The following is a 71,674-nucleotide window of genomic DNA, read 5'->3' on the forward strand; positions in this document are numbered from 1 at the left end:
AAGTTGATCTACTGGGGCCCTTCCCGGTAGCCACTGGGCAGGTCAAATACCTGATCGTGGCCATTGACTACGACACTAAGAGGGCCAAGACAGAACCACTGGCTAATATATCGTCGGCAAACTGCCGAAAAATCATGTGGAGACAGGTAATCTCCAGGTTTGGAATCCCGGAGGTCGTGTTATCGGATAAGGAAATAAACATTTTAATTTTATCAACTAGGCAAACATCAATCTTGATTTCACCTATTTTATGATAATTGATGAGCTTGTTGAGGACAATCAATCAAGAATCTTCTTGATAATAGTATAAAAAATTTAAGACAGAGCTTTCGATGTCAATAAATCAATGCAGTCAAGAACCACTAACTCTGATAACTACAGTAAACATTAACATTTTATCATCAATCCATAAATCCAAAATCATAATACAATATAAAGAAACGAAGCAACTAATTAACATGATAAAAAAAGGCAAAGAGGTGTAGCGTTAGGGTTTAGCAAATACCAACAATATCAAAAAAAGAAGGAATGAAAGAAGACATACCTGCATGAAGGAGGAAGGGTAGCATCGCAGCTGACGGAAGCAAGCGGCAGCGGCAGCAAACAACAGAAGCAGTAACTCGCATGAGAGAAACAAGCTCCTCCATGGAGAAACACGCCCCAGGTGGATGCTCCTCAATAGCGATGATGGATGGAGTCGTGGGAAGCGGTCAACGACGGCGAAAGAGAAAGGAGAGAGAAGTGAGGTTAATGATGTTGCAAAAATGGAAAGGACAGATTTGCAAATTTAAATTTAGGGTTAATTTTACTTGCGGATATACCATTAGAAAAATCCGCCAATAACACACAGCTTATGACCGAAACGTGCGTTCCATTTAATTATCTTACCGTCGGATTCTCCTCCCTAAATTTGACGGTAATAATCGTGCCAATTTTTTTTTCTCCAATTATTACCGGCAAATTTATTGTCGAAATCCGAATCCGACGATAATTTTTTACCCAACAAGTTTATTGCCAAATTCGCCAATAAATCATTTATTGCCAAATCCGCCAATATATCCACCACTAAATCCAATAATATTCGACGTTTGTTTTTCTTATAGTATCCTTTATTACACCTTTCCAAGGTAAGGTTTTAGACATCTACTGTCTTTAATGCCATGATTTGGCTATATTCTGAGTTATTATAATTTACACCTTTTAATAGTGTTTACATTAGACTTTAATGAGTTTGTAACGTAATATTATCGATTAATCGTAATTTGGGAGTTATTAATGTTGTCCAGAACACAATCATTAGAATCATGGTGATAATAATCAGTTCAAGTTTAAACTAAAGAATGGGAAATGGGAACGGAAAATAACCTTAGTGGCAAATTAAAAGTTAAAGAGTGGATACTGGATAGCGTAGTGGAAATTTCAAATTTTGTTGCCAAGGTAATGTGATGGATGAACAATTACAAAATGCAGTTTCGTTGAAATTGGGTCCACCAAAATTGTCGACGAATCTGGCACCAGCATGCATCAATCATAATATTACCCTAAACTCCAACATAGAATGGGCCATACGTCAAATGAGATTTCCTTGTAATGAAAGGAATCCAATTCCATGAGCTTTTCAACGTAACCTACAAAGAATGATACAATTTTACACTACCCAAAGAATCCCCACACCTTTTAAGAAATCTCGGAATCGGAGGAACCACTTAATTTCTATAACTAACCGAAATACTTTTCCAATTTATGGCTCTCACTTGTTTCTTTCTTCATAAAGATTTCTATTGGATTGAGCCTTCAAAATGCTCTCTCCATGTATCTGTACATTGATCCAGTTAAGATGACACTGCAATGTAACCAACTCTACTCTCAACTCATCATTCGTCATCACAGGGCATCATGTTTAGATCTGGAATCAAGAATGAAGCTGCGTGTGATTTAGTTTCAACCAGGGGACCCAAAGAAGGCTTATAGCACTCTTCATCTGATTTTGAACTTGGATTCTTCTGATGTTTTAAGCTCATATCACGCTGAGATGAAATGGAATAGATATTAGGTATCATTGGCATTTTGCACTAAATTAAAATGGAAGAATGCCTTGAATGTTTACTTTACCGCACCTTGATCCTCTTCAGGGTCTCATTTTGGGCTCTCTGGGCTTCAAAGTTTGCATTTAAATGTTCTATCTCCTGATTAATTAATCAGCTTGATATTAGTAACCGCATGCTAATATGGAGATAACTTTTCTTTGACCATGCAAATAAAAAGATATACCTTTTTCAAATAAGTCCTCTCATTGAGTAGGGAGGTCTCTTGTTCTTTTAGTTCTGCAAAGGTCTGAAAAATATACAATATGTAATGTAATGCAAGACAAGAGAAGAGAATCAAGAGATCATTTGATGAAAGATGCAACAAAAGAAAGGAGGTTCGTAGGTATACCTTTTTTCTTCTGCACTTGCTCGTTGGGATAGATGAGTTGACCGTGTATCCACTTGTGGCAGTAGTCGTAGCTGTACCCTGAAATTCAAATGGCAACAAGTGTTATGACACGTGTCATGTGAATGAGAAGGACGTGGTTGCAAAGATTGCCATGTATTCAGGAACTTGGTTTTTTTTTTGTGTATGGCAATGCCACTACATTCTACACCTCATTGAAGAAAACGGGGGTGGGGGCCACCTCCTAATCCTTAATGCTAAATATGTTAATTAAGGGGCACCAACTTCAACTACCGCCATTCCTTCTCATCAATATACCATCATCCCCGTGATATTCATTTATACCCCCCACAACACCCACGGGTACACCAAGAACCAAACCTAACCTCTTCTTCCACTCCACTCCACTCCACTCCACTCCAATCCACACATAATAACTAAATCACCCTATGGAAGGGTCCCACACAGTAAGATTAAGCATTCTAAATTAGTGAGAGTTAGCCCCAATTAGGAATCTATTTTTCCAGGTCAAATGGAAAACTGTGTCAGCGGAATCTTACTTGGACCTAGGAAGGGTGTTTCGGTCAATCAATAATCTCAGACGCCGGCGCTAGCCACTCCCGTTTCATCCGCTGACCACCCCCGAGGGCATTTCCGTCAACCTACTATTTCTTAATTTTAGATACGAAGGAAAAAGAAAGCAACACATTTCCGTTTTAGAAAAGAAACACGGCAAACGGGAGCTATCTGCCACGCCACGATAGGCATCCTTCTCCATCCGTAATCCGTATCTCATTCTCAGGAACATAAATTGTAGTTTTTTAATTTAAAGTAAAAATAAAAAATAGAAAGGGAAAAAGAAAATAAAGTGGAGGTGAGTTGACAGATTTGCCCGGGAACTCGAAAACGATGCAAGCGATCGGGAACTGATGGAAGGGCAAAACGGTAAATATAAAAACACAAAAAGGAAGCGTCATTCAGAAGACAAGAAAGAATGTCTGATGACGCCGCCAGATCAACCGCCGTGAGCTACCGTGTGCGTCACACGCACGCACATAGATGAGAGTTGAGAGGAAGAAGACGAGAACTACCTTGGATCTGGCGACGTTGTTGCGGGTGGAGTCTTCGTAGCCGTCGGCGGTGCCGCTCCAAGAGAGAGGCGTGGTGGGGCTGCGTCTGGTTGAAGCCGCGGCGTCGCAGCAGCGTGACGTAGGAGTTGTCCTTGACCTAGAGCATGAACGCGGCTGCCTGAGACCCCATGTGAAGGGGAGAAGCTTAGAGTTGCTGTTGTTGTCGTCGGAGAGGGAGTTCTTGAGGCGGAGGAGAATGTTGACCACAAGGGTGTCGTCGGTCATGGCGGTGGTGACCCACTCATCCTTGGCCATCAACGTCATCATCGTCACTCAGTGTTTGACGATGGCAGAAGTCATATACTAAAGAGAAAAAGGAAGGGAGAGCGAGAGTGTGAGTGAGAGAGGAAGAAAGAAGAGCTAAGGGGAAGAAAAGATGAATAGAAAAGGAAGGATAGATTTATATATATGAAAAGAAAAGAAGAGAAACTAATAATAAAAATAAAATGATTAAAAAAATAGTAGTAGTATGTGGTTATGTATGTCATGTTAAGTTTATGTATAAAGGAGAGAGGTGAGGGTTATCGTGTGGCGGTGAAGAAGAATGATGAATGAAAGAGTTAATATTCGTTTTCGTCGACCTTAATTAGTTAAAAGCAGAGCAAAGAAAAGAGTTTCAGTCTTGGAGTGAGTGTGACTACTGTAGCCTCTCCTCACTCTTTCTCGCGCTTTTCCACCTCAGGGCCCACTATTTCCCATCTAGCAGTCCCTAAAACATCACGCTATCTTTATTTTCATCACACAATCTTTATTTTTTAAACCTTAATAAACAAAATTTTCTTTACATAAAATAATAAAAATAATTAAATTTTTATAAAATTATTTTGTTATTTATATTTTAAAATTTTATATTTTTAAATTATAATTTTTCTGTAAATTTTTTTATTTAAATGAGTATCAAATTATTGTTGATTATATATTTAAAAATTTAATATTTTAAATTTTACTAAATAATACAGTAATTATTTTAAATTTTAAATTTTTAAAATTTTTTAAAATTATAATTTTTATTATTATTTAATTTATATAGTAAAACTTAATAATTAAAAAACTTATTTATGGAATCACTTTTTTGAATCTTAATATTTTAATATAATTTTTTAAATATTTCATTTAAAACAAAAGGAATTTTATTTTAATACGAAACATATCTATTTATATAATGTATTAGTGTAGAGTAGCCTGTGTTATGTATAGATATAATGTTTCCTATTTCATTTTATCTCATTGATTTGTGAAATTAAAAGAAAAATTATATAATTTATCTCAAATATATGAAACACACAAAAATTTATTATGATGTTTTTACGTATTACGCTTAAGAAGCAATTTGTTTATAATAATAATAATAATAATAATAATAATTAAACAACAAATTTTTAATATTTTGTAAAGTTTGGAATTGAAACAAAATTTGTACATCTTCTTGAATTTTGACTCTAAGTATCATTACCATTACATCCTATATGTAAGTAATACTATAATGAAAAAAAAAGATGTAGTAGAAAAACAATAGTGGTATAACTTTGTTTAGGTTAACATACATAAATTTTAATTTTGAGTATATAACTTTGTTTAGGTTAATAAATACATACATTTCAATTTTGAGTATATATATATATATATATATATATTCCAGCAAAATGTAATAACGTAAGAAAAAGGTTTTAGAATAGAAAAGAATAAGAGAGATTTTGAAAAGAATTAAAGGAGAGAGATAATTTTATTGAAAAAATTTTTAAGAAGAAAAGATACAATTACTAATGTTTTGTTTGTCAATTACATTTCTATTAAAATTAGTAGTATCAAAAAATATTTCAAATTTAATATTATGAAGAAAAATAAAAAAAAATATATAAGGACTAGTTTGACTAATTTTTAAAATTTGAGGGATGAAAATGACTTACGTTTTGACTATAAAATTTTTTTTTACATGTCAAGTGACATGTGTCACTGACTTGCCACGTGGCGTGCCACGTGTCACTGACCTACCACGTGTCGTGTCACATCATCATACCACGTGTCACTTAACGTGACACGTCATCATCTAACTGACGGAATGACTAATTTGACTTACATTTTATCTTTTAGGGACTAATTTGATTAAAAAATCATTCGGGGACAAAAATGAAGATCACGTGATCTTTTAGGGACGAAATTAGTATTAACCCTTTATTTTTTTTTAAAATTGCAAAAAATAGAATATTTTTAATAAAAAACTAATTACTATTGATTTAAATATAAAATCTAATTTTAAGAAAAATGTAACTGTTGGTAAAAAAGTGAATTTTTTTTATTATCAGTGGTTTTGACCATAAAAATAATGTTTCGACTATAAAAATAGAAATAGATAAGTTGAAGTTGAAAAAAGATGGTACAAAAAGCGTTTGGGTTGAAAGGGTAGTTATTTTTTTTTTTTTTAATCATCAAGGCTACTTGACCTTCAAATTGAGTGAAAGATATGGATGTGGAATTTGAACAGCAAATTAAAGAAACTTAAAATTTTGAAGACCAAGAAAGATATAAATATCAAAATTTGGTGTTCAAAATTCTTTATAGTCAAAGTAAAGTCATAGCGGAGACAAAAAAAGGAATTAAGATAGTAGATAAACATGCTCCATAGCAAGTCTATTTTCATGATCTATAAATAGTAAAAATTCAGAAGAATTTAGAGACTTCAATCATAAATACTAGATCATCACATAAACTTATAAAATTTTCGGTCTCCACGAACGACGAAAAAATATAAAGTGCAAGTGCATGTGAGTGTTAGAAGTTAATTTTTAACTTTTTTTTCCTTTTGTTTATTTGGTTCAGTTTCATTTAATTTCTTTGAATTTTATTATTTCTTTGTTTAAATCAATATTTGGTGCTTTCTCCATTTAATTATTTATTCTTTTAATGTTTATCATAAAATTTACTACTAGCAATTTTGACCTAGATTATCTTGACACTAATTAAATAATTTTTGGGTCAAATTCACTTTTTTTTAGAGGAATTGTATCTATTTTACCATACTTATATTTTGATACAAATTCGTTTTGACATCACCTGTCGAAATCGACAAAAAAAAAACGAGTAAAACAATAACACACAAGTTCCTTTCAATTGTCTAGTTTAAGTGTGTGTTTGGATTGTAGTTTGTCAAACTGGAATTTGAATAAAAATTATTTTATAGAATTGATTTTGAATAAAAGTAAGTTTGTGTCAATATAATTTATGTTTGGCAATTCTATACTAAAATTGATTTTAATAAAATAAATATTGTTTGGATAATATTATTTAAAATCATTTTTAAATACGTTGCCAAACACACCTAAGATGGTTTGGTCTAATTTATAAAGTGACAATTGACTGATTGCTACTGTTCAGTGATTTTCATAGAGCTAACACAATGTTCACCATAAATACACACAAGATTCTCTCATTATAGCTTAATGACACTTTTGATTGCAGATTTGTTTGGCAATGGGACTTGAATCACTCTTGACTCACGCTTATGTTTGATCGTGTAAGTCAAAATTATGTAAGGATATAGAGAAACAAAAAAAATTGTGAAATAAATAGGGGAAAAAAAGCTGGAAAAATGATCTAAAAATTATAAATAGAGAGGAGGGAGACAAGAAGTGAGAATATAGAATGATTAGGGGAGGAAGAGTGCATGACAAGGTTCCTTTCGGCGAGTTCACGCCTCCCCTAATATTGCCATTAGGATTTGCACTAACCCTATGTACCCATTACACTTTCTTTGTTTTTATAATTAGTAGTTAGCTACCCGATTTTAAATCCAAATATGAATCAATTGATCTTTTGTTTGCTGAGTTTGGACATCTTTGAAGGCTGAAGCACGGGGTTTCGGAATAATAATAATAATAATAAGATTAACTTAGTATAGAAAAAAAAAAAAGTTCCAACTTTTAACCGATAGAAGATAAAATTCATACAACGTGAAATATACTTTCTGTTCTTTGAATTTGTCTTAGATTTTAAAAATATTAATCAATTTTATTTTGTTGTAGTTTTGTTTTAATAAATTTTTTATTTACATTAAACATATTTTTTACAGTTAAATTTTTAAAAAATTTATAATTAATCCAATAATAATATTTGACAAGTAGAACTAATAGCAAAATTTTGTAGAGTAAAGTATTAAATTAGTTTGTACTTGTTCTTCAAATTATCGATATTGTTCTTGCAACGCTGTTATGTAGGACATTCCGTTAAGGGTTAAGTACTAATTTCGTCTTTGAGGTCTGGGACGAAAATCAAATTTATTCCCAACCTTTTTTTTGTTATTAAAATCATCCCTAATATTACAAAACGTTAAAAAATTATTCTTTTTTACTTTAATTATATTTTTTTCACCAAATTATCCTTTATTATTAATAAAAATAATATTTAAAAAAATCAAAACCCCACCCCACCCACTCCCGATCTCCTCGGTCTCTCCCCCCACCTCTCCCCCAATCCCCTTCCTTCAACTCTTCACCATCAACCTCTTCTTCTCACCTTCGCCGCGACAATTACCACTGCCGGAGGACACCCACCCCTCTACCCCTTCCTCTTCTCACTGCATCGGGGCCAATGTCTTCCCTGTATTCAAGCCAACATTAGTGAGGGTGTGCAAAGAAGAAAGTAACTGAATTTAACAGTTTCCAAAGCCACCAAGTTTACCAAGATCAATTCAATCCTTTGCAAAGAAGTTGTAAAGATGAATGGAACATTAACATTTTGTTAAGGCCTGGCCTAAACCACTATCGGGCTGGGCCGGGCCGGCCTGAGCACCACCCGACCCGGATGGTCGGGTAGGAGATGCTCAGTCGCCGACCCGGACACGCGTCCCTGACAGCTACGCTACAGCTGTCAGAATGGAGCATCAGGGAAGGCGGGCTTGTCCTTGATGGGCCCACCACTGACATGGTATATATGGGGAAGGTCCTGCCCTTCCCCCAAGGTACGTCACATACCACTCAATCTTTACTCGCCTGCACACTTCACTGACTTGAGTGTCGGAGTGTCTTTGCAAGTGACACCCCCCTTTACATCCGAAGAGCTCGGGACCTCGCCTACCCTCAGCCCAAAGACGTGCGGCCAGACGACCTCCCCTTCTCTAACCAGAAAATCAACCCAACCCGTCCGGTATCCGACCTACCGAACATTGGCGTCGTCTGTGGGGACTCTAGTCGCTTGAATGGACGTTGTATTGGACCCGGGAGAGACAGGCCGCAAAGGGGAACCCTCTGCGACTTCTCCCAGACAGCGCACGAGGTTCCCTCCAAGACGTACCACCCGATCTCTCGAAAGACGCCCTTTCGGGGGAACTGGCGACAACCACGCACTACAAGAAAATAAGCTTTTTGCTACGCTTTTAAAGCGTGCCGAAAAGGGCAAAAAAACGTACCGATAGCTTTTCGCCACGCTTTTTGAGCTATCGGCACGCTTTTGAAAGGGTCACATCTGCAAGCGTGCCGATAGCTCTATTGCCACGCTTTTTCTATCTACTGGCACGCTTTGTTTTTTTTCCATGCTTTGATCTATTGGCACGCTTAAAAACGTAACTGTATGTATAACCATGTAGCCACGCTTTTAAAACGTGCCTAAAAGTAGACATACAACCACACTTTTAAAGCATACTTAAAAGTAGACATACATCCACGCTTTCAAAGCGTACCAAAAAATAGATATACATCCAAGCGTGGCCTAATCCTTTTCAAATAAAAAAAAAAAAGAAAAAATAGAAAATAAAATAAAAATATTATTAAATTAATCTTTAAAATAAAATAAAATACTAAAAAATTAATCTTCTATTGATTTATATGAATGAAACAATTAAGAAAAAATAAATTCAACTTCCAAAATAAATATTTAAAAAAATTACAACTTTATATTTAAAAAAATATAATCTAACTCCTAAACAACATCCAAGACTTTTCAGCAATCTTTGACGCCGACACCAGGGCCAAGGAACTTCGCACTTGGCAAGAATCTGAAGAGAGAAAAGCAAGTATGTGAACTGAATTGAAAGCCAAAGTAACTAGTGACTTAATGCACGTTGATCAGCACTTCAACATATAGATAAATGCATAAATCAATTTAAGTTATATATACTTACAAATCTCTAGCGGCAACAGCAAGAATATCAACACAAAAACACAACACCAGGGCACAAGCTCTCTACTTGAGATTTTATGGTATCTATGACTTCAAAACCTCTAATAGAATTAGCATTAGGACCTGCTGTTATTTCTCCCGTAAAAGTTGATGTATCATCTAATAGCACTGATGCATCACATCCCCGAAACAAGAAATTATTAACAAAGAACGAAAATTAATTGTTTCCTAAAACTAAGATTGAAATAATGTACATATGGAATTCATTTATTTGCTACCTAAGAAATATAAGCTTTACTGTCAAGTTCTTCTTAAGTAAATTTAAACATGGATTTAAACTAGACTTGGTTTTAGTTTGTTATTAAGCAATTGAATCAAATGTTTGTTAGTGGAAATTAAAAGTCCTCCGCAATCTTTATTACACGTAGCAGATTCACAAGAATCGATATATTTAAGAGGAAATCACAGGAATGTTCAGCAATCTTTATGGAATATCCAACGTGCAGGCGGGAAAAAAACATATCAATATATTTAAGAGTTTTCCCCTTGAATAACAATAAGATCAAGTAGAAAGGGTTCTGGTAATAACAATAAGATCAAGTAACTACAAGATACCATGAACGTCATTAATTGTGACATACCCTGAATACCATATCAAAGTGTTGCTGCTGCCCAACATCTGTGACATATATAATCCATTCAGCCTTCTCTTCATTCGGCTACTGATTTAGTACACTTCAGAAAAACAGCAAGCAGTAACCAATTTAGAAAAATCATATAAAATTCATCTTTGGTTGGATTCTCCTAAATTTTGGTGTGGTTGAACTAGACTTACCCATCTTTCATCCAGTTCAAGTCCCAGAATATTTTCACTTCTCTAGAAAAAGTTATGCCTCTCAAAATATGGTTTTGTTTTAAGAAAAGGTAGCTGTCACAGCAGTGAACAGCCCTGCTTCCAGAAGGCACAACTTTCTCTACAAAATTCGAATTGTCCTAAAATTTGGACATAAAATACTAGACATCCTAATATTTCACCTCTCTTTGATTTCACCTCCAAAGAGTTTCAGAGTATTGAGATATGTGGTTTTGAAGTTGCTGTTCCAGAATTCAGACAGCATTCTTTCTGCAGAAAATGACCATTTTCTAAAAATCATATCTCCCAAACCACAAATCAGAAAATTCTGAAATTTTAGGGGAACAATCTAGACATCTCAAGGTTTCATAGAAAAATAATTTCACTCATTTTGAGTGGCTAGATTGCTGCCAGTTTTGTTCACAAAGTGCTGCCCGAAACTGCATAATTCTGCAACATGTAACCTTGGGTTTTGAGAGGTCAAAAATTGATTTCTAGCTTTTCACTCACTCTAACCTTGCATTCTAACTTTATTTTACCTATTGTGACTTGTTAAAAAGATTAAATCAGCCCCATGTGCTCAATAAGATCATCAACCAGCTCAAGGTTTTCAAAAGTGAAATAACATGTACTATATATATATATATATATATATATATATATATAAATCAGCCCCATGTGCTCAATAAGATCATCAACCAGCTCAAGGTTTTCAAAACTGAAATAACTTGTACTATATATATATATATATATATATATATATATATATATATATATATATATATATATATATATATATATATATATACACACACAATGGATCCTCATTCATTTTTCAGCAAATAAAATTTCAGCAATCAATTTAACTCTCACCAAGTAAGGAGGATCTGCCACTACTATTTTGAAGGAATGCTTCAACTCCAGGGTGATTCCGATGGACGTTTATGAGTACCGTAAACTTAAAATCATGTTTGTTGTATAAAAGAGGCTTGATTTTAGGAGGAATAGTTCCACGGCCTGTAAATATATGAAGGGAGGGATAATCTTTAGCGAGAACTATTGAAATACATTTAATTGAGACGACAAATAAAATGAAAAAAGATAAAAGAACAGAGAAAATAATTACCTGGTGCAAAAGCAAGACCTATAAAACAGTACTTGAGGTAAACCAGCATCCTGTACCTGTACATTTATCAAATAATTTGGAGGCATAACTGAAATTGAAAACTTAATAGTATAAAGGTATAGCCTTTGAAAAAATAGAAAAAGAAATCATGACTATGAACTCATTTAGTTAGCTATATTTGTTGAACAAAACAATAGGATGATAGAAAAAGCTAACATGAACAGAAAAAGATCCATGAATATGAGGAGGAGAAATTCACTAAGCATTTCAAACTTGGGAGACATTTCAACAAAGAGGTAGAATAAATCAGAACAGATATATCAACCAACAGGATAAGAGTGTAGGACAAAATAGACATATCAATTTCAAAGGGAGAAATGGAGAAAGAGAAAACTACAAAGTAGCGGTAGTGATTATGTTGAGAAAGGAATGCGCACATAATGTGAATATATAGGCAATGTAATTGAATAACAATTTCATATATCAGCATGAATGAAATTCAAATTAATGGATATATCATATATATTTTAACACCATTAGTGGCATTCAATTGGTTTGGTAATGATCATCACAATAACAAACTGATAGCACCAAACTAATAAATAATAATAATCACTAAAGTGTTAATCAGGGGTGTAGCAACATGAGACCTAAGATATGTTAGGAAGATTAGATAATATTTGAATCCCATTTTAGTGTAGACAGCCAATAAAGAGAAATGTCTGAAGTGAAAATGTCTGAACTGAAAAAAAAAAAACTGAAGGGGAAAAAAGTTGGATGTAAACAAGAAAATGGGATTCAAAAAATATTTATACACAAATAAATTAAGAGCTCTGTGTTTAGAACTCATAAATGATAATTACATTTCTCAGAACTTTTTTTTTATATATGTCTTTTTTGAAAGAAAATGTATTCATAAATCTATTGACAAGATCTATGTATTTCTCAAGTCCACAAATGTTCTGCAGCAACATGTTTTACATGGATACAGTGAAGGCAAACAAGAATAATATATTAAAAATGACAGATGTAACATACCCAAGTGCAACAGCACTATCCTTTTGGCTATTTTGTAAGACTTCAAAGAGCTCCTCCAGAGGTGCCCTATAGTCATTTAGTCCTTTATTAAAGAGATACACCAGGGTGCTATACAGGCCATGCTCCCGGCATAATCTGACCACCTCAACAATGTATCAAATATAAGCACTCAACAGTTAGACAGTTAGGCCAATAGAAGAAATAAAGGGCAAGGGAAGAGGTTTTAGAAGAGCTAACAACAACCTGATTAAAATCCAATGATGAAATATCCATGTGAAGTACACATTGCTCAACCCGCTGTAACCACCCTTTAGCACTATAATGCTCTACCAGTTCTTGCATAATATTGAGAAGAGGGATAGAAATACAAAGAAGAAAGGTATTAGAAGAATTAAGAATGAAAATTCAAAAGCCAAAACTTACTGTCATTGCAGCAGAGGCTGGCTTCAGAAGTTGTGCAGCTTTAGCAAAACTGCTTTGCACAGAAAGTTGCCTAGATAACCAATCAAAAAGGTCTTTACGCCCTTCGGCACCAAGTTTAGAATCCATCAAGGCAATTGTAATATAAGGAACCTACAATAGTAGCATACTCAGAGGATAGACACAAGACAGAAGAATCACTTAACAAAAGATTGAAACAGACCATTTTATCAAGATGAACAGCAGCAAGCCACAAATCCAAAGTATTGAGTGCACATTCTCTCATGTGCTTCTTGTTGTCACCAAGGGATTTCAATATATCAGCCAGAATACCCTGAAACGAACAATAAAGCACAACTTGAGATGACAACACAAGATTATTAACAAGATAGAAAATACAAAAGCAGAAAACGATCCAACAAGAAATAATCAGAACAAATAATCAGAACCAACAAGAAATAATCATAACTGAAAATAGGGGTGTGCAAAAAAAAAACTAGTTTCACTGAACTGAATTGAAACTGAACTGAAACTGTTTTAAATAAACCAGTTTTTTAAAATAAAAAACTGAACTGAAACCATAGTTTTTATGAAAACCAGTTTATTAAAAATCAGTTTTTATGGTTCAGTTTAGTTTTAAACCAAATTAAAACTGGTTTTATTTAAACTCTAAAATTAGTTTTTACATGCTCTTTCTCTCTCTCTCTCCCTTCACTTTCTCTCTCCCCTTCCCCTCTCTCTCTCCTCTTTCTCCCCGCTCTCTCCCTTCTCTCTCTTTCCCCTTTCTTCCTTCTCTCCCCTCTCTCTCTCTCTCTCTCTCTCTCTCTCTCTCTCTCCCTTCTCTCTCTCTCTCTCTCCCCTTTCTCTCTCTCATTTCCCTCTTTCTCTCTCTCGCTCTCCCCGTCTCTCTTCCTCTCTCTCTCTCTCCCCCTTCTCTCTCCTTTCCCTCTCTCTCTCCGTCTCTTTTTCTCTCTCTCTTCCCCCTCTTTTTCCCTATCCTCTCTCTCTCTCCTCTCCCTCCTCTCTCTCCCGCTCCCATCTCTCTTCGTCTTTCTCTCTCTCCCTCTCTCTCTCTCTCCTTTCCCGTCTCTCTTCCTCTCTCTCTCCTCTTCTTTCTCCCTCTCCCCTCTCTCTCCCTCTCTCTTCCCCTTACTTTCTCTCTCTCCCCCTCCCCTCTCTCTTCGTCTTTCTCTCTCTCTCTCTCTCTCTCTCTCTCTCTCTCTCTCTCTCTCTCCTTTCTCTCCTCTCCCTCTCTCTCTCTCCTTTCTCTCCTCTCCCTCTCTCTCCCAATTCATTCCTCTCTCTCTCCTCCCTTCTCTCTTCTTTTCTCTCTCTCTCTCTCTCTCCCTCCTTTTCCTCGCTCTCCCCTTTTCTTTCTCTCTCTCCTCTCCCACCTCTCTTTCTCTCTCCCCCTTCTTTCTTCCTCTCTCTCTCCTTCTTCTCTTTCTTCCCCTCCTCTCTCTCTTTTTCCTCTCGCTCTCTCTACCTCTCTTTCTTTTTTCTCACCTCTCCCTCGCTCCCCCTCCCTTCCCCCTTCTCTCTCTCTCTCTCTCTCTCTCTCTCTCTCTCTCCCTCGTTTCCCTGTCTCTTCCCTTTTGTTTCTCTCTATCTTCTCCCTTCTCTCTCTCTCTCTCCTTACCTTCTTTCTTCCTCTTTCTCTCTCTCTCTCTCTCTCTCATTTTTCCCTTTTCTCTCTTTCTCTCTCCTATTTCTCTCTCTTCCCTTCCCTTCTTTCTCTCTCCTCTTCTCTCTCTTTCTTTGCCCTCCTCTCTCTCTTTCTCTTCTTTCTTTCCTTCCTTTCTCTCTTTACTCTTTCTCTCTCAATCTTCTCTCACTCTATATCCCTCTTCTCTCTCTCCCCCTCTTTTCTTCAAAATAAGAGAGAAAATGAGAGAAAGAGAGAGAAAAGAGAAAAAATAGGAGAGAAGGAGAGATAGGAAAAAGAGAGAGAGGAGGAGGAGAGAGACAAATAGATAGAAGGGAGGGAAAGAAACAGCACAAGAGAGAGAGAGAGGAAGAGAGAGAGGGAGAGAAAGTGAGAGAGACAGAGAGAAAGAGAGAGGGAGAGAGAGAGAAGAGGGGAATAGGGAAGGAGAGAAAGAGAAAGGAGAGAGAGAGAGGAGGGGAAGAGTGAAAGAGAGAGAGGGAGAGAGAGATATAGAGGAAGAGGGATATGGGAGAGAGAATGAGAGAAAGGGATAGAGGTTGAAAAGGGAGAGAGAAAGAGAGGGTAGGGGGAGAAAAAGGGGCAGGGGAGAGCGATAGGAGGGGAAGAGAGAGGAAGATAAGAAGAGAGATGGGGAGCGAGAGAAAAGAAAAACGGGTGGAGAGAGAGGAAGACAAAGAAAGGAAAAGGGGAGAAAGATGGGGAGAGAGAGAGAAGAGGAAGAGTGAGAGGGAAAGGAGAGAGAGAAAGGGAGAGAACGAGAGAGAGAGAGAGAAAGGAGGGAGAGAGAGGGAGAGAAGAGGAGAAAGAGAGGAATAGGGAGAGAGAGAGAGAGAAAGAGAGAGAGAGAAATAGAGAGAAGGGAGAGAGAGAGAAAGAGAGAGAGAGAGAGAGAGAGAGAGAGAGAAGAGGGAGAGAAGGAGAGAGAGAAAGAGAGAGAGATAGAGAGGAGGGAGAGAGAGGGAGAAAAGGAGAGAGAGGGAGGGAGAGAGAGGGAAAGAAAGAGAATGTAAAATATAATTTTATATATGTTAAGAGAGAGGGAGCGAGAGAGAGAGGGAGCGAGAGAGAGAGAGAGAAAGAGAGAGAGGGAGAGAAAGAGAGAGAGAGAGAGAGAGAGAGGGGAGGGGAGAAAGAGGGGAAGGGGGAGAGAGAGAGAAAAGGAAAAGAGAGAGAGGAGGGAGAGAGAGAAAGGAGGGAGAGAGAGAGAGAGAGGGAGAGAAGGAGAGAAGAAGTGAGAGAGGAAGAGGGGAAGGAGAGAGAGAGAGAGAGAAAGAGAGTGGGAGAGAGAGAAAGGAGGGGGAGAGAGGGAAAGAAGAAGAGAGAGAGGGAGAACGGAAGGAGAGAGAGAGGGAGAGGGAGAGAGAGGGGAGAGAGAGAGGGAGACAAGAAGAGAGAGTGGGAGAGAGAGGGGGAGAGAGAAAATGTAAAAACTAATTATATATATGTTAAAAGTTAAAACTAGTTTTAGCCTATAAACCAGTTTAAACTGGTTTTTTCAATTAAAACTGGTTTTATTTTTATGAACTGGTTTAAACTGATGCACTGTATTGTAAACTGGTTTAAAACCAGTTTCTTATTTGACGAAGTAGTTTGGTTCAGTTTCTAAACCATTTAAAATGGTTTAGTGCAGTTTCAGTTCAGTTTATGAAAAAACTGAACCATGAACACCCCTAACTGAAAATCCTAAAAACAATCAAAACAGAAACAAATCCTCTGAAAAAAATCAGAACAAAAAAATAAAAAATCATAACAAAAAATTAAATAATTTAAAGCTTAGCAAAATGATAAAAAAAATCAAATAATTAGAAATTTAGACAAATAAAGAAAATAGAAAATCAAGTTAAAACCCTAAACCAGGAATCGAATCTTTACTGCCGTCGCCAGCGATGCATCCGGCGCCGAGCTCGACGGAGATGCCACCGATCGTTTCCTTCCAGATCCTGCCGCCGATTCATGGATAAACACCATAGACGTCGGCACTAGCAGAATGAAGGTTGGCGCTGACGGGTTGCTGCTGACGAGCGGCGCTGACGAGTTGCGCTGACGAGTGGTGCTGACGGTTGGCGCGACGCGTGTGAGAGAGGGAGATGGTGGCGTGGGGCATGAGCAAGGAGGGAGGGATGGACGTAGGTGCTGCGATGGGTTGGAGGGAGGGGTTGTGACGGGTTGAGAGAGGGAGACAGCGGCGTTGTTGGAAGAGGGAGTTATGGCTGTGTTAGGGTTGCAGAGATGAGAAGGGTGAGTGACGGCGAGCTAGGTTAAGTGCTTGTTTGGGCGCCATTATTTTGATAAAAAAAGATCTTTTTTCAATGAAAAAAGATCTTTTTTTATTTTTTAGCGTGTTTGGCAAATTTCGAGTAGTAAAAGTAAAAGCACTAGAAAAATCAGAAAAACATCTTTTTTTAGAAGCTGTAATTTACATCTTTTTTTAAAAGATCTTTTTTCCTTAAAAAAAAGATGTTTTTCATGTAATAAATAAACAAAAAAATACTTTTATTTTGTTATATCCAAACATAATTGATAGATAAAAAGATCTTTTTGCATGAGATACCCAAACATAAAATTACTTTTACTTTTCCACAAGATCTTTTAAAAAAAGATAACTCGAAAAAAGATCTTTTCTTAGAAATTCACCCAAACAAGGCCTAAATGATTTTTGAAACAAGTGTATGTTGTTAATGTTATTACTTTTAGTCTAGGTTTATATGTTAACAATTAGAAAAAAGAAGTGAAGTGTGAAAAAAATTGGTTTATATGTTAACAATTAGAAAAAAGAAGTGAAGTGTGAAAAAAATTGGGTGGAAACAAAATTTTGGAAGGATGGAATTCTATGGGTACGTTTTTTGAGGGTGTCTAAATAAACACAGGATATGGGCACGCTTTAAAAAGGTGACAATTGGAAGACTACTTAGTCACGCTTTGCAAGCGTACCGGTTTTTCTCTATGGCCACGCTTTTTAAGTGTGACAAAAAAAAACGTGGCCAAATCACAAATTATTGGCTACCCTCATAAAAGCGTGCCGATTTCCCTCTATAGCCACACTTTTTAAGCGAAACAAAAAAAAGCGTGGCCAAATCACATTTCAGTGGCCACCCTCGCAAAAGCGTGGCCATTGACCACTTTTGGGCACGCTTTAAAAGCGTGGCAAAAAAAGTGTTCCGACAGGGCTTTTTTCTTGTAGTGACGCCAGAATAATGCAGGAACTACGTCACAAGATGCAAGACTTGGAACGCCGGCTAGCGAACCGGGAAAACGACCAGCACACCCCAGAGCAAAGCCACTCTCATTCTCACTCAAGGAGCCATTCCAGACGCATAGCCAGCCCTCAGGCTGAATCCGAGAGCGCTGGGAAAAGAGGACGCGCGAGAAGACGCAACGACCCCCTCATCTACGCCAGGCACGAGAGGCGGCGTATGACGGATCGCAACCACGAGGAGACTCGTCAGGAGGACGACGAAGGGAGAACAACGAGAACGCGGGGACCCGTGATAATGGGAGTGACCCCATTTCATCGTTCCATCCTCGAAGTCCGGCTACCAAAACACTTTGACAAGCCAACGGACATGAGGTATGACGGAACGCAGGACCCGCTGGAACACCTCACGGCCTTTGAGGCCAGGATGAACCTGGAGGGAGTGGGAGACGAGGTAAGGTGCCGCGCTTTCCCAGTCACCCTGGCGGGACCCGCAATACGGTGGTTCAATAACCTCCTGCAGGGCTCAGTGACCAGTTTTGCGGACATTAGCCATACCTTCCTAGCCCAATACATGACAAGAATTGCAAAAGCAAAGCACCCAATCAACCTGCTTGGAGTGACCCAGCGGCCCGGGGAGCCAACCAGGAAATACCTAGACCGATTCAACGACGAGTGCCTGGAAATAGACGGGCTGGCAGACTCAGTTGCGAGCTTGTGCCTGACAAAGAAACTCCTGAACGAGGACTTCAGAAAGCACCTCACCACGAAGTCAGTGTGGACCATGCAAGAGATTCAATGTGTAGCCAAGGAGTACATCAACGACGAAGAAGTTAGCCAAGTCGTGGCCGCCAACAAACGGCAGCCCTCTTACAACCAAGACCGGCACCGCGGGAGCAGAGAAGGACAAAAGGAACACGCCAGGGACGGCGGTCCGAGCAGGACACCCAGACCGTTTCCTCGTGTCAGGAAGTTCACCAATTACACTCCCCTTACCGCACCAATCATGGAAGTTTATCAACAAATCGCTGAAAAGGGGATCTTGTCGAAGCCCCGACCACTAAAGAAACGAACGGGGGGAAACCGAAGCCTCTACTGTGACTATCACAAGGGCTACGGGCACAAGACACAGGATTGCTTCGACCTAAAGGACGCATTAGAACAAGCGATCAGGGATGGAAAGCTAGCTGGATTCTCCCATCTCATTAGAGAGCCGAGATAATGGAATCGTGACCAGGACGGCGAAGACAAGACACGGGCAGCAAAGCGACGCCAAGAACCAGAGGACAACGACCGAGGCCTCACGATAGTGAACGTGGTAACAGCTAGGAATGCGGCACCCAGGTCAAGGTCGGCACACAGGAAAGACGCCAAAGTTCTGGCGTCTCCTCGTCCGCACGAAGCACGAGGAAGCACCCGTCCATTTCATTCGGCCCGGAGGATCAATGGTTCGACGAAGTCGGAAAAATCCCTCCCATGGTCATAACGGCCAGAGTAGGAATCGGCCTTGTCAAGCGAATCCTTGTAGATACGGGGGTAGACTCGAACATCATGTTTCGCAATGTGTTCGACGCTTTAGGCCTACGGGACGCCGACCTACAGACTCACCAGCACAGCGTCGTAGGGCTCGGCGACCATTTCATCAAGCCGGATGGCATAATCACCCTGCCGACCTCATTGGGACAAGACCAGGGGAGAAGAACGATAATGGCGGAGTTCGTGATCCTACGAGACTCCACCGCCTACAACATCATCCTGGGGAGAAAGACCATCAACGACCTAGGAGGAGTCATCAGCACAAGGATGTTGGTAATGAAGTTCATAACTGAAGAGGGGTCAGTAGGATCTGTGAGGGGAGACCTGGAAATGGCAGTCGCTTGCGACAACACCAGTCTCTCGTTAAGAAAGAAATCCAGGGAAGCATCGGGGTAATTTCTCGCCGACTTGGATGCCAGAATTGACGACAAGCCCAGGCCCGAACCAGAGGGGGACCTGGAGAAGTTTAGGGTCGGGAACACGGAGAATAAGTTCACGTTCGTGAATAGGAACCTCCCCCATGAATTAAAAGAGCCCTTGATGGAAATGATTAGAACCAATGGCGATTTGTTTGCCTGGACACCTGCCGATATGCCGAGGATAGACCCCGGGCTCATGTCACACCGCCTAGCCATCAGGCCGGAAGCCAAACCAGTGGCTCAAAGGAGAAGAAAAATATCAGAGGAAAGGGCAGAGGAAGTGGTTAGACAAACGGCCAGCCTCCTTGAAGCAGGGTTCATCCGGGAACTGGACTATTCTACCTGGTTGTCAAATGTGGTCCTGGTAAAAAAGCACAATGGGAGATGGAGGATGTGTATAGACTACTCTGATCTCAACAAAGCATGTCCCAAAGACTGCTATCCCCTCCCCAACATTGATGCACTCGTTGACGCGGCCGCGGGGTACCGGTATCTGAGCTTCATGGACGCCTACTCCGGCTACAACCAAATATCGATGCACCAGCCAGATGAGGATAAAACGGCGTTCATAACGCCAGGAGGGACCTACTTCTACAAGGTGATGCCTTTTGGCCTGAAAAACGCGGGGGCGACGTACCAGAGGCTGATGAACAAAATATTCAGCGATCTTATCGGCAAAAACGGTGGAAGTCTACGTGGATGATATCCTTGCGAAGACCGTCCGACCTGATGACCTCCTAAGCGACCTGGAGAATGTGTTCACATCCCTCTGACAACACGGCATGAGGCTCAACCCGCTTAAGTGCGCCTTTGCCATGGAGGCCGGAAAGTTCCTGGGGTTCATGATAACCCAAAGGGGAGTGGAAGCCAACCTCGAAAAGTGCCAAGCGATACTCTAGATGAGGAGTCCGGGTTGCATCAAAGACGTTTAGCGGCTGGCGGGAAGGCTCACCGCGTTGTCCCGATTCCTCGGTGCGTCGGCAGCAAAGGCCCTACCCTTCTTCAACCTGATGAGGAAAGGAATAGCGTTTGAATGGACTCCTGCGTGCGAGGAAGCATTCAACCACTTCAAAGAAATCCTAGCAGCACCCCCTGTGCTCGAGAAGCCCAGAGCTGGAGAACCACTCTACCTATACCTAGCCATAACAGAAGCAGCGCTTGCAGCGGTGCTAGTGCGAGAAGAAGGGAAGGCTCAGCAACTGATCTACTTCGTAAGTAGAGCGTTGCAGGGGGTAGAACTTAGGTACAGCAAGCTGGAGAAACTGGCACTAGCGCTCTTGATCTCTTCCCGCAGACTACGACAATACTTCCAGGGTAACCAGGTGGTCGTGAGAACGGACCAAGGGATCCGTCAGGTGCTCCAAAAACCTGATTTGGAGGGGAGGATGATGACCTGGGCCGTCGAGCTGTCCCAATACGATCTGAGCTACGAACCCCGACACGCGATTAAGGCACAAGCAATGGCGGACTTCCTAGTGGAAGTAACCGGAACCGAGGACGCGGGCACACAGTGGAAGCTCCATGTGGACGGAGCTTCCAACCAGACGTCCGGGGGCGCCGGGATCATCCTAGAAAGCCCGGCCGGAGTTATTTATGAACAATCGGTTAAGTTCGAGTTTCCCGTATCGAACAACCAAGCAGAATACGAAGCCCTTCTGGGGGACTTGGTTCTAGCTCGGGAAGTCGGGGCCACAAGGTTGGAAGTAAGCAGTGACTCGCAGGTCGTCACCGCGCAAGTAAATGGAAGCTATCAAGCCAGAGACTCGCTGCTGCAAAAATACTTGAAAAGGGTCAAAGAGCTGAGCAAACAGTTTGAGGAGATCACGATCCAACACGTTCCAAGGGAAAGGAACACACGAGCAGACCTCCTATCCAAGCTGGCAAGCACGAAACCTGGAACCGGCAATCGCTCCCTCATTCAAGGCATCACGAAAGAGCCCGCAGTCACTCTACACCTGACCAAGATGAGCCCCTCTTGGATGGACCCCATCACCGATTTCTTGAAAAACGGAAAACTCTCTGGGGAGGGGAAGGAAGCCAAAGCGTTGAGATGGGAGGCTGTCAAGTACATGGTCATACAGGACCAGCTATTCAAAAAGGGACTCAGCCAACCTTTGCTGAAGTGCCTACATCCCGACCAGACGGACTACGTGCTCAGAGAAGTCTACGAGGGATGCTACGGCCACCATATCGGGGGCAAAGCCCTAGCAAGGAAGCTCATCCGAGCTGGATATTACTGGCCGTCAATGATGAATGACTCCAGAGAATTCGTGAAAAAATGCGCCAAGTGTCAACAGAACGCCAACTTCCACAGGGCGCCAGCTTCCGAGCTGAGCAAACTGACGTCTTTCCGACCTTTTGCACAATGGGGAGTCGACCTCTTGGGACCCTTCCTGGTTGGCCCAGGACAAGTCAAATACCTCATAGTTGCCGTCGACTACTACACCAAATGGATAAAGGCTGAACCGCTGGCCAGCATATCCTCATCCAATTGTAGAAAGTTCATGTGGAGGCAGGTGATAACCCGGTTTGGCATCCCGGAAATTGTCATTTCGGATAATGGGACACAATTCACCGACAAGAAGTTTGCAGAGTTTCTCACCGGCCTGGGGATAAAACAGAAGTTCTCCTCGGTTGAACATCCCTAAACAAATGGACAAGTGGAGTTCGCAAATAAAGTCATCCTGCTAGGCCTCAAGAAGCGTTTAGATAGCAAAAAAGGCGCATGGGACGACGAGCTCGCCTCGGTTCTCTGGTCCTACCGAACTACTGAGCAAATCTCCACAGGGGAAACCTACTTTCGCCTAACATACGGGATCGACACGGTGATACCTGTGGAGATTGGCGAACCGAGCCCGCGACTACTTCTGACGGGAGTAGAAGAAGCGGTGGAGAAAGACCTGGTGGACGAGGCCAGAGAGATGGCCCACTTGTCGGAGGTAGCACTGAAACAAATAACAGCCCTATGCTACAATACCAAGGTCCTCAGAAGGGAGTTTGAGGAAAGAGACCTCGTCCTGCGACGAAACGACATCGGGCTACCAACCCCAGGAGAAGGAAAGCTGGCGGCAAACTGGGAAGGTCCCTACAGAATCAGAGAAGTGTTCGGCAAAGGCGCCTATAAACTGGAGAGACTCGACGGCAAAGAAATCCCGAGAACATGGAATGCAGGTAACCTGAGGAGATTTTATTCGTAGCTTGGGTACACCGGTTAAGCGGCCTGACGAGCTAGATAACCTTTTAATTTCCAGTGATTTACTTTTATTAAGTGCCTACCATGTTCATAAACTTGTTTAGCTGACGATTAATATTTACTTGTCTGAATTCTCCCATCTACTATTCCCCAATATGTATCCCACACCATCGCGTTCTTCAACGGCAACCCGGGACTGATCACCCCGGGAGCCAATCGAATCAAAGCCATAACAAACGGCCGTGATAATAAGACCAAGACGGTTTCAACCAAGTTACCAACACAAACGGCAAAACGGACACAAGCAATAAGTCCACACCGAAAGAACGGTAACAAAACAAAATACTACTAAACAGCAAGATAAAGGCGATAATTGTAAGCCGACCAAGCGGCCACTAAAGTATAACAAAAGTTAACGATCTCAACAAGTGTTCTACAAATCCACATAAAAAACGCAAGTTAAAGGAGTTCACTTTCGGGGCATGTCAACAATCTTGCCGTCCTTAATTGTTTTAAAGACCCTAATAGCCGATGTGTCGAAGTCTGGGACCACGACCTTCACCTGGGCCTTAAGAGCCTTTTCGGTCATAAAGATCGCATTCTTCCCCTGCTCCCTGACCGCCCTATATTTCCTTTTCAGCTCTTCGACCTCTGCTCGCGCAGCCTCAGCCGACGAGAAGGCCGCGTCACGCTCCTTCTCCATAGCGACCACCCGACCTTGCGCGGCGTTAAGGTGGCTCTCTAGAGTCATCTCCCGCTCGGTTAAACGGGAGACGGTGGCATCGGAGACCTTCATTTTTTCCTCAAAAGATGCAGCCTTCTCCTCGGCATCCTTGCGCCCCTTCTCTGCCGCGGCCAGTTGTTCCTAAAGCTTTTCGACCTGGACCTTGAATTCGTTATTGGCCTGGACAGCGGTATCGAGCTTCCTTCGCAAAGCCTGCATGCCCGACAACTCGAACTCGGCCTTCCGAGCTATCACCGCTCCTTGGAAAAGGATACGGTACATCCACCTCGCTTGCCCCACGAGTTCGGTACTAAGAAAGTGATCCTCCGTACCGGGAATCAGCTGATTATCAATAAAGGCCCCAGCATCGAAGTTCCTCTCCATCACGGTGAGAGTACCTTCCGGGCTGGAGGATGCCCTCTGCCTCTTGGGAGTAGGGACAAGCTTCAAATCATCATACTCCCGATGGGTAGAAGACGACTGCCCAATACCGGCCGTCTCCTCGGGAATAGGAGAAGCTTGCATCCCGGTAGAGTTCTTGTTGGACATCTCGGTGTCCCGAGGCGAAGGTACAGCTTGATCCTCCTTCTCCTCGGTAGGGTCTTCCGGCTTCCTAGCAACCTTCTCGTCAGCCTTCTCCTCGTCGCTATCCTCCAAGAAGGTCTTAACTAAACTTTCGAGCCCAGTCACCGAAGCAGACATTTCCACTGCAACAGACAAACAAATACGTCAGTCGTGAAGTCGGCGATAACAAATTAAACGATAAACAACACAAAAGTAAGACAAAATAGCTCACAAATATAATTCATGGCGACCTCCCGTTCACCCATAAGGAGGTGGGGGTTCACGGGGTTCTTTCCAAAGACCGCCCACAACACGTCGGCAATTCTCTTATTTACGGCAGACATCCCTTTATAGGTCACCTTAATGAAGGTGTTGGACCCCGCCCCGAAGCTCCAATACGTCGGGATGAGGTGTTCTCCCTCCAACGACAACCAAAAGGGATGGCGACCTTTGACGGGGCGAACCTTGAAATACTTATCCTTGAACCCATGATAAGAGTCCTTGAACAAGCCAAATATCCTCCGACCCTGAGCAGATCGGAAAGATAAGAACCCTTTCCTTGCTTTCCCCTCCTTAGAAGGGTTAGTAAGGTTGAAGAAAAAGAGAAAGACATCCACAGACACCGGCAGCTCGAGATATTCACACACCATCTCGAAACAGCGGATAGAAGCCCAACTGTTCGGATGAAGCTGCGACGGCGACACGGATATCCGATTAAGAAGCGCCATCTGGAAGTCGGAGAACGGTATGCGAACGCCCACCTGGGTGAACATGGCTTTGTAAAACCAAATCCAGTCGGCAACTCGGGGGAGTGGAAATTAATCTCATACAGCCGTTCGTTGGGGGCAGGAATGAAGACGTTATAATTGGCCTCCTCGTCTGTCCCCCCACATAGATACTTGGCTTGCCGGAACTCCGTCAACTCCTCCTCGTCCATCTGATTTGGCGAGTCCTTCACATCCTTAGTCACCCAGGCATAGGGATCGTAATTCGCGGTAGAAGGAGAAGCCCGGGAAATGATGCGAGGCATACCTACAGTGGGGTACCACCCCGTTAGTCTATGAGGTCGGGAGTCCAGAAAAAGCCCAGAAACTATGTTCGTCCTATTCAACAGTTAAGATCAAGCATGGCTAAAAGTCATCTATCACGCAAGCTACCTAAAAACCTACCCTGGAATGGTACCCCTCCCCTAACGCATCTACTTGACACTAATGAGCCATCTACCAACAAAAATCAAACAAAACAGCAAGAATACGGAGCAAATACAAGCAACAAACGTACAACAATGAAGCAGAAAAGAGAAAGGATCAAAGATTACCTAAATTGGTTGCGAAAACTGAGAAGGAAGAAGGAAAGATGCACGAGGATGCTAGAACGACGCTCTGAGATTTTTTGAGGGAGATAGCGGGGAGATAGCAGGAGCAAGAGTGGGAAGGGAAAAATCCAAGCAAAACTGTTTAAAACTGCCACCCAGGAAGCGCGAAAGACTTGGGGGCAAAATAGTCTTTGCATACAGGGTTTTCTAGCCCATTATGAGTATTAAATACCCCGCGCGATGAACGAGGCAACAAGCGGTCGTTCCAACAACGAACAGACACGCACGTAAGAAGCACGTCCCCTCCACGGACAGATGACCCGGCGACAACGCAAAAAAGGAGAGATGACACGCCACCAACGATCCTCACGGTCGTTATCGGCGCGTCGGGGGCACTGTTACGGCCTGGCCCAAACCACTATCGGGCCGGCCCGACCCGAGCACCACCCGACCCGGATGGTCGGGTAGGAGACACTCAGTCGCCGACCCGGACACGCATACCTGACAGCTACGCTACAGCTGTGAGAAGGGAGCATCAGGGAAGGTGGGCCTGTCCTTGATGGGCCCACCTCTGACATGGTATATATGGGGAAGGTCCTGCCCTTCCCCCAAGGTACGTCACATACCACTCAATCTTTACTCGCCTGCACACTTCACTGACTTGAGCGTCGGAGTGTCTTTGCAGGTAACACCCCCCTTTACATCCGAAGAGCTCGGGACCTCGCCTACCCTCAGCCCAAAGACGTGCGGCTAGACGACCTCCCCTTCTCTAACCAGGAAATCAACCCAAAACCTACCGAACACATTTTATATAATGATGTTGCATACCAAATGACATGAATGAGACTTCCAGTAGATGCTCCAAGTGTCTTTTTGCAAAGAGTTCCGGTAAGTATTTTCCCTTTTTCAATTCTGACCATAGTATCCCCTGGAGTTATTGATGATCCTCCTTCGTTATCATCATGCCAGCTAGAATACCTAGTTAAATTTATTTGCTTGGGAATAATAAGATTGAAAACTTGTTTCCAGTCACAATGGTTCTGGCTTCAATATTGCTGGTGTAGGAACATTTTCGTCGAAATCTTCCCACCACATTAGAATGTTCATAAATACATCCTTTAAAAAAGAAGAAGGAAATTAAATTTTTTTTGTAAGTTAAAATTCTTTGTTTGGTTAATAATTATACAAAATGTTTTAAAAGCACAGTCTCAGGGTATGTAAGGTTCAAAGCAATACTCCATGGCACTCCGAGTTCATCAATGTTAATGTTCGGGTCTGGTGTAATAACCGTTCGAGCAGAAAAAACCAACTCTTTTCCCCATCAAATTTTCTCTAATCCGACCTTCTTTGGCTTTAAGCCTGCTATAAATTGATTTGATAGACCTTCCTGTTCTTTGAGTAGAAAGAAGAGTGAGAAGAGGAAGGGGAAGAGGGGTGGGTGTCCTTCCGGCTGTGGTAATTACTGCGACGAAGGTGAGAAGAAGAGGGTGATGGTAAAGAGTTGAAGGAAGGGGATTGGGGGAGGGGTGGGGGGAGAGACCGAAAAAATACTGGGGAGTGGGTGGGGTGGGATTTTGATTTTTTTAATATTATTTTTATTAATAATGAATGGTAATTTAGTCAAAAAAAATATAATTGAAGTAGAAATGACGATTTTTTAACGTTTTGTAATATTGGGGATGATTTTAATAACAAAAAAAGGTCGGGAATGAATTTGATTTTCGCCTCAGACCTTAAGAACGAAATTAGTACTTAACCCTTCCGTTGATTATTTAACTTTGATCTCACGGTGGGATTACATTGAAACTAAGTGAAACTTTTTTGAATTCAAATAGGACACTATAAACCTTAAGGACTAAAATAAGATTACATCCAAATGTAGAAGACTAATTTAATATTTCACTCAAATTTTGTATATAATTTACTTGTATTAAAAATTGTTTTTTGAAGTTATTGAGTTGATTTTAAGCTAATTGAAAACTTAGCTATTAGAAATATATTTAATGTAAATACAAAATTTTTAAAACAAAATTAAAATAAACAAAAAATAAAAAATATTTTTAAAATTTTTAAAAAATTTCAGAGGTAAAAATTATATTTTTCCCATTCATATAATAACCACAATCAATCATGCCAATGGGAATAACAAGCTACTACGATAAAGTTCAAAACTAAGATATTATTGCATATCACCAATTTTACATATAACAAATTAACTTCTACTTAGGCCACCAGAGGTGGTCTAGTGTTTTGAGTTGTAAGTATGAAGTTCAATCTAAGTTTAAATTTTGGATTTTTATAACGTACAGATACTCTTTATATATATTTACCGTGGTTGAATACTAGAATGACATGTGGTATCATGCTGGTCCTTTGGGAGCAGCTTGCAGGGCTCGCTGAACATGTAACAGAGCTTGGTTGACGTTAAGTGAAATAGAAACAGAAAAAGTCCCGTTGGTTTCCATAAAATGATGTAACGGTTATCAATGTTGGGCTCCGTTAGATATAGTGATGATCTTCATATGATTTGGGGTTCATAGCCCATTTGATTGATTCATACAAGGGGATTTTGGTGGGCCTATCAATGGAGCTTTGTAAATATGGACTATTTTAGACTCTTGTGTTTTTGTTATTTTTAAAAGCCGGTATGTTTATTATGTTTTTAAAAGCTTATGTATACCAAAATTTAAATTCTTTTAATATGAAACTCTAATTTTTAATATATTTATTTAAAATAAATTAGTAAATATAATATACCGAACATATTAATTGATACATATATTTATGTTATATTTTTTGATTTTAATATCACGAGAAAAGAAACAAATTATAATGTAATTTAATTTTTGTTATATATTTTGTAACTATATTTAGATAGAAATTATTATAGAAATTAAAGTATTTTTCATACAATAACAAATGTAACAACAAAAAATAAAACAAGTATAGAATAGATAAAATATTACGTTTTTTAGACTTTAATTGTAAAATGCAATAACAATGATATTTAAAATTTGACGTGGCAATGACTCAATTAACAAATAAAAATAAATTAAAATTTATTATAATTTTAAAATGGTATAAATTCAATTCATTATTAGGTAAAACTTTGAGAATTTTGTGTTCAAGGAGACAAGACAAAATATTTTGATCATAACTAAATTTACTAACACTCCATTTTATAGACACTGATAGCATGCTTGAGAGATTAGGACATAGTAAAAATTTATGTATAATATTAGATGATTTAGTCAAACCATCTAGTAAGTTTTTACTATCAACTTTATATGAAGAATATCACAAATAATGTCACTAAATCTATAAAATAAACAATATCACAAATAACATAAATATACAGCTCACATATTATATATGTATAAAGGACAATGCATATATACCGTATTGATAAACAATGTTTTCTAACATTTTAAAAATAAATCTTGATTTATGGACACTAAATATACATATTATATACGATGCAACTTCATATCTATTTTTTACCATATAAGAAATTACGTCTTCATTTGCGAAAAATCATAAATAATTTGTGATACAAAATAGTTCTTGTTTGTTCGAAATTGTTTCTAAAATCCAATCCGTATATATATTGTTATGGTCTGGCTCAAATCCTCCGTGGGTTGGCCCGACCCGAGCGCTACCCGACCCGGACGATCACGGGTGAGGCGCCCCGCAGCCAACTTGGACACGCGTCCCATACAGCTCATTCACGGCTGTGGGAGAACGTCCCAGAGAAAGTGGGCCTGTCCTTGTAGGGCCCACCCCTGACACAATATATAAGGGGAAGGATTTGCCCTTCCCCCAAGGTACGTCACATATCACATCACCCCTTTTCGCCTGCACATTTACTGACAAGAGCGTCGGAGTGTCTTTGCAGGTGACACCCCCCTTTTTTACACGAAGTACTCGGGACCTCGCATACACCAGCCCGGCAGTCCACGACCTGACGAGCCCCTACCACTTCCCAGAAGTCCAAACTCGAACCGTCCGGTAACCAACCAACCGAACATTGGCGCCATCTGTGGGGACTCGTTCATGGACTTCGTGCTAGTCCAGACTGGGACAGGCTGCGAGGCCGTGCCCGGAGGCGACGCCGCCGCGACGGAAACCCGACAACATCCAAGGTCGCCTCCGAGGAACGCAACACAATCACACGAGGGATGCCCCTTCGGGGGGACTGGCGACAACCACGCCAGAATAATGCAATAGCTACGCCATAGAATGCAAGACTTGGAACGCCGACTAGCAGATAGGGAACGCGACCAACACACCCCAGAGCAGAGTCACTCCCGCTCTCGCTCCAGGAGTCGCTCCAGACGTACGCCTACCCCCCAAGCTGACTCCGAAAGCACCGGGGAGAGAGGGCGCGCGAGAAGACGTCATGACCCCGTCATTTACGCCAGACGTGAGAGGCGGCGTACCGCAAACCGCGGGGATGAGGACACTCGTCGGGAGAACGACGGGAATACGAGGACCCGTAATAATGGGAGCGACCCCATTCCACCGTTCCATACTCGAGGTCCAGCTGCCAAAACACTTTGACAAGACAACGGACATGAGGTACGATGGAACGCAAGACCCGCTGGAACACCTCACGGCCTTTGAGGCCAGGATGAACTTAGAGGGAGTAGGAGACGAGGTAAGGTGCCGCGCTTTCCCGGTCACCATGGCGGGACCTGCAATACGGTGGTTCAATAACCTCCCGCAAGGCTCGGTAACCCGCTTCTCCGACATCAGCCATGAATTCATGGATCAGTTCACGACCAGGATTGCCAAAGCCAAGCACCCGATCAATTTGCTGGGGGTGACCCAGAGAGCCGGGGAGCCTACCAGGAAATACCTAGATCGCTTCAACGACGAATGCTTGGAAATCGATGGGTTGACGGACTCGGTGGCGAGCTTGTGCTTGACGAATGGGCTCCTGAACGAGGACTTCAGGAAGCACCTTACCACAAAGCCAGTATGGACAATGCAGGAGATCCAATGCATCGCTAAGGAGTATATTAACGATGAAGAAGTCAGCCGGGTCGTGGCTGCCAACAAACGGCAACCCCCCTACAACCAAACCCGCCACTACGAGGGTAGAGAAAGACAAAAGGAACACGCCAGGGACGGCGGTCCAAGTAAGACGCCAAAGCCATTTCCCCGAGTAGGAAAATTCACCAACTACACCCCCCTCACGGCACCAATCACGGAAGTTTATCAACAGATAGCCGAGAAGGGGATACTGTCGAGACCCCGACCTCTGAAGGACAGAACGGGGGGAAACAAAAGCCTTTACTGCGAATATCACAAGGGATACGGGCACAAGACCCAAGACTGTTTTGACCTGAAGGATTCCCTGGAGCAAGCAATCAGGGACGGAAAGCTTGCCGAATTCTCCCACCTCATAAGGGAGCCGAGGAGACGGAATCGCGATCACGAGGGCGAGGACAGGCCCCGGGCGACAAGACAATGCCAAGAACCAGAGGGGGACGACCACGGTCTCACGGTGGTGAACGTGGTAATAGCGAGGAATTCCGCCCCGAGGTCGAGATTGGCACAGAAGAAAGACGCCAAAGTCCTAGCTGTCTCCTCCTCACCCGCGAGAAGTTCCCGGGGACTCCCATCCATCTCCTTCGGCCCCAAGGACCAATGGTTCGACGAGGTACCGGAAAGTTCCCCCATGGTCATCACGGCCAGAGTTGGAACCGGCCTCGTCAAACGGATCCTAGTGGATACAGGGGCAGACTCGAACATCATGTTTCACAACGTTTTTGATGCCTTGGGACTGCGCACTAGCACGGTGTGGTAGGGTTGGGTGACCACTTCATCAAGCCGGATGGGATCATCTCCCTCCCGACCTCCATGGGACAAGGACAGAGACGAAGGACAGTAATGGCCAATTTCGTAGTCTTGCGAGACTCCACAGCCTACAACATCATCTTGGGGAGAAAAACCATCAACGATCTTGGGGCAGCGATTAGCACGAAGCTGCTCGTAATGAAGTTTATTACTGATGACGGATCCGTAGGATCCATCAGAGGGGACTTGGAAACGGCAGTCGCTTGCGATCACGCCAGTCTCTCTCTCAGGAAAAAGTCCAAAGAAGCATCAGGGGTTTTTCTTGCCGACCTGGATGCCAGAATAGACAACAAGCCCAGGCCCGAGCCAGAGGGGGACTTGGAAAAATTTAGGGTCGGTGATGGGGAGGAGAAGTTCACATTCATAAATAGAAATCTCCCCCATGAACTAAAAGAACCTTTGATGGAGATGATCAGAGCGAATGCCGACCTCTTCGCTTGGACGCCAGCCGACATGCCAGGGATAGATCCCCAGCTCATGTCACACTATCTGGCCGTCAAGTCAGAGGCTAAGCCAGTGGCCCAGAGGAGAAGGAAGATGTTGCAGGAAAGGACAGAGGAGGTGGCCAGGCAGACGGCCAGCCTCCTTGAAGCAGGGTTCATCCGAGAACTGGACTACTCGACTTGGCTATCAAACGTGGTCTTGGTGAAAAAACACAATGGGAGGTGGAGAATGTGTGTAGACTATTCCGACCTCAATAAGGCATGTCCCAAGGACTGCTATCCCCTTCCCAACATTGACGCACTCGTCGACGCGGCGGCGGGGTACCGATATCTGAGCTTCATGGACGCCTACTCTGGGTACAATCAGATACCGATGTACCGACCCGACGAGGACAAAACAGCGTTCATAACGCCTGGAGGGATCTACTGCTACAAGGTAATGCCATTTGGTCTGAAAACCACACGGCCCGACGATCTCCTAAACGACCTGGGGGGCGTGTTCGCGTCCCTCCGGCAACACGACATGAGGCTCAACCCGCTCAAATGCGCCTTTGCCATGGAAGCTGGGAAGTTCTTAGGGTTCATGATCACCCAAAGAGGAGTAGAAGCCAACCCTGAAAAATGCAAAGCAATTCTCCAGATGAAGAGCCCGGGTTGTATCAAAGACGTCCAACGATTGGCAGGAAGGCTGACTGCATTATCCCGTTTCCTCGGCGCATCGGCAGCAAAAGCTCTGCCCTTCTTCAATCTGATGAAAAAGGGGATAGCATTCGAATGGATCCCAGCGTGTGAAGAAGCATTCAACCACTTCAAGGAGATCCTAGTAGCACCTCCGGTGCTCGGGAAGCCCAAGGCCGAAGAGCCACTCTACCTCTACCTGGCAGTAACAGAGGAAGCCCTTGCAGCAGTGCTCGTACGAGAAGAAGGGAAGGCTCAGCAACCGATTTACTTCGTAAGCAGAGCTCTACAAGGAGCAGAGCTGAGGTACAGCAAACTGGAAAAGCTGGCGCTGGCACTCCTAACCTCCTCCCGAAGGTTGAGGCAGTACTTCCAGGGCCATCGCGTAGTCGTGAGAACGGACCAAGCAATTCGCCAAGTACTCCAAAAACCTGATTTGGCTGGAAGGATGATGACCTGGGCCATCGAGCTCTCCCAATACGACTTGCAGTATGAGCCCCGACATGCAATCAAGGCGCAGGTGATGGCAGATTTCTTGGTAGAGGTAACAGGTGACCCCCACGAGGAAACGGGTACACGGTGGAGGCTCCACGTAGACGGGGCCTCTAACCAGACGTCCGGGGGAGCCGGGGTCATCTTAGAGAGCCCGGCGGGAGTCATTTACGAGCAATCATCTAAGTTCGAATTTCCGGTGTCGAACAACCAAGCAGAATACGAAGCCCTCTTAGTTGGACTGACCCTAGCCCGAGAAGTCGGGGTAACAAGGCTGGAAGTGTGTAGCGATTCACAGGTCGTCACCTCGCAAGTAAACGGAAGCTATCAAGCCAGGGACCCCCTCCTGCAAAAGTATTTGGAAAAGGTTAGAGAATTGACCAGGCAGTTCCAAGAGGTCACGGTCCAACACGTTTCAAGAGAAAGGAACACACGGGCAGACCTCCTATCTAAATTAGCAAGCACGAAGCCGGGAGCTGGCAACCGGTCTCTCATCCAGGGCATGGTGAAGGAACCGACAGTTGCCCTCCATCTGACGGAGTCAAGCCCCTCCTGGCTGGACCCCATCACAAACTTCTTTGAACATGGCAAGCTGCCTGATGATGAGAAAGCGACCAAAACATTGAGAAGGGAGGCTGCCAAATATGCAGTCATACAAGGACAACTGTTCAGAAAGGGGCTCAGCCAACCCCTATTGAAGTGGTTACACCCCGACCAGATGGACTATGTACTTAGAGAAGTCCACGAGGGATGCTGCGGCTACCACATCGGGGGCAAAGCCCTAGTAAGGAAGCTCATCCGAGCTGGATATTACTGGCCATCAATGATGAGAGACTCCAAAGAATTCGTCAGAAAATGCGTAAAGTGTCAACAAAACGCCAACTTCCACAAAGCGCCGGCTTCCGAGATGAGCCTACTGATGTCTACACGACCTTTCGCTCAGTGGGGAGTTGACCTCTTAGGGCCTTTTCCAGTTGGCCCGGGACAAGTTAAATATCTCATAGTCGCCATCGACTACTACACCAAATGGATAGAGGCTGAACCACTAGCCAACATATCCTCATCCAATTGTAGAAAGTTTATGTGGAGACAGGTGATAACCCGTTTCGGTATCCCGGAGGTCGTCATTTCGGATAATGGGACGCAGTTCACTGACAAGAAGTTCACGGAATTCCTCACCGGCCTGGGGATAAAACAAAAGTTTTCCTCAGTAGAACATCCCCAGATGAACGGACAAGTGGAATCCGCAAACAAAGTCATCCTACTAGGCCTCAAGAAGCGCTTAGTCAACAAGAAAGGCGCATGGGCAGACGAGCTCGCTTCGGTCCTCTGGTCTTACCGGACAACCGAGCAAAGCTCCACCGGGAAAACCCCCCTTTCGCCTAACGTACGGGGTCGACGCAGTAATACCCGTGGAAATTGGCGAACCGAGTCCACGGTTACTTCTCGCAGGAGTAGACGAAGCGGTGGAAAAAGACCTGGTGAAAGAGACCAGAGAGATGACCCACTTGTCAGAAATAGCACTAAAACAAAGAATAGCTCTGCGCTACAACACTAAAGTCCTCAGGAGGGATTTTGAGGAAAGAGACCTCGTCCTGCGACGCAACGACGTCGGTTTACCGACCCCAGGAGAAGGAAAACTGGCGGCAAATTGGGAAGGTCCCTACAGAATCAAAGAAGTGCTCGGCAAAGGCGCCTACAAGCTGGAAAGACTCGACGGCAGAGAAATCCCAAGAACATGGAATGCAGGTAACCTGAAGAGGTTCTATTCGTAGCTTGGGTGCACCGACCAAGCGGCCTGATAAGTTGGGTAGAGGTTCAATTTAATCAAATGTTAATTCCCAATTATTTACTTTTATCAAATGCCTACTGTGTTCATGAATTTGTCTAGCTAACGACTAACTCTTGTCCAAATTCTTCCATCTATTATCTTCCAACGCGTACCCCGCGAGATCGTGCTCGTAAACGGCAACCCGGGATTGATCACACCGGGAAGCCAACAGAACCCTAGCCATATCGAACGGCCACGATAATAAGACCACAACGATTTCAAAAATAAAACCACAACGGTTTCAATCGGGTTACCAACACAAACGGCAAAACGGACACAAGCAATAGGTCCACCCCGAAAAGACGGTAACGAAAACAAAACACCAAGCAAGATAAATGATAATAATGATAAGTCGACCAAGCGACCAATTAAGCATAAAGTTAAAAAGTCACAACGAAGTGTTCAAAAAATCCACACCAAACCAAAGTTACAAGAAATCATTTCCGAGGCATGTCGACAATCTTGCCGTCTTGGATCATTTTGAAGACCCTGATAGCCGACGTATCGAAGTCAGGGGCTACGACCTTCACTTGAGCCTTCAGAGCATCCTCAGTCATGAAGATTGCGTTCTTCCCTTGCTCCTTGGTCACCTTGTGCTTCCTCTTAAGCTCTTCGACCTCGACTTTGGCAGCCTTAGCCGACGAAACGGCCTGGTTGCGCTCCTTCTCTGAGGCCGCCACCCGACCTTGAGTGGCGTTCAGCTGGCTCTCCAGGGACATCTCCCGCTCGGCTAAACGGGCCACCGACTCATTGGAAGTCTTCAATTTCTCCTCGGCAGATGCCGCCTTCTCCTCGGCAGCCTTGAGCTTCTCCCCTACCTCGGACAGCTTCCCCCGGAGTGACTCGACTTGAACTTTGAAGTCGTTGTTGGTCTGGGCAGAGGATTCAAGTCTCCTTCGAAGCGCCTGCATCCCCGACAACTCGAACTCGGCTTTCCGAGCTATCACAGCCCCGCGGAGCAGAGTACGATACATCCACCTCGCCTGACCCGCCAAATCGGTACCATGGAAATGGTCCTCTGTGCCAGGGATAAGCTGGAAGTTGATGAATTTCGTAGCATCAAAATTTCGTTCCATAATGGTGAGAGTTCCTTCCGGGCTGGCAGATGCCCTCCGCTTCTTAGGAGTATGAACAAGTTCCACATCATCATAGTCTTGGTGGGTAGAAGATGAGTGCCCGCCAACGGCAGCCTCTTCGGAAATGGGGGAAGCCTGCACCTCGGCCGAATTCTTTTCGGACATTGCGGTGTCCTGGGGAGAGGGCACAGCCTGATTCCCCTTCTCCCCAGAAGGGCCATCCGATTTCCCGGCGTCCTTCTTGTCGACCTTCTCGTCATCACTGTCCTCCAAGAAGGTCTTGACTAAATTTTCGAGTCCAGTCACCGAGTCAGACATCTCCACTGTAACAAAAAAACAAATACATTAGTCGTGAAGTCGGGAAGAACAAACCAAACCACGAACAATGCAAAAACACAAAGGCAGAACAACTCACAAATATAATTCTTGGCGGACTCCCGTTCACCCATGAGGAGGTGGGGGTTCACGGGGTTCTTTCCAAAAATAGCAAACAACACATCGTCAATCCTTTTATTTACAGGGGACATTCCTTTGTAGGTCACCTTGATGAAAGAATTAGACCCCGCCCCGAAACTCCAATAAGTCGGGATGAGGCGTTCCCCCTCTAACGATAACCAAAAGGGATGGCGACCTTTAACAGGGCGTACTTTGAAGAATTTGTCCTTGAACCCATGATAAGAGTCCTCGAACAGGCCAAATATCCTCCGGCCTTGGGCAGACTGGAAAGACAAAAACCCTTTCCTCGCTTTCCCTTGTTTGGAGGGGTTGGTGAGGTTAAAAAAGAAGAGGAAGACCTCCACTGACGCCGGCAGCTCGAGATATTCACAAACCACCTCGAAACAGCGGATAGAAGCCCAGTTGTTCGGATGGAGTTGCGACGGCGACACGGATATCCGATTAAGGAGAGACATCTAGAAATCGGAGAACGGCAAGCGGACGTCGACCTGGGTGAACATGGCTTTGTAAAACCAAATCCAGTCGGCGACCCGGGGAGAACGGAAATTAATCTCGTACAATTGCTCGTCAGGCACAGGGACGAAGGTCTCGTAATTGGTCTCCTCATCTGTCCCCCCGCACAGATACCCGGCTTGTCGGAACTCCGTCAACTCCTCTAGATCCATCTGGTTCGGCGAGTCCTTTACGTCTGAGGTCACCCAGGCGTAGGGGTCATAGTTCGCCTCGGAGGTGGAAGCCCGGGAGACGATGCGAGGCATACCTACAGTGGGGGTACCACTCCATTAGTCTATGAGGTCGGGAGCCCGAAAAAACCCAAAAACTACGTTTATCCTATTCAACAATTAAGATCAAGCATGGCCAAAGCTACGCCTATCCCGAAAGCTACCTAAAAACCTACCCTGGAATGGTACCCCTCCCCTAACACGCCTACCTAGCATCAAAAGGTCATATAGCAACATATTCTAAACAAGACAGCAAGAACAAGCAAATACAAACGGCAAACACACAATAACAGAGCAGAAAAGAGAAAAGTCCAAGGATTACCTGAATTTGTTACGAAAGCTGAAAGGATGAGAGAAAGATGTTCGAAGAAACTGCAACAACACTCTAGCATTTCTGAGGGAAGAAGAGGGAGATAACAAGGAAATGGAAGAAACAGGAGCGTAAAAAGAAAAGAAAAGTGGGAGGTAAACTATTTAAATCTGCCACTCAGAAAGCGCGAAAGACTTGGGGGCAAAATAATATTTGCACACGAGGTTTTGCAACCCATTATGAGCATTTAATGCTCAGCGCGAGGAATGAAGCGACAAACGGTTGCCTCAGCAACCAAGAGACACGCACGCAGGGGGCATGTCCCTTCCACGAGCGGCCGACCTACCGATGATGAATGAAACGCGAAGTAACACGCCACTGATAGCTCTTGTAGAACCTATGCACAATTACTCAAGAGGGGGGGTGAATTGAGTATTGCAACAACAATGAATCTTTTTGCGAAAGTTAAAGACAATATACAAAAGTGTTATTGTACTAGTATTTTTCCAAGAGCTTAACTCAATTGCTAAGCATTTATAAGGAGCTTTTACTTTCCAATAGACACCAACTCAAATAAATTGATCAAGCTTTTCACCAATCGGACTTAAGCTATTCCTTAAGTACTTACGAAGCTACTTTTCGATCACAATTTATTTGCTCAAAGGTAAAAGACAATAATATTGAAGAGATGAGTTTGGAGAGATGCAAACGCTATTTAGAGTGGTTCGGCACAATCCTTGTCCTACGTCCACTTTCTTTCTCAATCGCTATTGAGAAGTTCCACTATTGCCAAGCTTCAAGGTGCTCGCGCAAAACCTTTTACAATCTGAGTCCTTAGTTTCTAACACCTCACGGTATATGATCACCACTCGTATACTAACCTACTCCACTTAGAAATACCTTCTCTAAGATTTGCCTTGAGTACTTAGTATACTTCTTTGGTATCCTCACCGACTATAGTGTTTATAACTCTTGACTCAACCTTGGAGATCACACTCCAATTTACAAAGTGTTCAAGAAAACAATTCTCAAAGAATTGTTGAGACGAAATGAGTACTCTCTAGAAGAGTGTATGATTACAATTTTTGGCACTATTGAACCAATTGATATTGCTCTCTCAAATTGTGTATTATAACACCTTAAAAATGTGTAGAATGAAAGAATATGAACAAGATAGTTTGTAAATACTCACATATATGAAATAAGGCTTCAATCCATCTATTTATAGACTCCCCAAACCTTAGAAACGTTGGGGAGTTAATGGGATGGAGCCTTTTTGTCAAAACTAGCCGTTTTTTATGTTTTTGAATCATTTGCATCGATGCATAACACTTTGCATCGATGCAAATGTGTCTTTGAAGTTGAAATTTGAATTTTCAGCTAGGTTGCATCGATGCAAACATCTTTGCATCGATGCAACAAGTCGTCGCATGCTTTGCATCGATGCAAGATGAGTGTGCATCGATGCAAACCTTAAAGAATGGCTTAAAATCACTTCAAAATACTTAGGATTGATCTCAAACTTTGTTGGAGTCGATTCCTATGCTTTTGTACCTTTGAAAACAAGTTTTTAAACCATTTGGCTAGCATCGAATTGCAAGATGTGCATCAAAACATTTTGTGAGTGTGTGTTGAGAGATTTAGCAATTGGTTCTTAACAAGAAGTTACCTAAGTCCTAAGACACTATACTTGTCTTCAAATGTTGTGGACTTGAGTTTCTTGTTGTTGTTGTGTTGCTTTCAACTCTTCATTCCTTAACGTTGAATGTTGGTTGATCTTTCAACATGCTTGTTCATTCAAGTTGTTTGTTGGTTTGTCATTCATCAAAACCTACGAATACAAACTTCGCATACAAGCAACATGATTTACAGCTCCCACGACTATCACTGGCGCGTGGGGGCACTGTTACGGCCTGGCCCAAATCCTCTTCGGGTTGGCCCGACCCGAGCGCCACCCGACCCGGACGATCACGGGTGAGGCGCCCCGCAGCCAACCCGGACACGCGTCCCATACAGCTCATTCACAGCTGTGGGAGAACGTCCCAGAGAAAGTGGGCCTGTCCTTATAGGGCCCACCCCTGACACAATATATAAGGGGAAGGATTTGCCCTTCTCCCAAGGTACGTCACATATCACATCACCCCTTTTCGCCTGCACATTTATTGACAAGAGCGTCGGAGTGTCTTTGCAGGTGACACCCCCTTTTTTTACACGAAGTACTTGGGACCTCGCATACACAAGCCCGGCAGTCCACGACCTGACGAGCCCCTACCACTTCCCAGAAGTCCAAACTCGAACCGTCCGGTAACCGACCAACCGAATATATATATATATATATAAACTATTATTAGGATTAAATCATTGTGAAGGATCACTATGTGTTCATAATACGCAGCGAAAAAAAAGAAAGTAATTTTAAAGATTTATTTTGTACTTAAATTTTATTCCAATAATAATTATATAGTAGATCAGATTTAAATACCTTTGGACGCTTTAGTAAAACTTTATTCTTCGATTGTACAAAGACTCTATGCGTATCCACACTGAGACCAATTTTTGCTGTCAACTCATTGACCAATGGACATCTAATCTAAATTGAGAAACCTCTTGCAACTCTTTGCACGCCATAAAATTCTTCTCCAAGAATTAGTCTCACATACGTTTATGTGTATGGAGGTAAAGGAATAAAACTCTTGTGTTTTTATTCTCATTTTTTTGTTATTCCTCTATTCTTGGCATAATATATATAGTATGAGATTTGTTATTAATTTTAAATTTGAATTTCAATTCAAATTAAAATCATATCTTGTAACTCCAAATCTGAATCTTTCAAATTTTATGAATCATATCATAACAATTTAAAACATAATCGACTTGGATCTCATCCAAATTTATAATTCAAATTCAGAAATAGAATAACTAATTATTCTCAAATCTCATTTAATATTCTCAATTATCATATTATTATTATATTCTTGGTGCTAGTAAAAAAATATAATAATATTCTATTTGAATTAATATAATTATTTATTTGACCAAATCAAATAATTAATTAAATAATTCTACAGCAAAAATTAGAACACTCGTTAGTGTATGACCTCATAGGTTCAATACTAAGCGGGTAGTAAATTAGTCATACTAAATTTACTAATGAAGGTTAGCGTCTAGCAACACTCCTCAATGACCCGATAGTATGATTTTTACTAAGAACCTCAAAAGAACAAAGTATAATTCTTTCCATCTTTCCAGCTCTTGGTTAACCCTTAGAGTATGGTTTAATTGTCAAACTCTAACTTGTTACCATTATTATAATGAACTGTGAATGACCTAAGAAACTCATTTCTTCATTCATTCAATCCCCTTGGCCAAGGTTTTATTCATCTCAGTCATTATAATTATAGAGCTCAAACTCTTTATCGAGAGTTGATGGATTCCTTATTGACTAATCATTAATTCTACAAGTATTTAAATCATACCCAATATCCATTCAACTAGCACCCTGGGGTATTAGGTGTTCGGAATCAAAGTATAATTAATACATTGTTAATTACTATGATAGTCGCAGGTCAAAAACTCTATTACTATATTCATCTTGAGAATATCTTATTGACAAATATGCGGTAATTATAACAATTAGAAATTTTCAGAGTGAGTTGGTCATATCTTTATATGCACCATCTATATATATAATTTAATAAATGAGATCTATTAATCTTCATCTAATGAAGACCATTATATATATATTAATCTTTCTAGATTATTAATGTCCTTTTTAATGATTCTATAACCAAGAACAATTTAGATTAAATTATAAAAGATTTATCTCTCAATATTATGATCACTATCACAATGATTAATCTCTAAATTTAATTAAGGACCTTATTATATTAACATTTTAATATAATAACAATAACAAATTATTTGACATATAATTAATTAGATTGTAGTCATACTCCTTATTCCCAACACATTAAGCGCCAAACTCTTTAAAAAATAATACTTAATAAAAAAAATACAAGTTTTTATTATCCAAAACAAACATATGTAAAAGATCCCCAAACCCTTTGTTTAGCAGAAACTAAGATGCATAGCATAACCATAAATCTGCACCAATCGAGTTTGAATTCCAGGATTAACAATGGCAACTTTCGATTTAATAAAATAAATACTAGAATTAAATATTTTCAATTATTCTGATATCATTTGCTAAAAATTATTTGAATTTTTAAATTTTAAGACCATCTATATTAAATCATTAAAAAAAATACTTAAATATAGAAACGTACCTAAATTGATGAGTATGAATAGAAGATTAGGGTTTGATTTTTTATCTTCTTCAACCATGATCTTATTTATCCCTAATATATGGCTGTATTATAACTTTTTTGATGAGGAAAGAATTATAAAGACGATTTTGATATGTTGAGGACTAAAATGCTGAATCACTATTTATATTTGAGTATAATATCTATTAAACCGTAAAGCACAAATAAAATAATACTTTTAATTTTATTTTTATTTAATTTTAAATTAGTATAATTTGTGATTATAACTGATATATGTATTATCTATAAATAAATTAAAAAATTAATAGTTTCCCAGCAAACAACTACATATGAGTATTAATCTTAGGGCATACTAGTCTTAGTTAGAAGGGCTTTATTTATAAGTAGCCGTTAGTTTCCCTTTTAATTCGACGTAGTAAATTAGACATAATGTAAAGAAAAAATGATCATTTTTTTTCCTATAGTATGTCTAAATAATACTCATCTCTCCTCTATTTTTAAAATATATACTTTTCTCTCTTGCAATAACTAAATAACATATAGTACTAGTACAACAATATTATTGATAATATAAAATATTTATTACTATTAATGTAATAAATTTTAATTTTTTTAAACTTTTCAGTAATCATAAAATATATAAAAAATTTTAAATCAAATATGTTGGTAACAAGTTAAAATATTGAAAATAAATAAAAATTATTACAATAATCATAAGTATATATTTTATAATATCATTATTTTTTGTTTTTAAATAATAAAATAAATATTACTAATTAATATAAAAAATGTTATTTTTTATTTTCATAATGATAATTATATTTTTTATTTTGTATAAATTAACTGTCATTTTTAAATTTTAATAACTTATCAATTAGTTTAAATTTGTTATATTTTTCAAGTATTTATAAAAAAGAAAAGAAAGATCAGAATCATGGAAATAGAAAATATATTGTAAAAATTTATTTTTTAAAATTTGTACATATAGGGCAGTTTTATTTATATAATATATTTAGTAGTAATGTTATTGTTCCGAGGGTTACCTGAAACTGTTAGGTCGATCTCGGATGAGATCTGCTGTGGGCCTGTGGCGGCCGGAGCTGATATGTCTGACTTGTTGGAGGCGGTGGTGGTGGTGCTGATGTAGCTGATCCTTTGTCAACGGAGGGTGATGGTACCTGCAAGAGACTCCGATACTTAAGTTAGCATGGGCTTTAAACAGGTTTTTAGTAGAATCAGAGTATGAGTTATACCTGAGTACTCCAGTATATTTATAATGGTGTGGAGTGATCTTCTCTTGAGATAAGATAGTTATCTTATCTTTGAGTGAAGTCATCTTTATCTTTAAGGGAACCGCCCTTATCTTTCTAGGTTTGGGCTTTCTTTAGATTCGGGTCGTGTTCCTCTGTTTGGGCCTACTTGGGCCTCTGTAGCGTTTTGGCCGAACTCTTTTATGAAGAGGTCGGGTAATCCTGATCCGAAGAGGTCGGTCGACTTGTCTTTAACCAGCCCGGGTGATACAGCTCGACCTAGGGCATGAACAGTTCCCCTGCTTGAGTGCGGTCTTCCTTTTGAGGTCGTGTCTTTTTAGACCTCGACTTCTTTTTTTTTGAAAAAGCCGAGCTCGAGCACTCTTTGTTGATCCCGTTGTAGAGCTCCTATTAATGATTTGAATGTAGAGCATTTTTCCCACTCCTTTTAATTGCGACGCGTATTTTTGTGTTTCCTTGGAAACATGCGAGAGTAAATTTCATTAACTCCCTGCCGTTTCCCTCTTTGTATCTCACTTTTGAATTTCAAAGTTTCTTTTCAGTCTCTCTTCTCTCGCTCACTGCAACTTCTTCTCTTCTCCTTATCCTTCTTGTATTCGCATCTTCGCATTTCTTTTCTTTTACTCGAAAGGTGATTTGCTGGTGTCGCTTCGTTTGTTTGCTTCAACTCCTGATAAGTTTATTGTCTCCTTCTTTGCTGCAGATTGGTTTTTCTTCTTCTTTCCCTTTTTTATGCCGTTCTTTTTGTGTTCGCATTATTCTGATTTTAAAGAAGTTTTGGTTTTGCTTGAATTCATGTTTGATGTTCGAAAAGTTTGGATCTTTTTCTGAATTTGTTGCATCTGATCATTGTTGTACTGTGTGCTGTGAGGGTTTTCTCGCTTTTCTGTTAGAGAAGGATTTTGATCTTTCTTCTATTTATCGCTTGAAGTAGTGAACTGTTTTGTTAAAAGGTTGTATTTTTGAGGGTTTGATGTTGCCGGTTTGCTGATAGATTGAAAAGATGGTAATTTTGATGTCTCTTTGTGATTTGTGACTTTTCTCTTCGAAGCGTCGCTGTTGAAGGAGGGTTGTTTTCTTGTTTGATAGATGTCGAAACGTAGACTTTAGATTTTTCCTGAATCCTTATTCTGTTACTGCCTCCAAAGGATGCCCCTGGACCTTGGTGTGAGTCCTAGAGTTTCCTTTTGTTGCTGTTCCTGCCTTCTAACATTTGTATGCTTTAGTTTGAGTTATATCCATATTTGTCCGAGCTGCTCTCTTGATTTGTCCGAGCTATTGATTAGTAACCCATTTTCCTTTTTCTTAATGTAGGACTAGTTGACCTATGTCTTCTCGTAAAAATATTGTCGAGACGTCTTCCAAAGTTTCCGAGGGGATGTCTGACTGGCTGGACTCCCTCGTCTTGATGTGCGTTTCTGTGGTTAATTCCGAGTATTGCGTGCAGCTTAGGAGACATCACAGGGTTTGTAGTAGTAGAGATCAGGAGAAAAACTACAAGTTGGTAGCGCCTGACCCTGATGAGAGGGTTTGTTTTCCTTCTCTGACTTAGGGGGAACGTCCCTTCTTTTATGCTTATGATTACTTTTTTAGCCAAATGAACATCACCATTCCCTTTACTTCCTTTGAGACCGACTTGTTGTGGTCCTATAATGTTGCCCGTTCTCAGCTTCACCCGAACTCGTGGGGCTTCATAAAAGTCTTCCAAATGTTGTGCCAAGAACTGGATGTCCGACCTTCTCAAACTCTATTTCTTTACCTTTTTGTTTTGACGAAACCTAGGGCAGCTAAGAAGAAGGCTTCCTGGATTTCTTTCCGAGCTGCCCAGGGAAAGAAAGTTTTTTCTGTGTATGATGAATATTTTAGGGATTTTAAGAACTATTTCTTCAAGGTCCGAGCTGTTGAAGGAGCTCGGCTCTTCTTTTTGGATGAGAATAATGAACCTGCCTTCCCCCTATCCTGGCAACATAATGTAGTAGTGTCTAGGTATACTTGGGAGATGTTGGATGACGTTGAGCAGGCTTTTGTTCATGTACTAGAAGATAATTGGGGGGAGCCTCCTTATCTTGATACGAAGAAGTTCTTGGGGAATCCCTCCCTTCTTCGAACTGAATAGGGGTAGCTGGCGATTTCTTTGCTAGCTTTATCTTTGTTTATTTTGTTTGTTTTGTCGATCCATCTCTTTCTAACTTGCAACTTTGGTTTTGTTGCTTTATCTTTTCAGAGATGGTGAAGACCACTGATTCCATGAAAGTACAAAAAGTCAAAGTCACTGTCTTTTTACAGTCTATCAGCAAAAAGCTTCGACAACACCGAACATGCTAAACAGAGAATCGTCAAAGACACAACCTTTTTGAACCAAGAAAAAAACCATCATCAGAAGCACAAGCAGAAACGGAGACAACATGCAAAAAAAACCCTAAAAGCATCAAGCAACAGGAAAGGCGAAAAAATACGAAGAAACTCCAGAATACGCAACAATCAGGCGCAGTAAAAGCAAAAAGATCCAAACTTTCTCCAAGCAAAAATCAAACTCAGGCATAAAAATGACAGAGGAGGAAAAATCGAACCTGGAAAATAGAAGAAAACCTCAAAAGAAATCTGAAGAGCAAGAAGCGACAGAGCCACCCTTCGAATGGAAAAAATTTGCCGGAAGAAGACAGAAGGAGAAACCCAGAATCACTCCTTTTCCATAGAAAGTGGTAGAAGAGCAGGCGTCGTAGGAAGAAACTGTGAAACTCTAAGGAAAAACAGAAAATGAGAGAGTAAAGGGAGAAGTTACGAAGAGGAACGAAGAAGAGAAACTGTTTCTGATGGCAAAATTCAAAATAAAACCAAGGGAAACGGGGCGTTTGAAGTCAATTAATGAGGGTATGAAACCCTCGCACGTTTCCAAAGCGCCGATATAAAAGCGCGCTCTTTTAAAGGAAAACGTTCCACATTTAAAAAGGCTCTACAAAGAAAGGAATCGACAAAATGCTTGAGTTCGGCTTCGCCAGAGAAGGACCGAAGTCAAAGACTCGATCTCAACAAAAAGACCGAGCTCAAGCAGGGGCACTGTTCATACCCTGGGTCGAGCTATCCGACCTGGGATGATTGGCGATAAAGCGACCGACCTCTTCAGGTCAGGCTACCCGAGCTCTTCTCAAAGAGGTCGGCCAAATCGACAGGAGAGCCCAATAAAGGGCCCAAATAGAGGAACACGACCCAAATCCAAAGGCAACCCAAGCCCATAAAGATAAAGGCGGTTCCCTTAAAGATAAGCTGACTTCACTCAAAATAAGATAAGATAAGATAAGATAACTAACTTATCTTATCAGAAAGGTCAGCCCACACTAGTATAAATACACTGGAGCACCCAGGTATAACTCATACTCTGATTCTACTAAAAACCTGCTTAATACCCGTGCTAACTTAAGCATCGGAGTCTCTTGCAGGTACCCCCCACCCTCCGGTGGCCAAGGAAAAACAGTACAGCCAGTCAACAGGTCGGACACGACAGCTCCGGCCGCCACTCACCAGTCGGACACATCGGCACCGACCAGTACAGAAGATCTCGACTTTGACGACCTACCTCCAAAGTTCATCTCCAACTTTGACGACCTGACCAAAAAATTCTTGGCCAGATTCTCCATCCAAAAAGACAAGGCTAGGCACGCCCCTAGTCTACTAGGTATCAAGTAAGGAGATCGGGAAAGTCTTCGCAACTACATGGAAAGATTCAACAAAACGTGCCTAGACATACAAAGCTTACCAACAGAGGCTGCCGTCATGGGCCTCATCAACGGCCTACGAAAAGGACCTTTCAGCCAATCCATATCAAAGAAATATCCCACATCCTTAGATGAGGTACAAGAGCGGGCAGAGAAGTACATCAACATGGAAGAAAATTCCCGACTTGGAGAAGCCTCGAAATCCGGTTTCATCTACCGAGATAAAGATAAAGAATCCAAGAAGAAGGAAGATCGAACGGGCGAAAAAATCAAAAAGTATAATAATTACACCCCTCTTCGGGTGTCCCTTGTGGATATTTACAACGAAGTCTGTAACACAGAAAAGATACCCCCAGCTCGACCACTCAAAGGCAAAAGAGGAGGAGGAAATCGGAACGAATACTGTGAATATCATCGGGTCCGAGGACATTCCACCAACGAGTGCTTCGACTTAAAAAACATCATAGAAAAGTTAGTAAGGGAAGGAAAACTAAATCGGTATCTAGCCACCCGAGATGATGAACAAAGAAAAAGACGACGAGATGAAGATGTCGGACGAGCTGAGCGATCACCTCGTACGCCAGAAAGACATGTCCATATGATACACGGAGAATTTGCAGGTGGTAGAATCTCCAAATCATCCCGAAAAAGATACCTCAAAGAAGTATATCATGTCGAAGGGAAGGAGGAAGCACTCAACATCCCCGCAATCACGTTCACCAAAGAAGACACATCCGGTATCATCTCAGGACACGACGATCCCATGGTCATCACCATCATACTGGAAAACGCCAATCTCCACCGCACATTAATAGACCAAGGGAGTTCTGCCGACATGTTATTCAAAAACTGCCTTCGACAAACTCGGCTTAGAAGAAAAGGAGCTTAGAGCATACCCGAACAGCCTGTTCGGATTGGGAGATACCCCAGTACAACCACTGGGATATGTGTCGCTACATACAACCTTCAGAAAAGGGAACCAATCCAGAACACTCAAGATAGACTACATTGTGGTCGATGTGAGTTCAGCCTACAATACCCTAATAGGTCGGACAACACTAAATCAACTCGGTGCAATAGTCTTGACTCCACATCTATGTATGAAATTTCCAACTACAGAAGGGATAACCACGATAAAAGCAGATCAAAAGATGGCACGTCACTGTTATAACGAAAGTCTAAACCTCAGAGGTAGAGGAGAAGAGTTCCATACAATTGAGCTCGGTGGAGTTCAGAGACGTGAAGAACTCCGTCCACAACCTGAAGGAGAAATAGAGAAAGTTCAGATCGGGGATACCTCAGACAAAACAACTAATATTGGCACGATCCTGAAGGGAGACGCAAAAGAATTACTAGTACAGTTCTTACGAGATAATGTCGATCTCTTCACATGGAAAGCTGCAGACATGCCAGGCATAGACCCCAAGCTAATGAGTCACAAGTTGGCGGTCTATCCAGGATCTCGGCCGATACAGTAGAAACGAAGAAAACTTGGGCCAGAACGATCCCAAGCCGTGGAAGAACAGGTACAAGCACTACTAGAGGCAGGATTCATAAGAGAAGTCAAGTACCCACTATGGCTAGCTAACATCGTCTTGGTGAAAAAATCAAATGGGAAATGGCGAATGTGCACCCACTACACCGACCTCAACAAAGCCTGCCCAAAAGATCCTTACCCACTCCCAAGTATCGACGCTATGGTAGATGCTTCATCCGGATATAGATACCTCTTATTTATGGACGCATATTCCGGATACAACCAAATTCCCATGTATCCACCAGATCAAGAAAAGACCTCGTTTTTTATGCCAAAAGCAAATTACTACTACATTGTAATGCCTTTCGGTCTCAAGAATGCGGGAGCTACATATCAAAGGCTAATGAATAAAGTATTTTCAGACCATATCGGAAAGATCATGGAAGTCTACGTGGATGACATGTTAATAAAGATACAAAGTGAAGAGACATTATTGTCCGACCAGGCCCAAGTGTTCGACACTATAAGGAAGCATGACATGCGCCTCAATCCCGCAAAATGCACTTTTGCAGTAGAAGCAGGCAAGTTCTTGGGTTTTATGCTCACACAAAGAGGAATTGAGGCAAATTCGGATAAATGCCAGGCCATACTCAACATGAAAAGCCCAACTTGTGTCAAAGAAGTACAACAACTCAACGGGAGGTTAGCGGCCTTGTCCAGGTTCCTAGCGGGATCAGCGATAAGATCCCTTCCTTTTTATGCCACTCTAAGGAAAGGAAAGAACTTCGAGTGGACAATAGAATGCTAGCAAGCCTTCCAGGATTTCAAAAGTTTCCTGGGATGACCACCTATCCTAACTCAACCACGAAAGGAAGAGCCACTCGTATTGTACCTTGCGGCAGGAAGTCAGGCAGTAGCCTCAGCACTAGTTCGAGAGGACGACAAAGGGCAACAACCTGTATACTTCATTAGTAAAGCGCTGCAGGGATCCGAGCTGAACTACCAAAAAATAGAAAAGTTTGCCTATGCTCTCATACTGACATCTCGACGACTACGCCCGTACTTCCAGGCTCACACCATTAAGGTCCGGACCGACCAGCCCATAAAAGGGATACTACAGAAAACAGATCTAGCAGACAGAATTTTACAATGGGCAGTCGAGTTATTCGAGTTCGACCTCCAATATGAAGCTCGGACAGCCATAAAATCACAATACTTGGCTGACTTCATTGCAGAATTCACAGATACCCTGGAAGCCCCCACAGAATGGAATCCCTACATGGACGGGTCTTCAAATAAGACTGGAAGCGGCGCAGGTGTGATAATAGAAAGCAACCAAGGAACCCAAGTTGAGCTTTCCCTCAAATTTGGGTTCCCAGCCTCAAACAACTAGGCAGAATATGAAGCGTTACTAGCTGGTTTGAAGTTGGCTAAGGAAGTTGGAGCTTAAAAACTCAACATCTTCAGCAACTCACAAGTAGTCACCTCACAGATAACAGGGAGTTACCAAGCCAAAGATCCCACCATGAAAGAGTATTTAGATATAACCAAGGAACATCTCGGACAACTCGGGGAATAGAAGATCTGACACATACCCCGCGAACAAAATGCCCGAGCTGATGCACTCTCAAAGCTAGCCAGCACCAAACCAGGGGGCAACAATAGAAGCCTCATCCAAGAAATGCTACAGAACCCGTCAATCTCGGAAGCAGAAAAAGTCCTAGCTATAACAAATCAGGATCAAGGATGGATGACCCCCATAATCAATTACCTCAAAAAAGAAACACTCCCCACAAATGAGAAGGAAGTAAAGAGGTTAAAATGGGAGGTTCAGTACTACACCATCATAAACAACACCCTATACAAAAGAGGGATTTCAATACCATTGTTAAAATGTGTGCCGACCTCTAGCACAAGGGAAGTTTTAGAGGAAGTACACAGCGGTATTTGTGGCAATCATCTCGGGGCACAAACTCTCACCAAAAAGGTACTTCAGGCGGGATTTTACTGGCCAACTCTACAAAAGGAAGCTACAGAATTTGTAAAGACATGTCCCCCATGCCAGAAACATGCCAACTTTCACATTGCCCCGCCAGAAGAGCTCATCGGCGTAACTTCGCCTTGGCCATTTGCAAAATGGGGACTCGATCTTCTCGGACCCTTTCCCCAGGGATCAGGACAAGTCAAATTCCTCATAGTCGGAGTAGACTATTTCACAAAGTGGATTGAGGCAGAGCCCCTAGCCAACACCACTGCTCAAAGAAGTCAGAAATTCCTATATAGGAACATTGTCACGAGGTTTGAAGTTCCATACTCCATCACCACAGACAATGGCACTCAATTCACAGATGCAGGCTTCAGGAGATTAGTAGCCGACTTGAACATAAAGCACCAGTTCACCTCCGTCGAAGATCCTCAAGCCAATGGGCAAGCCGAAACTGCCAACAAAGTCATATTGGCTGGTGTTCATACCCTGGGTCGAGCTATCCGACCTGGGATGATCAACGATGCAGCGACCGACCTGTTAAGGTCAAGCGGACCGACTTCGTTACAAAGAACTCGGCCATATCGACAGGAAAGCCCAATAAAGGACCCAAATAGAGGAACAGGACCCAAATCCAAAGGCAATCCCAGCCTATAGAGATAAAGGCGGTTCCCTTGAAGATAAGCTGACTTCATCCAAAACAGGATAAGATAAGATAAGATAACTAACTTATCTTATCAGAAAGGTCAACCCACACTACTATAAATACACTAGAGCACCCAGGTATAACTCATACTCTGATTCTACATAAAACCTGCTTAATACCCATGCTAACTTAAGCATCGGAGTCTCTTGCAGGTACCCCCCACCCTCCGGTGGCCTAGGATCAGCAGTGCAGCAAGTCCAACAAGTCGGGCACAACAGCTCCGGCCGTCACCAGCCAGCCGGACACGTCATCTCCGACCAGTACCAAGGATCTCATCCGAGATCGACCTCCAGTTTCAGGTAACCCTCGGAACATTGGCGCCGTTGCCGGGGAACCTGAGAGTCATCCCAAAACCATGGCGGACGGCCATGACAACGACCACGACTCGGATCTGGAGAACAGAACAACGCACAAGAACGCGGACACTACGCTAAAAGATACTCCGGAATACAACGGGGACAACAACTCACCAAATCCGGGAGCCATGGAAGCACTTCAAAATCGCTTAAAGCAACTTGAGAAAGAAACCCAGCAACAACGGGAGATCGGAAAGGATCTACAAAGAGAGGTACGGCGACGCCGAGAACTGGAAGAAAAACTACATCAATTAGAGGCCGACCTCAAATCAAAAGCTCCTCGGACCACTCCTGAGGAAAATTCGCGCAAAGAACAGGATCCATTCACCAGGGAAATCATGAAGACCAAAATTCCAAAGGATTTCAAGCTCCCGGATATGGTTTTGTATGATGGCACTACAGATCCCAACCATCATCTCAGCAATTTTAGAAGTAGAATGTACCTCACCGATGCCTCAGATGCCGTTCGCTGCAAAGCTTTCCCAACAACTCTCACGAAAACGGCGATCAGATGGTTCGACAACTTACCGCCGAAATCCATCTCAAACTTCGACGACCTGGCCAAAAAATTCCTGGCCAGATTCTCCATCCAGAAAGATAAGGCCAAGCATGCACCCAGCTTACTAGGAATCAAGCAAGGAGATCGGGAGAGCCTCCGCAACTACATGGAAAGATTCAACAAAACATGCATGGACATACAAAATTTACCAACAGAAGCCGCCATCATGGGGCTTATTAATGGCTTACGAGAGGGATCTTTCAGCCAATCTATATCAAAAAAGTATCCTACCTCCTTAGACGAAGTACAGGAGCGAGCAGAAAAATACATCAACATGGAAGAGAACGCTCGGCTGGGAGAAACCTCAAAATCTGGGGCCTCCTACCGAGACAAAGATAAGGACTCCAAAAGGAAAGAAGATCGACAGGGTGAGAAAATCAAAAAATACCACAACTACACTCCTCTCAGAGCATCCCTGGTCGAGGTGTACAAAGAAGTCTGCCATACAGAAAAAATCTCCCCAGCGCGGCCACTCAAAGGCAAAAGGGGAGGAGGAAATCGGAAGGAATATTGTGAATACCATCGAGTTCGAGGGCACTCTACCAACGAATGCTTCGACTTGAAAGATATCATAGAAAAATTGGTAAGAGAAGGAAAATTAGATCGATTTCTGGCCACCCGGGATGATGACTAAAGAAAAAGACGAAGAGACGAAGATGATGGACGAGCTGAATGGTCACCTCGGACACCAGAAAGACACGTCCACATGATACACGGCGGATTCGCAGGAGGTGGGATCTCCAAATCGTCCCGAAAGAGACATCTCAAAGAAGTATATCATGTTGAGGGAAAGGAGGAAGCACCCGACATCCCGGCGATAACATTTACTAAAGAGGACGCATCCGGCATTATCTCGGGACACGACGATCCCATGGTCATCACTATTATACTGGCAAACGCCAATTTACACCGCACACTAGTAGACCAAGGGAGTTCTGCCGACATCTTATTCAAAACAGCTTTCGACAAGCTCGGCTTAGACAAAAAGGAACTTAGAGCATACCCGAACAATCTGTTTGGACTAGGAGACACTCCGATACAACCATTGGGATACGTATCGCTACACACTACTTTTGGAAAAGGGAACCAATCTAGGACCCTCAGAATAGACTATATTGTGGTCGACGTAAGTTCAGCCTACAATGCTCTCATAGGTCGGACAACACTCAATCAACTCGGCGTAATAGTCTCAACTCCGCACCTATGCATGAAATTCCCAACTACAGAGGGGATAGCCACGATAAAAGCAGATCAAAAGATGGCACGTCGCTGTTATAACGAGAGCTTAAACCTCAAAGGCAGAGGAGAAGAGTGTCATACAATTGAGCTTGGTGGTGGAGCTCAGCATCGAGAAGAACTCCGTCCGCACCCAGAAGGCGAGGTAGAGATGGTCCAGATTGGAGACACCTCGGACAAAACGACCAATATCGGCACGGTCTTAAGAGGAGATTCAAAAGAATTACTGATACAATTCTTACGAGATAATGTCGACCTCTTCGCATGGAAAGCCGCAGACATGCCAGGCATAGACCCTAAGTTAATGTGCCACAAGTTGGCGGTCTATCCAGGATCTCGGCCGGTGCAGCAGAAGCGAAGAAAACTCGGACCAGAATGATTCCAAGCTGTGGAAGAACAGGTACAAACGTTACTGGAGGCAGGATTCATAAGAGAAGTCAAGTACCCACTATGGCTAGCCAATGTCGTCTTGGTGAAAAAATCAAACGGGAAGTGGCGCATGTGTACCGACTACACCGATCTCAACAAAGCCTGCCCAAAAGATCCATACCCACTCCCAAGTATTGACGCTCTGGTAGACACTTCCTCTGGATATAGATACCTCTCATTTATGGATGCCTATTTGGGATACAACCAAATCCCCATGTATCCACCAGATCAAGAAAAGACCTCGTTCTTAACACTAAAGGCGAACTACTGCTACATCGTGATGCCTTTCGGTCTCAAGAACGCGGGAGCTACCTATCAAAGGCTAATGAATAAAGTCTTCTCGGATCACATCGGAAAAATCATGGAAGTCTATGTGGACGACATGTTGATAAAAACACAAAGCGAAGATGCATTATTGTCCGACCTGGCTCAAGTGTTTGACACAATAAGGAAGCATAACATACGACCCAACCCCGCAAAATGCACCTTCGCAGTTGAAGCAGGCAAATTCTTGGGTTTCATGCTCACACAAAGGGGAATTGAAGCAAATCCAGACAAATGCCAAGCTATACTCAACATGAAGAGCCCAACCTGTGTCAAAGAAGTACAACAACTCAACGGGAGATTGGCCGCCCTATCCCGATTCTTAGCAGGAGCTGCGATAAGATCTCTCCCCTTCTATGCTACGTTAAGAAAGGGAAAACAGTTCGAATGGACGACAGAATGTGAGCAAGCTTTCCGAGACTTCAAGGAATTCTTAGGACGGCCACCTATCATATCTCGACCACGAGAAGGAGAACCACTCATATTATATCTCGCAGTAGGAAGCCGGGCGATAGCTTCAGCACTAGTCAGAGAAGACGAAAATGGGCAACAACCCGTCTACTTCATTAGCAAAGCACTACAAGGATCTGAGCTGAACTACCAGAAAATAGAAAAATTTGCCTATACTCTCATCCTAACATCTCGACGACTCCGCCCGTACTTCCAGGCTCACACCATTAAGGTTAGAACTAACTAGGCCATAAAAAGAATATTGCAAAAAAAAAAACAGATTTAGCAGGCAGAATTCTACAATGGGCAGCCGAGTTGTCAGAATTCGACCTCCAATATGAAGCTCGGACGGCCATCGAATCACAGTATCTGGCCGACTTCATCGCAGAATTCACAGATACCCTGGAAACCACCACAGAATGGAATCTATACGTGGACGGTTCCTCAAATAAAACTGGAAGCAGTGCAGGTGTGATAATAGAAAGCAACCAAGGAACCCAAGTGGAGCTCTCCCTCAAGTTCGGGTTCCCGGCCTCCAATAACCAAGCGGAATATGAAGCATTATTAGCTGGTTTGAAGCTGGCTAAAGAGGTCGGAACTAAAAAACTCAACATTTACAGCGATTCACAAGTGGTCACATCATAAATAATAGGGAGCTATCAAGCCAAAGACCCCACCATGAAAAAATATTTGGATAAAACCAAGGAACTACTCGGACAAATCGGGGAATATAAGATCTGCCACATACCCCGCGGACAAAATGCCCGAGCTGATGCACTCTCAAAACTAGCCAGCACCAAACCAGGGGGCAACAATAGAAGCCTCATCCTGGAAATGTTGCAAAACCCGTCAATCTCGGAAGAGGAAAAAGTCCTGGCCATAACAAGTCAGGACCAAGGATGGATGACCCCCATAATCAACTACCTCAAAGAAGGAACACTCCCCGCAGAAGAAAAGGAGGCAAAGAAGTTAAAAAGAGAGGCACAGTACTACACCATCATAAACAACATCCTGTACAAAAGAGGAATCTCAATACCTTTACTAAAATGCGTGCCGACCTCCAACACAAGGGAAGTGCTAGAAGAAATACACGGCGGCATTTGTGGCAATCATCTCGGAGCACGAGCTCTCGCCAAAAAAGTACTTCGAGCGGGATTTTATTGGCCAACTCTACAGAAAGAAGCCACAGAATTTGTAAAGACATGTCCACCATGTCAAAAACATGCCAACTTTCACATCGCCCCGCCAGAAGAGCTTATCAGCGTGACTTCGCCTTGGCCGTTTGCAAAATGGGGACTCGATCTTCTCGGCCCCTTCCCACAGGGATCAGGACAAGTAAAATTTCTCATAGTGGGAGTAGATTACTTTACAAAGTGGATCGAGGCAGAACCCCTAGCCAAGGCCACTGCTCAAAGAAGCCGGAAGTTCTTATATCGAAACATTGTCACAAGGTTCGGGGTTCCATATTCAATAACCACAGACAATGGCACCCAATTCACAGATGCAGGCTTCAGAAAACTGGTAGCTGACTTGAATATAAAGCACCAGTACACCTCCGTCGAACATCCACAAGCCAATGGGCAGGCCGAAGCTGCCAACAAAGTCATATTGGCTGGATTAAAACGGAGATTACAAGATGCAAAGGGAACCTGGGCAGAAGAGCTCCCACAGGTCCTGTGGGCATATCGAACAACGCCACATTCCACCACGAAGGAATCCCCCTTCCGATTAGCATACGGAACAGAGGCGATGATTCCAACAGAGATCGAGGAAAGGTCGCCCAGAGTAGTTCACTACAATGAGGACGCAAACTTCCAACTTCAGAGAGAAGAGCTCGGATCAGGAAAGAAGCTCTAAAACGCCGAATGGCTTCTAGATATAATCAAAAGGTAGTGCCGAGAAATTTCACAGAAAATGATCTCATCCTAATCCGAAATGATATCGGAACAACTCGACCAGGAGAGGGAAAGCTGGCAGCAAACTGGAAAGGACCCTACCGAATTGTAGAAGTACTGGGAAAGGGCTACTATAGACTGTCTGAACTCGATGGACGAGAGCTTCCCAGGTCATGGCACGCCTGCAACCTCAGAAGGTACTACAATTAGAAAAGATAAAAGATCTCATCATATGATGCACTCTTTTTCCTGAAAAGGTTTTTTAATGAGGCACCAAGTTGAGACTCAGACAATCCCATATGTATATATTTGCACTTTTTCTTTAAATAAAATATATTCTACAAAGATTTCAAGACGCATTAATCTGAAGTATTCATCGTCCGATTATAAAGCAACAGATCGGCAGAAAGTGAAAAACAATTTCACTGCACGATCACGATAAAGACAACCGTCCGATAAAGGTGAAAACGCGATTCACCCAAAAGACGATCTAGAAATGACAACCACTTTCTACAGATCGGCAAAGATGAACACAGAATAATGTAAGAAGTTATCGAAAGCGATCCAAAAAAGAACCTGACGAGGTCTTACGGATTGCTAAAATAATAACTTAAAGACTGGCCGACGTTGAGAGGTCGGACCAAGTCAAACCAAGTTATAAGTAAACCCTGGAAAGAGGTCTGGCCAAACCTATTAAAGAGGATTACTTTAACTTAGAAGGGCTCGACATGACAAAGTCGGCCCAAAATGAGAAGTTATCAAAGTAGTCCCTGAAAGAGATCTGACAAAGATCCAAGAAAGAGAACTACAAATAACTTAAAGGAGACCGATATAACCAAGTCGGACTCCTACTACTTAAAAGTTATCAAAGTAGTCCCTGAAAGAGATCTGACAAAGATCCAAGAAAGAGGACTACAAATAACTTAAAGGAGACCGATATAACCAAGTCGGACTCCTACTACTTAAAAGTTATCAAAGTAGTCCCTGAAAGAGATCTGACAAAGATCCAAGAAAGAGGACTACAAATAACTTAAAGGAGACCGATATAACCAAGTCGGACTCCTACTACTTAAAAGTTATCAAAGTAGTCCCTGAAAGAGATCTGACCAAGATCCAAGAAAGAGGACTACAAATAACTTAAAGGAGACCGATATAACCAAGTCGGACTCCTACAACTAAAAAGTTATAAAAGTAATCCCTGAAAGAGATCGGACAAAGATCCAAGAAAGAGGATTACAAAAATAACTTAAAAAAGGACTGCGAAAACAACTCGGAGGACTAAAAAGCAAGCCGGAGCGAGAACGAACCAAAAAGCAAGTTAGACCTACCTAGTCACAACCACAAAGGATTCAAGATACAAAGTACAAAGCAATCCAAAAAAGGTTAAGCAGCAAGGTTCCAATATTCGCAGAAAGAGATACCAAAGTCAAGCACAAAAAGCGCAATATCATCCACAAGGTTATAACAGCCTCAGAGGCCACCAAAACCTATCTCAAAAAAGCTAAAGCATGCTACCATTTGTTTTTCATAAAAAACAAAAGTTGCTAGGCAAGCAACGGGAAAGTGTCAGCAAACTAACAAAACATAAAGAGTTTAAAAAAGCCCACAAGCCGGGCCAACTACATATCCAGAATAAAGATAAAGCTAAGGGTCAGAAGATTTTTTAGCAGCATCAGGCCGAGGAGACGGAGGCCGAGTCTGGAGAGGAATGGCATCTACAGTACCGTCATCCCGGTTTAAGATCTGGCAGTCGGGATCAGAAGCGGGAGGACCAACCTCGGCAGGGGCAGCAGAAGTCGACACCTTGGTAGAGGTTACAGGGGGAGGATCGACATCATCCTCATCCTCGTCATCAGGGACAACCTTGCCATCCCTGACAACGTTCTCCAAGCTAAAGAGGGTCAGGTCGGCCTCGGGAGCAATAACCCGAACTTGTTCCTTCAGGCTCTCATAGGCAGCAGTTACACTGCCAACAAGATGACCTTGGAGTTCGGAATAATTCTCCCGGGCATTCTCCAACTCTTCTCTCAGACGCAACACCTCCCGGTAAGACGTTAAATAACTATCCTTATGCTGCATACCCGTGTCCTCGGCCAGTTTCAGAGAACCAGCCAGGGAAGTAGAAATAGCCTTTTCATTTTTCAAGTCTTTCTCCAACCTGGCCACCCTTACTTCAAGCTCCCCCTTCAAGTCCTTCATTTGATCAAACTCTTGTTTGGCCTCCTCCATAAAAGCTTTAGTGGCATGGAGAGGAAGACTTTGAGCAGTTCGATATAGGGCCGCCCCCATATGTGCCAACTTGATACCACTCCGGGTGATATAATCAAAATGATGAAGAATCGACACGTCGTCCATAGGAAGAACACCATAAGGGCCGATTTGTTGATCTACAAACTCAACCGCATCAAAGTCATGAGCATCAAGGTTGAAAGGCTCAGTTGTTCTTTGCTTTTTACTATGAGGGGCACCGGAAGCTGTAACGGAAGATTGTGGAGGATCAACCAGACGGACCCGAGGAGTAGGAATTGCTCTCCTCGGCCCGGGAGAACTCGGTATAGGAGGTTTAACTAGAGGCTGAGAAGACCCCTCTTCGGCCGCCTTGGCCGAGATGTTTAAAGTAGCGGTCGCCTTCTTCGCCTTCTTATAGGCTCTCATAGAATCATTATTCTTCGACATCTCTGAAAAACACAAAAAACAAAGACAAGTTACAACACAGGAGAAACAAATCTTGGGAGCAAGTATAAAAACAAATCAGGCAGTACCCAAAGCAGCCCGAACCAAAGATGGATCACTCAAAAATCTCTTCGTGTCCAGGTGGGGTGGCTTCCCCCACAAATCTTCAAGAACAACTACAAAGGCCCACTCAACCTCACTAAGCATTTCCCATGTGTAACGTGGCACTCTTACATTCTTTTGCCACTCCAGAGGAAAAACAGGCTCATCATTTTCATCAAGAAAAAAGGGGCGAACCCCCTCAACGGCACGGACTCGAAAGAAATAATTCTTAAAATCTTTAAACGACTCATCATACATGGCAAAAACTTTATGCCCCTGGGCCGACCTGAAAGAGACCCAGGAAGCTTTCTTTTTGGAGGAACCTCCAGGTTTGGCTGAGATAAAAAGATAAAGGAAAAGAGTTTCAGAAGGTGTTATGTCCAACTCCTGACAAAGAAGTTGAAATATTTTGATAAAACCCCAAGAGTTTGGATGAAGCTGGGATGGAGCAATATTGCAGGACCACAACAAGTCAGTTTCAAAAGCAGTAAAAGGGAAAGTAACGTTCAATTGGCTGAAGAAGTATTCATAAGCATAGAAAGAGGGACGCTCCCCCTCGACAGAAGTCGGAAAACAAACTCTCTCATCGGAATCAGGAGCAACAAGCTCATAATCACCCTCGCAGGCACTGTTAGCACAAATCCTATGGCGCTTCCTCAGCTCTGTGCAAAATTCAGCATCCACAATAGAAACACACAACAAAACAAGGGAGTCCAGCCAATCGGACATCCCCTCGGAAACTCTGGAAGACATCTCTACAATGTTATTGCGAGAAGACATGAGGCTAACTAATCCTACAAGTAAGAAAAGAAGAGGGGATTACTAAAAACATCTCGGACAAGGGAGAAAACAACTCAATACGATGCAGGTGATCACACAGAAAAGGAAAACCCCAAGACTCAAACCAAAATCTTGGGGCATCCTTTGGAGGCAGTAACAAAGCAAGGTTTCCAGGAAAATCTACACCTCTCACCCCAGCATCTTACAAACAAGAAAAAGACTTCAAACAAGCAAGCATTTCCAGAAGCATAAGTCATCACAGTCAACCAAGCAAAAAGCATTCCCAAAACATCAAAACACGTCAAATGGAAATCATCAAAGGTACGAACTTTTGAGAAATCAGACAAAAAGCAATCAAGCAAAGCAAGGAACGGATGCAGAGTTTCTATAAGATAAGTAAAAAATCAGAAGCAACAAACAAAAACCATATAAAGCCTCGACAGGAAATGCCAGAGGAACACACAAAAGAAAGCCAAGAAAAACGCATTTACAGCGACAAACAGATGCAAAATCACGAAAAGGTTCAAACTTTCAAAACATGGAAAAGCAAAAGCTTCACCAAAAAACTAAAGATGAAGCTGTGAAAGAAGCAAGAAAGTTAGTACCAACCTGAAAAGGCAGCAAGACTTCAGGGGAGGTAAAGAGGGACGGCGAAATCTGGAATCACTACCTCAAAGCAAAAGAAAAGACACGAGCAAAAGAAAACGTCGCTGGGCTGAAACGCGAAACCACGAACACCAGGCAGAGGCTTCAGAAAAATCAAACACATGCCGCAACACAAAGAAAAGTTGAAAGCGAGAGAATGAAGGGAAAAATGCGAAGAAGTTACGAAAAGGGCGAAAGAAGAGAAACCGTTTCTGGGTTTTCAAAATTAAAATAAAGAGCCAAAAGGAAACGGGGCAATTAATGCTAAAATTAAAAGGCATTAAACCCTTGCACGTTCCCAAAGCACCGATATAAAAGTGCGCGCTTGTAGAGGAAAACGTTCTACATTCAGAAACTGCTACAAAAGAACTCGACAAAATGCTTGAGTTCGGCTTCGCTACAAGAAGGACCGAAGTCAAGGACTCGACCTCGACAAAGAAGACCGAGCTCAAGCAGGGGCACTGTTCATACCCTGGGTCGAGCTATCCGTCCTGGGATGATCAACGATGCAGCGACCGACCTGTTAAGGTCAAGCGGACTGACTTCGTTACAAAGAACTCGGCCATATCGACAGGAAAGCCCAATAAAGGGCCCAAATAGAGGAACACGACCCAAATCCAAAGGCAATCCCAGCCTATAGAGATAAAGGCGGTTCCCTTGAAGATAAGCTGACTTCATCCAAAACAGGATAAGATAAGATAAGATAACTAACTTATCTTATTAGAAAGGTCAGCCCACACTACTATAAATACACTGGAGCACCCAGGTATAACTCATACTCTGATTCTACATAAAACCTGCTTAATACCCATGCTAACTTAAGCATCGGAGTCTCTTGCAGGTACCCCCCACCCTCCGGTGGACTAGGATCAGCAGTGCAGCAAGTCCAACAAGTCAGGCACAACAGCTCTGGCCGTCACCAGCCAGCCGGACACGTCATCTCCGACCAGTACCAAGGATCTCATCCGAGATCGACCTCCAGTTTCAGGTAACCCTTGGAACAGCTGGGTTGAAACGGAGACTGCAAGATGCGAAGGGAGCTTGGGCTGAAGAACTTCCACAGGTCCTATGGGCATATCGAACTACGCCACATTCCACCACAAACGAATCACCGTTCCGATTAGCGTACGGCGTGGAGGCAATAATCCCAGTAGAGGTCGAGGAAAGGTCGCCTAGAGTAGTCCACTACAATGAAGAAGCCAACTCTCAACTTCAAAGAGAAGAACTCGACCTACGTCCGGAAATCCAAGAAAGAGCTCGGATCAGGGAAGAAGCGCTAAAGCGCCGAATGGCTTCAAGATATAATCAAAAGGTAGTGCCAAGAGGTTTCATGAAGAATGATCTCATCGTAATCCGAAATGATATTGGAACAACTCGACCCGGAGAAGGAAAGCTGGCAGCAAACTGGAAAGGACCCTACCGAGTCATAGAAGTACTTGGAAAGGGCTACTATAGACTGTCCGAACTCGATGGACGAGAGCTTCCCAGATCATGGCACGCCTGCAACCTAAAAAGGTACTATAGCTAGAAAAGGTAAAAGATCTCATCATAGGATGCACTCTTTTTCCTGAAAAGGTTTTTTAATGAGGCACCAAGTTGAGATCCAAATACTATCCGACTTAAAAGGATGAAAAACTCCAAACATGTATATATTTGCACTTTCTTTTGAATAAAAAATATTTTAGATATTCTACAAACTCTTAATACGCATTAATCTGAAGCATTCATCATCCGATTATAAAGCAACAGATCGGCAGAAAGTGAAAAACAAATTCACTGCACGATCACGATAAAAGACCAATAAAGATGAAAACACGATTCATCTAAAGGTCGACCAAAGAAAGACAGAAACCACCTTCTACAAATCGGCAAAGATGAACACAGAATAATGCAAGAAGTTATCGAAAGTGATCCGAAAAAAGAACCTGACGAGGTCTTATAGATTGCTAAATAATAACTTAAAGACTGGCCGACAAAGAGAAGTCGGACCAAGTCAACCCAAGTTATCAGCAAATCCCTGGAAAGAGGTCTGGCCAACCCTATAAAAGAGGAATTGCTATAACTTAGAAGAGATCACCCTAACGAAGTCGGTCTCCTACAAAAACAAGTTATATAAGTAATCCCTGAAAGAGACCTGACAAAGGTCCAAGAAAGAGGATTACAAAAATAACTTAGAAGAGGACGACATGAAGAAGTCGACCTCCTACAAACAAGTTATAAAAGTAATCCCTGAAAGAGACCTGACAAAGGTCCAAGAAAGAGGATTACAAAAATAACTTAGAAGAGGACGACATGGAGAAGTCGACCTCCTACAAACAAGTTATAAAAGTAATCCCTGAAAGAGACCTGACAAAGGTCCAAGAAAAAGGATTACAAAAATAACTTAGAAGAGGACGACATGAAGAAGTCGACCTCCTACAAACAAGTTATAAAAGTAATCCCTGAAAGAGACCTGACAAAGGTCCAAGAAAGAGGATTACAAAAATAACTTAGAAGAGGACGACATGAAGAAGTCGACCTCCTACAAACAAGTTATAAAAGTAATCCCTGAAAGAGACCTGACAAAGGTCCAAGAAAGAGGATTACAAAAATAACTTGAAAAAGGACGACGCAAAGAAGACGGTCTCCTACAACCAACAAGTTATAGAGTAGTCCCTGAAAGAGACTTGACAAAGGTCCAAAAAAGAGGACTACAAAAATAACTGGAAAAAGGACCAACAAAAAGAAATCGGTTATGGATTGCTAATAAGAGCCAGAAAACTGAAATACAAGTGGGATACACACATCCACAACATCAAAGTATCCAAGCTACGAGCAATAAGCACAAAAGCAATTAAAAGAGGCCGAGCAGCAAGGTTTCAGCATCCTCAAAACCCAAAAAAGTGCCAAGACAAGTGCAAACAAGCATGATATAAAATACAATATTATAAACAAGCTTCAGGGTCGAGCCCAAAAGCTTGAAAGCTACTTGTTGTTTTTTCAAAAAATCAAAAGTTGCTGAACAAGCAACCAAAAGGAGTATCAACAGTCAGCAAAAAATTCAAATTACAGAAATAAAGAATTTAAAAAGCCCACAAGTCGGGCTATCTACACAAACATCCAAGAAAGATTAGTTAAGATTGGGAGCCTTCTCGGTGGCATCAGCTTGGGGTGAAGGAGGGCGAGTTTGGAGAGGCACTGCATCCACCGTACCATCATCCCTGTTCAGAATTTGACAATCAGGATCTAATTCTGGACAAGCAATCCCAGTAGGAGGAACTATAGAGGTCAACACTTTAACAGCAGGTGCAGAGGGAGGTTCGACATCATCGTCATCTTGGTCGTCGGGAACAATTTTTCCATCCCTGACAATATTGTCCAAGCTAAAAAGAGTCAGGTCGGCCTCAGGAACAATAATTCGGACATGGTCCTTCAGATTCTCATAAGCAGCATTCACACTGCCAATGAGATGCCCCTGGAGCTCGGAGTAATCAACTCGAGCAGACTCCAGCTCCTCCCTCAGACGCACCACCTCCCGATAAGATGTAACATAACTGTCCTTATGCCTCAATGCCGTGTCCTCAGCCAACCGCACAGAAGCCGCCAGAGCAAGAGAACTCGCCTTCTCATTCTCCAGATCCTTCTCCAGTTTGGCCACCTTCATCTCAAGCTCCTCTTTCAAGCCCTTCATCTGATCGAATTCCTATTTTGCCTCCTCCATGAAGGCTTTGGTGGCATGGAGAGGAAGATTTTGAGCTGTTCGGTACAAGGCAGCTCCCATATGTGCCATTTTACACTACTCTGAGTTATAAAGTCCAAATAACGAAGGAGTGATACGTCATCCATAGGAAGGACACCGTAAGGACTGATCTACTGATCTACGAACTCGACCGCGTCAAAGTCAGGGGCATCATGGTTGAAAGGCTCAATTGTTTTTTGTTTCTTGTTGGGAGGAGCACCAGAGGTAGTAGCGGAAGACTGTGGAGGCTCGGCCAGGCGAACCCGAGGAGTGGGAACCACCTTCCTCGGCCTAGGAGAGCTCGCTACGGGTGGCTTCACCTGAACTTGTGAAGACCCCTCTCCTGCCACCTTGGCCGAGATATTTTGAGCAGTAGCAGCCTTCTTTGCTTTTTTGTAGGCCTGCATAGAATAGTTGTTCTTCGACATCTCTAAAAAAATAGAATCAACCACAGCAATGGGTTATAATCACAAAGGAAGAAGTAAAACTAAAAAGCAAGTATGTAAACAAGTCGGATAGTACCTAAAATAGTTCGAACCAAAGACGGGTCACTCAAAAACCTTTTTGCATCAAGATAGGGTGGTTTCCCCCATAAATCTTCGAGAACAACTACAAAAGCTCGTTCAACCTCGTCAAGCATCTCCCAGGTATAGCGAGACACTCTCACATTCTTTTTCCATTCCAGAGGAAAGGAAGGCTCATCATTTTCATCAAGAACAAAGGGGCGGGCCCCCTCAACAGCACGGACTCGGAAGAAATAATTCTTAAAATCTTTAAAAGATTCGTCATACATGGCAAAAACTTTATGCCCTTGGGCTGACCTGAAAGAAACCCAGGAAGCTTTCTTTTTGGCAGACCCTCCGGGCTTGGCAGATACAAAAAGATAGAGAAAAAGAGCCTGAGAAGGTGTTATGCCTAACTCTCGGCAAAGCAACTGAAAAATCTTGATAAAACCCCAGGAATTCGGATGAAGCTGGGATGGAGCAATATTACAAGACCACAACAAATCTATTTCGAAAGCAGTAAAGGGAAAGGTAATGTCCAACTGGATGAAGAAATACTCATAGGCATAGAAAAAGGGACGCTCCCCCTCGACCGAAGTAGGAAAACAAATCCTCTCATCAGAATCGGGCGCTAAAAGCTTATAATCCCTCTCTCGGGCGCCACTACCACAAATCCTATTATGTTTCCTCAGCTCTACACAAAAATTAGCATCCACCACAGAGACACACATCAAGACAAGGGAGTCCAGCCAATCAGACATCCCCTCGAAAACTTTAGAAGACATCTCTACAATATTATTGCGAGAAGACATGAGGCCAACTAATCCTACAATAAGAAAAGAAGATGGGATTACCAAAAAACATCTCGGACAAGGGGCAAAATAACTCGACTAGTATACAGAAGAACAAACAGAAAAGGAAAACCCCAAGACTCAAACCAAAGTCCTGGGGGATCCTTTGGAGGCAGTAACAAAGCAAGGTTTCAGGAAAAATCTACAGCTTATGTCTCGCCATCCACCAAACAAGAAAAGAAGAATTCAAACAGCAAGCATTTTCATAGGAGAAAACACAAAACACAAAAAAGTACAAAAAGTCAAAGCCACTGTCTTTTTACAGTCTATCAGCAAAAAGCTTCGACAACACCAAACATGCCAAACAGAGAATCGTCAAAGACACAACCTTTTTAAACCAAGCAAAAAACCATCATCAGAAGCACAAGTAGAAACAGCGACAACATGCAAAAAAAAAAACCCTAAAAGCATCAAGCAACAGGAAAGGTGAAAAAATACGAAGAAACTCCAGAATACGCAAGAATCAGGCGCAGTAAAAGCAAAAAGATCCAAACTTTCTCCAAGCAAAAATCAAACTCAGGCATAAAAATGACAGAGGAGGAAAAATCGAACCTGGAAAATAGAAGAAAACCTCGAAAGAAAGCTGAAGAGCAAGAAGCGACAGAGCCACCTTTCGAATGGAAAAAATTCGCCGGAAGAAGACAGAAGGAGAAACCCAGAATCACTCCTTTTCCACAGAAAGCGGTAGAAGAGCAGGCGTCGGAAGAAGAAACTGTGAAACTTTAAGGAAAAACAGAAAATGAGAGAGTAAAGGGAGAACTTACGAAGACGAACGAAGAAGAGAAACTATTTCTGATGGCGAAATTCAAAATAAAACCAAGGGAAACGGGGCATTTGAAGTCAATTAATGAGGGTATTAAACCCTCGCACGTTTCCAAAGCGCCGATATAAAAGCGTGCGCTTTTAAAGGAAAACGTTCCACATTCAAAAAGGCTCTACAAAGAAAGGAATAGACAAAATGCTTGAGTTCGGCTTCGCCAGAGAAGGACCGAAGTCAAAGACTCGACCTCAACAAAAAGACCGAGCTCAAGTAGGGGCACTGTTCATACCCTGGGTCGAGCTATCCGACCTGGGATGATTGGCGATAAAGCGACCGACCTCTTCGGGTCAGGCTACCCGACCTCTTCTCAAAAAGGTCGGCCAAATCGACAGGAGAGCCCAATAAAGGGCCCAAATAGAGGAACACGACCCAAATCCAAAGGCAACCCAAGCATATAGAGATAAAGGCGGTTCCCTTAAAGATAAGCTGACTTCACTCAAAATAAGATAAGATAAGATAAGATAACTAACTTATCTTATCAGAAAGGTCAGCCCACACTACTATAAATACACTGGAGCACCCAGGTATAACTCATACTCTGATTCTACTAAAAACCTGCTTAATACCCATGCTAACTTAAGCATCGGAGTCTCTTGCAGGTACCCCCCACCCTCCGGTTACCAAGGATCAGCAGTACAGCCAGTCAACAGGTCGGACATGACAGCTCTGGCCGCCACTCACCAGTCGGACACGTCAGCATCGACCAGTACAAAAGATCTCGACCGAGATCGACCTCCAGTTTCAGGTAACCCTCAGAACACCAGCCAACTTCTGGTACCGCCTCTCCCTCTGCTACTGGTCCTGCCCCCAAGAAGCAGAACACTGCTGAACCCTATAATCTGGATTTTCCTAACTTTGATGCTGTGGGATTTGTTGATAACCAGATTGCCCTATATGGCCGACTTCCTATGGACGATGTGTCCATCCTGCACCACCTGGATTTTATCACCAGAAGTAGTGTTTGGATGGCGCATATGGGTGCGGCTTTGTTTCGCTCGATCCAAGACTCTCCCGTCCATGCGATGAAGGAGTTTATGCTGGAAGCCAAGTCATAGTATGATCGGATCAAGGGTATGAAGGACGAGCTGGACGCTAGAGTTATTAAGCTGGAGCTGGATCTGAAAAAGGAGAAAGCCCGAGCTACTGCCGCTGTGGCTTCTGCCAAGCTGTCCGAGGAGACGGTGCTGCAGCATAAGAAGAGCTATGTCCGTACTTATGGCGAATTGTTGGAGGCAAGGGAGAGTCTGGAGAATGCTCATGCTAATTATGCTGAGAATCAAAGTCATCTGGTGGATAGCGTGATTGACGCATATGAGAATTTGAAGGCTCAGGTCCGAGTTCTTGCTCCCGAGCTCGACTTGAGTCTTTTTAGTTTGGACAATATTGTTGAAGATGGTAAAATTGTTCCTACCGCAGATGATGACGAGGATGTAGATCCTCCTTCTAAGCCATCAGCCAAAGCTTCTGCTGCTCCAACTTTTCCAACTCCTATAGCTGAGGTCGGCCATCCCGAGTCGGACCCTGATGTTCAGATCCTGAACCGGCCAGATGGAACCGTTGATGCTGTCCCGCTTGCGACCCGTCCTCCTTCACCTCGGGATGCCGCCACTGGGGAGTCTTTAAATCCTTTGTAGTTTGTTTGGGTATCTGTATGGCCCGGCTTGTGGGTCTTTGAACTCTATTTTTTGTAATTTTGGATGATTTGACTTTTGTTGACGTTAGGTTGCTTTAGTAACCTTTGTCTTTAAAAAACAAATACTTTTGAGCTCTTGAGGTCGATTTCGAGGTTGCCTTCTTGAGCTTTTATTATAGTATCTTTTTTACTATACTGGTTTGCACTTTTGCCACTTCCAAGAATTTTTAGAGTGTGGGAGTTTTGCTGTCCGACCTCTTTTGATTGCCTTTGTTTATTTCCTGCTTTAGTCGAAGTGAACTTTGAGGCTAGCTTTGTTTGGCTATTCTTTTTAGTATTCTTCATAGAACACTTGTAAATTGATTTTGGTAAGGTCGTGGCTTTTTGGGTCGAGCTGCGTCCCTTCTAGCGCACGTCTTCTTGTTGGTTGGTTTCTCTCGACAAACCTTCTCGAGTTATTTCTAGTAATCTCCTTTTTTAATTGGACCTCACCGAGTCTTCTTTTTATGGGTTTACTTTTTATAACTTTGTTGCTTTATTCGGCTTGGGCCGACTTCTTCATGTCGATTTCTTCTAAGTTATTTTTAACAATCTATTTTTGATAAGGGCTGGCCAGGCCTCTTTCTATGGATTATTTTTTATAACTTTGTCGCTTTTGGGTGGATTGGTCCGGTTTCTTCATGCCGGTCCTTCCAAAGTTATTTTTAGCAATCCATTTTTTCTCAGACCTCGTCGGGCCTTTTTCTATGGATTAATTTTTATAACTTTTGTCGCTTTGGGGGATTAGTCCGACTTCTTCATGTCGATCCTTCCCTAGTTATTTTTAGCAATCCATTTTTTCTCAGACCTCATCGGGCTTTTTCTATGGATTACTTTTTTATAACTTTTGTCGCTTTAGGGGATTGGTCCGACTTCTTCATGTCGGTCTTTCCCTAGTTATTTTTAGCAATCTATTTTTTCTTAGACCTCGTCGGGCCTTTTTCTATGGATTACTTTTATAACTTTTGTCACTTTGGAGGATTGGTCTGACTTCTTCATGTCGGTCCTTCCCTAGTTATTTTTAGCAATCTATTTTTTCTCAGACCTCGTCGGGCCTTTTTCTTTGGATTACTTTTTATAACTTTTGTCACTTTGGAGGATTGGTCTGACTTCTTCATGTCGGTCCTTCCCTAGTTATTTTTAGCAATCTATTTTTTCTCAGACCTCGTCAGGTCTTTTTCTATGGATTACTTTTTATAACTTTTTACAATAACCTGTTTTTATCGCTTTTTCATCTTGCCGATTTTGTATAAATCTGGCGGTAAGTTTGGTTCCTACTTGGTCGACCTTGTCGAAGTCAGGCGGTGAATTTGATTTTCACCTTGCCGACCTTTGTAGAAATTTGGACGATGAATTCGATTTTCATCATGGTCGGCCGGTGAGTTTGGTATTCACCTTGCCGACCTGTAGCTTTATAATCGGGCGATGAATTTTAGCGTTCAGATTAATGCGTCATGGTAGAGAAACTTTGTAGAAAAATCTGAAAAGTTTTATTCCAATAGAAATTAGACATATAGGCAAATAAAATATATACATGTGAGTGTTTACCCTCTAAGTCAGGGAATCTTATAGATCTTAGCTTGGTGCCTCGTTAAAAAACCTTTTCAGGAAAAAGAGTGCACCTTGACCTAAGATCTTTATTACCTCCTAACTGTAATACCTTCTTAGGTTGCAGGCGTGCCATGACCTTGGTAGCTCTCACTCCTCGAGTTTGGACACCCTGTAGTAGCCTTTCCCTAGTACCTCTGTGACTCGGTAGGGTCCTTTCCAGTTAGCTGCTAGCTTCCCTCTTCCGGTCGACTTGTTCCGATATCATTTCGGATTAGGATGAGGTCGTTATTGGCGAAGCTTCGCTGTACTACCTTCCAATTGTACCTTGAGGCCATTCGATGTTTTAACGCCTCCTCCCTGATCCAAGCTCTTTCTCGGATTTCTGGAAGTAGGTCGAGCTCATCCCTTTGGAGTTGGGAGTTGGCCTCTTCATTGCAGTAGATCATCCTGGGAGATCCTTCTTTGATTTCCATCGGGATCATTGCCTCCATTCCATAAGCCAATCGGAAAGGTGATTCCTTTGTGGTGGAGTGTGGAGTTGTCTGATATGCCCATAGGACTTGTGGGAGCTCTTCAGCCCAAGCTCCCTTTGCGTCCTGTAATCTCCGTTTTAACCCGGCTGATATGACTTTGTTGGCAGCTTCTGCTTGTCCATTAGCCTGGGGGTGTTCTACGAATGTGAATTGCTGCTTTATTTTTAAGTCAGCTACCAATTTCCTGAAACCTGCGTCTGTGAATTGAGTACCATTGTCTGTGGTGATGGAGTAAGGAACCCCAAATCTTGTGACAATATTTCTATATAAGAATTTCCGACTTCTTTGAGCAGTGGCATTAGCTAGGGGCTCTGCCTCAATCCATTTTGTGAAGTAGTCGACCCCTACAATGAGGAACTTGACTTGTCCTGATCCTTGGGGAAAGGGTCCCAGGAGGTCGAGTTCCCATTTTGCGAACGGCCAAGGTGATGTTATGCTAATGAGCTCCTCATGTGGGGCGATGTGGAAGTTAGCATGTTTCTGATATGGTGGACATGTCTTTACGAATTCTATTACTTCCTTTTGCAAAGTCGGCCAAAAGAATCCGGCTCGGAGCACTTTTTTTGAGAGAGCTCATGCTCCAAGATGGTTGCTGCATATGCCACTGTGTATTTCTTCCAAGACCTCCTTTGTGTTAGAGGTCGGCACACATTTTAATAGGGGTGTCGAGATCCCTCTCTTGGATAAGATGTTGTTTATAATGGTATAGTACTGTGCTTCTCGTCTTAGCCTCTTCGCCTCCTTCTTATCTGTAGGGAGTGTTTCTGATTTGAGGTAATTGATTATGGGGGTCATCCATTCTTGATCCTGGCCTGATATTGCTAGGACCTCTTCTTCCTTTGAAATTGATGGGTTCTGCAATATTTCCTGAATAAGGCTTCTATTATTGCCCCCTGGTTTGGGGATGGCTAGTTTTGAGAGTGCGTCAGCTCGAGCATTTTGTTCTCGAGGTATGTGGCGGACCTCATATTCCCCGAGTTGTCCGAGCTGCTCTCTGATTTTGTCCAGGTACTTTTTCATAATAGGGTCTTTGGCTTGGTAGGTCCCTTCTATTTGTGAGGTAACTACTTGTGAATCACCGAAGATAATAAGCATTTGAGCTCCAACCTCCTTAGCCAGCTTCAAACCAGCTAGTAATGCCTCGTACTCGGCCTGATTGTTTGAAGCAGGGAATTCGAATTTTAGGGAGAGTTCGATTTGGGTTCTCTTGTCAATTTCTATTATCACACCTGCCCCACTCCCGATTTTGTTTGAAGAGCCTTCTACATAGAGATTCCATTTTGTAGGAGTTCCTGGGATGTCGGTGTATTCGGCAATGAAATCGGCCAAATATTGAGACTTGATGGCCGTCCGAGCTTCATATTGAAGATCGAACTCAGATAGCTTGACTACCCACTGTAGAATTCCTCCAGCTAAGTCTGTCTTTTGTATAATGCCTTTTATGGGCTAGTTAGTCCGAACCTTGATGGTATGAGCTTGAAAATATGGGCGAAGTCGTCAAGAAGTTAGTATGAGAGCGTAGGCAAATGATAAACCCCTATTTTAT

The 71,674-nt window shown here is 42.5% G+C and overlaps 5 protein-coding genes across 5 annotated transcripts; 3 read left to right on the top strand and 2 right to left on the bottom strand.

Moving 5' to 3' along the window:
- Window positions 1-1,446: 1,446 nt before the first annotated feature.
- Window positions 1,447-4,192, bottom strand: LOC107624127 (uncharacterized). Its single transcript, XM_016326590.3, has 5 exons — window positions 3,525-4,192; window positions 2,437-2,514; window positions 2,272-2,334; window positions 2,118-2,186; window positions 1,447-2,027 (listed from the first exon to the last, which is right to left on the bottom strand). Exons 1-5 carry the CDS (start codon window positions 3,828-3,830, stop codon window positions 1,875-1,877), a joined length of 669 nt encoding a protein of 222 aa, XP_016182076.1. The 5' UTR covers window positions 3,831-4,192; the 3' UTR covers window positions 1,447-1,874.
- A 7,197-nt stretch (window positions 4,193-11,389) lies between these two features.
- LOC107620943 (uncharacterized) lies at window positions 11,390-13,033 on the bottom strand. The gene is made up of 4 exons (XM_088492403.1): window positions 12,935-13,033; window positions 12,692-12,834; window positions 11,654-11,709; window positions 11,390-11,544 (listed from the first exon to the last, which is right to left on the bottom strand). The coding sequence occupies exons 1-4, from the start codon at window positions 13,031-13,033 to the stop codon at window positions 11,390-11,392; spliced, it is 453 nt and encodes a 150-aa protein (XP_088348529.1).
- Window positions 13,034-17,974: 4,941 nt separating this feature from the next.
- Window positions 17,975-19,195, top strand: LOC148581524 (uncharacterized). Its single transcript, XM_088492405.1, has one exon. It carries the CDS (start codon window positions 17,975-17,977, stop codon window positions 19,193-19,195), a length of 1,221 nt encoding a protein of 406 aa, XP_088348531.1.
- A 1,743-nt stretch (window positions 19,196-20,938) lies between these two features.
- On the top strand, window positions 20,939-22,576 carry LOC148581525 (uncharacterized). Its single transcript, XM_088492406.1, has 2 exons — window positions 20,939-22,324; window positions 22,445-22,576. Exons 1-2 carry the CDS (start codon window positions 20,939-20,941, stop codon window positions 22,574-22,576), a joined length of 1,518 nt encoding a protein of 505 aa, XP_088348532.1.
- Window positions 22,577-30,489: 7,913 nt separating this feature from the next.
- LOC148581526 (uncharacterized) lies at window positions 30,490-31,536 on the top strand. Its single transcript, XM_088492407.1, has one exon. It carries the CDS (start codon window positions 30,490-30,492, stop codon window positions 31,534-31,536), a length of 1,047 nt encoding a protein of 348 aa, XP_088348533.1.
- Window positions 31,537-71,674: the final 40,138 nt, after the last annotated feature.

Source organism: Arachis ipaensis, chromosome B10 (genome assembly GCF_059453495.1).
Source record: "Arachis ipaensis isolate K30076 ecotype BB chromosome B10, ASM5945349v1, whole genome shotgun sequence".
Taxonomy (NCBI): Eukaryota; Viridiplantae; Streptophyta; class Magnoliopsida; order Fabales; family Fabaceae; genus Arachis; species Arachis ipaensis.

What these genes read in the sequence shown, in the direction of transcription:
- LOC107620943 (XM_088492403.1), bottom strand. Translation starts at nt 13,033, where the DNA reads ATGCAAGAACTGGTAGAGCATTATAGTGCTAAAGGGTGGTTACAGCGG. An exon ending in GATAGTGCTGTTGCACTTGG is followed by an intron (nt 11,710 to 12,691) that starts GTATGTTACATC and finishes ATAAATGTACAG; the next exon opens with GTACAGGATGCTGGTTTACC. An exon ending in AGGTCTTGCTTTTGCACCAG is followed by an intron (nt 11,545 to 11,653) that starts GTAATTATTTTC and finishes ATATATTTACAG; the next exon opens with GCCGTGGAACTATTCCTCCT.
- LOC148581524 (XM_088492405.1), top strand. Translation starts at nt 17,975, where the DNA reads ATGCAGGAACTACGTCACAAGATGCAAGACTTGGAACGCCGGCTAGCG.
- LOC107624127 (XM_016326590.3), bottom strand. Translation starts at nt 3,830, where the DNA reads ATGATGACGTTGATGGCCAAGGATGAGTGGGTCACCACCGCCATGACC. An exon ending in ACAACGTCGCCAGATCCAAG is followed by an intron (nt 2,515 to 3,524) that starts GTAGTTCTCGTC and finishes TTTGAATTTCAG; the next exon opens with GGTACAGCTACGACTACTGC. An exon ending in AGAGGACTTATTTGAAAAAG is followed by an intron (nt 2,187 to 2,271) that starts GTATATCTTTTT and finishes TTAATTAATCAG; the next exon opens with GAGATAGAACATTTAAATGC.
- LOC148581526 (XM_088492407.1), top strand. Translation starts at nt 30,490, where the DNA reads ATGGATCAGTTCACGACCAGGATTGCCAAAGCCAAGCACCCGATCAAT.
- LOC148581525 (XM_088492406.1), top strand. Translation starts at nt 20,939, where the DNA reads ATGAGGAAAGGAATAGCGTTTGAATGGACTCCTGCGTGCGAGGAAGCA. An exon ending in ACCTCTTGGGACCCTTCCTG is followed by an intron (nt 22,325 to 22,444) that starts GTTGGCCCAGGA and finishes ATGTGGAGGCAG; the next exon opens with GTGATAACCCGGTTTGGCAT.